General features: G+C 35.0%; 3 protein-coding genes across 7 annotated transcripts; 1 reads left to right on the top strand and 2 right to left on the bottom strand.

Annotated features, from left to right (window-relative positions):
- Window positions 1–836: 836 nt before the first annotated feature.
- LOC18425620 (NAD(P)-binding Rossmann-fold superfamily protein) lies at window positions 837–11388 on the top strand. Of its 5 annotated transcripts, none has more exons than XR_016054766.1 (16): window positions 837–946; window positions 2111–2353; window positions 2470–2631; window positions 2794–2844; window positions 4142–4276; window positions 4504–4527; window positions 4679–4790; window positions 5144–5269; window positions 5559–5608; window positions 5683–5863; window positions 5945–6040; window positions 6144–6259; window positions 6381–6504; window positions 8724–8837; window positions 9026–9106; window positions 11019–11388. XR_016054766.1 is itself a non-coding variant. In XM_011631064.3 (16 exons), exons 3-16 carry the CDS (start codon window positions 2524–2526, stop codon window positions 11163–11165), a joined length of 1443 nt encoding a protein of 480 aa, XP_011629366.1. In that variant the 5' UTR covers window positions 837–946; window positions 2233–2353; window positions 2470–2523; the 3' UTR covers window positions 11166–11388. The 5 variants fall into 5 exon arrangements, 4 of the variants coding, with proteins under 4 accessions (XP_011629366.1, XP_020517773.1, XP_006830227.1 ...); XM_011631064.3 differs by having other exon boundaries at window positions 2233–2353; window positions 5705–5863; XM_020662114.2 differs by having other exon boundaries at window positions 2212–2353; window positions 5705–5863.
- Window positions 11389–22368: 10980 nt separating this feature from the next.
- LOC18425619 (glutaredoxin-C1) lies at window positions 22369–23898 on the bottom strand. The gene has a single exon (XM_011631063.3). The coding sequence runs from the start codon at window positions 22929–22931 to the stop codon at window positions 22620–22622; it is 312 nt and encodes a 103-aa protein (XP_011629365.1). The 5' UTR covers window positions 22932–23898; the 3' UTR covers window positions 22369–22619.
- Window positions 23899–38178: 14280 nt separating this feature from the next.
- On the bottom strand, window positions 38179–38817 carry LOC110006501 (hypothetical protein). The gene is made up of 2 exons (XM_088846050.1): window positions 38549–38817; window positions 38179–38287 (listed from the first exon to the last, which is right to left on the bottom strand). The coding sequence occupies exons 1-2, from the start codon at window positions 38815–38817 to the stop codon at window positions 38179–38181; spliced, it is 378 nt and encodes a 125-aa protein (XP_088702176.1).
- Between the last annotated feature and the right edge of the window lie 22131 nt (window positions 38818–60948).

The raw sequence follows: 60948 nt of genomic DNA, 5'->3' as shown, positions 1-60948 counted from the left end.
TTTTGTTTTTTTTTTTTGTTTTTTTAATAGTTAGAATGGTGAAAAAATAGATATAAGTGTAATAACAAAAACTTGAAAGTTATCTTATAATAATAGTAAATCTATAAGATAGATACGTTATGTTATCTAATTTTTTAATAATGGTGATTTAAAGATATATTTTTCTAAAGAAAAATTGTTTCATGTGGGTTAGACCGCATTTCTACATATGTCGTCCAAAAGGTGTAAACCATCAATCTTAAAGATGAATGCAAGTAGGTGTTCCTTATGAAAGTAATGGAATTTAATGGTCCAAATGTTTTCTTACTAGAATTATTTTTTTTAGTTTTAAAAATTTATTTAATTTTTCTTATTCATGTTCTCCATATTAAAGATTACATGCCTTTAAAATTTAAGTCCAAAAACAGATTTATTAAGAGGCCCGCATTTGGACATATGCGGACTTGGCCGCATAAAAACCGGGTCCTTTTCTAAATTTCAGTATTTTACATCAGAAAAGGCAATTTGTGGAGTTAGTTCATGCCCCTAGGCCTTTAAATCAAGTAATTTAGAGGATTTTACCTTGATAACGGACGTTATATTCATGGAATCCGTGATTCTGAGGGAAACCCTTTACAACAACAAAGGCGTGGACCAAGGTCCGAGCCCTCTGAGCCCGCGTATTGAACCCATCCAGCTCTCTCGAAGTCACTGACCTCGCCTGCCTATTGAACCCATCCAGCTCTCTCGAAGTTTCAAAGAGATCAGCTTTCTCCTCTTGCATTTGTGGCCACAATTTATTTTTTAATTTCTCTAAAGACCCCATTAACTTGCTTCTGAATTCTGACAAAGTCCTTGTCTTTTCCCTTTTCCTCTTTCTTTTTTTCTCTTGGTAACAGTCATGGAGTGTTGCAGAGCTGCCACTTTTCTTTCTGCTCCTTCTTCCCATCTAAATCTCGGATTCCAGGTCTGATTTTTTACTCTTCGTTCTGATTTCTTTGGGCTCATTTTATGTTGCTCTTTGTGGTTTAATTCTCATGGTCGATGTTGCATTTGAATCTTTGCTGAATAATTACTGGAAAACTTAAAATTTATCTTCTGTTGGGTTATGGGTATGGGAAACATATTGAGATTTTGGGAAGGAGTTTTGCAAGTGGTGTAAAATGGCCTGAACTGATTCTCAATTTCAAGGAATTTACTGCCTTTGGGACATAACATCAAAGGGTTTAACCTTGTGCTCAAAGCGCATATTTTTAATTTTTCTTAATTTTTGCCTAATTTAAATGCTCTATGGTTGTGTAGAGCTTTGTTATTTCGTTTTGCAGTAGATATTGTCATGAGCTTCTTTGCAGTAGATACATGAGCTTCAAAACAATTTAACAACCGCGTGTTACTTGAAATTCAATTGAATTCAAATTTTCTACTTTCTTAATTGATAACAATTATGGTAAACTGCAAAGAAAAGTAATAATGGTAAATAATTATATGTGTATTGTTGTCATTTTAATAAGAATATAATATTTTGGAAATTTGGAAAATTAAACTTTATATTGCAGAAGGTCTATGGATTTGTTCCTTTGGGAATTCAACTATGTCAAAATGTGGTGATTGCAGAAAAATCTGGATTTTGAGTAATGCCTAATACATAATAGTGCTCGTGCCTTTCAAAAGACCGCCTTATCATCTAGAGGACATAGATTTTGATCCAATATTCTTAAGATTTGAGTATCTTTCTTGACTTATGTTACAAAGATAAGTCATTCAAATTCCACTATTTTACAAGATTATTGTTAGAGATAGTGTCCATATATCTCTTTGCATGATCATTGACAATACTTGCATGTATTTCTCTTTGGTGTACTTTTCTTTGTATTATTTCTCTTCAGTGCACTTTTCTTTATGGACGTTCTTCATGCATCTGCCTTGGTGTTTATGATTTTGTTCATCTATATAGAACCAAATTTTATGGTTATGGTCTGTTTGAGCAATTCAATATGTATATTTACTTCAAAAAATCTTGAATGCTGGCTGTTTAACCAGTAATATACCAAAAACACCATCTAGAATAACAGAGCGAGTACTCATCATGAATTCATTTTGTGTCTTAATTTTGAATTAACTGGCTTTGCAGGGATTCCCTTCACCACCTGTTTCTAGGAGATTAAATAATAGAATTCTATATCAAAGGGATGTGATCCTCCATTCTAAACGGTTTATTCAACCTAATGACAGAGTTCGGCCATTGTATTACAGAAATTATTGCTCACCAGCCTCTAGAGGATCCATATTTGCTGAATCGGGCAGACAGTCTTGGGACATTGGTAGATTTTTAAAAACTGTTTACTTTTTCAGTGGACCTCCATCTCCTGCTAAGGTAATTTTCATTCATTAACCCTTTGTTCTTTTAGCTAGTTGTGGGGTGATTTTTTCCCTAAATATGTTTTAAATTGCTTCATGTTGTAGCTGATATGATCCTTTTGGTCTATGAAGTTTTTTGAATTTCTGCTAGAAAAACTTTCAAGCTCAGGATCTAGTGAACCAGTCATGGCAAAGGAAAAGCACGATGTGGTCCTTGTAACGGGAGCAACTGGGGGAGTGGGGAGACGGGTGGTTGACATCTTGTATAAGAAAAGCTTACCAGTTCGAGTTCTGGTATTCTAGTATTTTTGTTTAGAAAATATTTTTCATCGGCATTACTGCAACCATATTGAATTAAATTACATTAGTCTTAGACTTGCCATATCTTTATCCATTAAAATTTTCGTTTTTCTAACACTCTCTTTCTAATTCTTTTCCATTTTCTCTGCCAAATAGGTTAGAAATGAAGAGAAGGCAAGGACTATACTTGGTCCTGACATTGACTTGGTAAGTTACAGATGCAGATGTAAATTTACACAAAGCTTTTTTTTCTTTTAAACTAATAAATTTATGAAGTTTTTATCCTGTAATTGGTTTTGTATCCATGCTATTCTATTAAACTTCCATTAGAAAATCAAATAGAAAAGGTATCACAACAGAAATAGAAACAACAAAAAAGTTAATCTGTGAAAGGTGTAGTGGAGCGGGAGATCGCTTTCAAGAAATGTTTTCTTCTACTCTCCTGTCTAGCATGGGAATTAACTTCTTTATTGTCATCTCTAAGGGTGCTATGAAAGGAGATCACCTCTCATTTAATTGCCCATTGCCAGCAAAGGCCCTAATATTTACTTGGAGAATTCTCTGTCGCTCGTTAGAGAGCAACCATTTCTACCGTAGTTAAATAGTGCTTTCATTTCTGCCCTGGTGGAATCACAAGTACCTGCTAGCCTTGCATATATGTGGGCCTATGGAGGGAGAAAATACTACCTTAGAAGAGATATCAGGAGAGGTGAACAGTTGTTTTGTCTTCTACTCCCATGTGCTCAAGGAAGCAATTGACTGGTGTGTGTCTCCTAGTCCCATGTGCTCATAGAAGCAAATGGCTACATCGCTATGCTATGTGGATAGGAGCGTTCATGCTTTGGGCGCACGTCAACACATCATGCTTATGACGCTCTTGTGTGACACGCTTTTACTTAACCATTGTTGTTGTAATGTTACTGTAAAAGTACTTAATCTTTAATATGTCACTATTGATTTTGTATTCTTTTTTCTACCCTCTGACATTTCTTTATAGATTCCAATTTGTTTGCATTCTTCTCTTTTAGTTACTCCAAGCAACTTCATGTCTCTCAGTGGTAGTGGCCGTGAGTTGTATTATAATATATCGTAGTTTACTGTGCTATGTTACTAGGGAAATATCAGAAAATTATTTTTATAATCTGTCTTTATTTTATGCACTTCGCTTTGATTTAGTATGAGGGGACATCATTGATTGTCCAAAGTAGTAGTTGCTTCATTATGCTGTGAGAGTTTGTGGAGGCATCTTATACATTTTAGTTAATGCTCGTCAAATAATAGTACATGATACTGAAGTAAGTTTGTGGTGATTCCAAATCTTCTTCCAGGCATCTGCATTAAGTATGAATTTTTCCAGAATCTGTAGATAGTGCTTATTGACGAAATGGATCTGTTGACCTAAATGTGCTGTGATGCAATCTCCATTGCGCTATGTTTATGGCTGCCACCTTCTCTATTCTATGTCTCTCTTTATAATGTGAAATTTTTTTGCCAAATTTTCTAGATTGTTGGAGATGTAACAAAAAAGGATACTCTTGCTCCTGAGTACTTTAAAGGTGTGAAGAAAGTTATAAATGCAGTTTCTGTCATTGTTGGTCCAAAGGAAGGTGATACTCCAGACAGGGCCAAGTACAGCCAGGTATGATTAAAATTCGATCACTGGAATAGTACACTTTGTTCTTTTGATTGAATCGAAGAGGCTAGCTAATTCGCCACCATGAATCTATGTCCCATGGCCATGGAGTATTTTGGATTTTCTCAGTGTGAATTTTTTTGTAACTCCTATACTAGTCTATTCATAAATATGCCATGTTATTTTCAGATGGTTATCATAGTCTATTGACTTATTTCTCTTTTGTGGTGTAGGGAATCAAGTTTTTTGAGCCAGAGGTTGTGGCTACTGCTAAAACTATGTAGAGTTGGATTCATTAATTGCCAAATGTTTTTATTCTTAATTTCGTTTGTTCTCAGAATATTTTTCTGTTGCACTTTTATTCCCGGTATTGTTCCCTTATTGCTTCTTTATGGCTGCTGCAAGCAGATAAAAGGTGATTCCCCAGAAATGGTAGAGTACATTGGGATGCAAAATTTGATCAATGCTGTAAAGGAAAGTGTTGGATATCAGAATGGAAAATTGCTCTTTGGGTTTCAAGGTATGCCATTGACAGGGCATACACTCTAACAATTACTAAATAATAAAAAATGTAGGTATTGAGTGCTCCTCTGGTGGATTCAGGATGTTTCTGGAATTGCTCTTAAAAGAAGATGATGAGTATTATTTGAAATCTTTCCCTAAACATCTCTATAGCCAACTAGGGTTTCATTTTATATGAATTGAGTTTTGTAAGATGTATCATAACTTCCATAGGATTCCTGCCCTTGCTAAGTTGATTGTGTTCCTACTATTTGCTTCACCCTTTATGCGAAGTGAACTTTAATGTTCTTATTTCTTCTCTAGTAACCTTTATATATTTTTCTACTGTATAATAATTGTATCCACATGTAGGTAATTCACCTGGAAAATTTGTTTGGGGTGCTCTAGATGATGTTGTAATGGGAGGTGTGAGTGAAAGTACATTTCAAATAGATCCTTGTGGCGGTGAAAAGGGTGGACCTACTGGGATATTTAAAGGTATTATCTTGCACAGTTGTTCTTTTCTATTAGAGGGAATGTGGCTTTTGTATTGCAACATGAACAATTATGTTACTAAAAACACACACAAGTATCAGGCACGACATGGACATGGGACACGAATTTTTTAAATATAAAAATGGTGGCTCCACAATAGTTTTCTATAATAAAAGTACATTATAAACATCATAAAAGTCACCAGTAGAGTACTATTATCGCAAGTATCCAAATATAGGTGTTCCATTGTTGTCGTTGCTCATCATAATTGGGTGACTATTTTGCTCAACAGGGATTGTCTCAACAGCAAATAATGGTGGCTTTACCAGTATCAGAACCAAGGTAAAGAACTGGTCATTTTTTAATCCTAAAATCGTGCATGCAGTCCTTTAATACGACGCGCTTTTAAGTATCAGCACCATCTCTGTTTTGCGATAGAACTTTTCCGTACCTGAGGACCTTTCTGCCTATGATGGTATTGAAATACGAGTTAAAGGTGATGGTCATCGATATAAACTCATTGTTCGCACTAGTGCTGAATGGGATACTGTGGGCTATACTGCAAGCTTTGACACTGTGAAAGGACAATGGCAGACAGTAAGTCGTATTCCTTATCATCATTCATTTCGCTTTGACTGTATGTGATATAGATATGTAATTTTTTCCTTTATGCTTCAGATATGCCTACCATTTTCTTCTTTGAGACCTGTATTTCGAGCTCGGACGGTATCAGATGCTCCACCTTTTAACCCAAGCGCAGTAGTATCGCTACAGGTATCATTTTCATTCTTCTGATCAAGTTTCAAATTTGTGTTGAGCAGAAAGAACTATCGGCCTGTTTCATGAATAAACATACATGAATTATTTTTATTTTCAGCTTATGTACAGCAAGTTTGAATATGATGGGAAGCTGAGCCCAACTTTTGAGGAAGGAGCTTTTGCACTTCCTGTTTCCTGTATAAGAGCATACATAAAGGATCCTATCACACCCAGGTTTTTAATTGTCTTCTTACACTTGTCATAAATTTCAATAAGTTTTGTTGGAGTAATGAATTATTTATGGAAAGTTGAATAATTTTCATGTTTCCATCCTTATATGCTTACTCGAGTGCAGGTTTGTACATGTGAGTTCTGCTGGGGTTACAAGACCTGACAGACCAGGACTAGATTTGAGTAAACAACCTCCTGCTGTACGCTTAAACAAGGAGCTGGGATATATCCTCACATTTAAGTTGAAGGTTGTGAGCTGTATTTTCATGTGAAGTTTGCATTTTTCATGAAAAATACATTAGGCAATTATGTATCCCGTTATCATAAAAGCTAGTAATTAGGGAAAGAGAGTTATGTTTCATCCTTTCATACAATAATTATAGCTTTGGAACTTGCTATAAAAAAATTCAAATGAGTGATTCATCATATTTGTGGCATTTTGTTATGGGCTTATATTCATGGAACTTGGGAATTCATCATCATCATCATCCGAACCTTATCCCACCTATTTGGGGTTGACTACATGAATCTTATTCTGCCATTCCGCTCTATCAAAGGCCATACCTTTAGTCAGACCATAAGTCATTATATCTCTTCTTACTACTTCCATCTATGTCCTTTTGGGTCTTCTTTTGCCTTATTGGAGTTTCCACTTGAAGCAAGTTACCCCTCCTAACTGGTGTTATTCTAGGTCGACACTGCAGATGACCAGAGTACCAAAGTCTACTTTCCCTTGTCTTATATCCTATTGGAGCTAATCCTAAGTTCCCTCATATGTATTCATTTTGAATTCTATCCTTTCTTGTCTTGTCACTCATCCATTTCAACATCCTCATCTCAGCTACACTCATTCTATAAATATATTGTTTCTTGACTGCTCAACATTATGTCCCATAAAGCATAGCTAGTCTTACAATCATCCTATAGAACTTCCCTTCAGTTTGATTGGTATGTGACAATTGCATAAGACTTCAGAAGCACATCTCCATTTCATCCACCCAACTCTAATTTTGTACGCAATATCTTCCTTAATATCTCTATTCATGAGAATTATCAACCCAAGATATCAAAAATAATCTCTTTAAGGTTTCTTGACCATCAATCTTCACTAATTACTCATTTCTACTCCTATTATTACTAAACTTATATTCCATATATTTTGTCTTAGTCTGGCTAATTTCAAAACCTTTAGATTCTAGAGCATCCTTTCAAAGTTCTGACTTTGCATTGGTATTGTCTCTAGTTTCATTAGTCTAAGCTATGCCGTCAACAAACAACATGCACCACGGTACTTCATCTTGTAGTTGCCTAGTTAATGTAGACAAACACCTATATTGGTCACCTTTTTGGCATAACTAATATTTTTTCTCACCAAAAAACTACTGGAAAGAAAAATAAGTCTTTCTTATTACCCAATATCTGAACTTTGGATAATTACATGAAAAGATATTTGATGTCATCATAGCTATGTATGTCCCAACCATAGTTACCGGGATCTCCTACTTTGGCAGGCGATCCCTTCTAGAATCTTGATTATGTCGCTCTCGGAACGGATCTCTCAAGGATCTCGATTTTTAAATTTTTGGGATCTTGAACCCCACTCATAGGGATCCCGATCCCAACCTTAAAGACCAACACCACAGCCAAATTGATGATTTTCTTTGTTTGCAGCCAACTAGGAACACAACTATTGCTTGCTTGCTATCAATAATAAGATCCCTACTTTAAAGAGTATACATAATCCTAAATTATTATACACTTTAAGGTTGGTAACAAGATCTCCAAAAAGTTGGGATCAAGATCCCAAAAGGTCGGGATCAAGATCCCCAAAAGATTGGAATCTAGATCCCTTACATATGCATTGTACGGACAGCGTTCCCAACCTTAGGGATCTTCTAGCATTTTATGATCCCTCGCTCCTGATCCCGATCCCAATCACAACCTTTCATATGTATTCATTCCCGCTCCCGGTTTCGACAGCTATGGTCTGAACTACATGTTAATACCCAATATCTGCATCAGAAAATCAGATTAAAGATAATTGAGGTCATTATGACTATGTATATGTGCAATGCAGTGAACTATAAAAGGTGACTTGAGCTCAGAGTTGCCTAAATCACCTGGGCCTAGCCGGGTGCTGGGTTTATATAAGAAACCGAGACTCGGGCGAGTGTCACTGGGTCATTGCCTTCCTGTGTATTTTTAGCAGATACTCGGCTGATTCAGACTGCTGAGATGGGCATGGGACCATGGGGAATCTGAGCCTATGTAGGTGCTATGATCATTGTTGCAATGAAGTCACCTTCATGTAAATGAATTGCCTTCCTGATCATTAACGCATAATTCAATGTTGAAATTCATGTTGTTGAATCCATATCCATTTTGAAGGTCTATGTTTGTAAACATCTTGCTTGTGATAGTAAGATTATGAATCTCTATGTTTATTAGATTAAATTTTGCTTAACAGGGGGAAGATGTGATTAGGGATAGTGGCATTCCATACACAATAGTAAGGCCTTGTGCTCTGACTGAGGAGCCTGCTGGAGCTGATCTTATTTTTGATCAGGGCGACAATATTACGGTACTCATGATTATCCTGCTGCATTCTACTTTCCTTTAGTAACTTTGGTAATGAATAATCACGAGGCAACAAAGTTGCTTTCATAATAAAATGTGCCCATTTCAGATTATGTTTGGAAGATTTTATCTATTTTCGTTTGAAGATAACAAGCATGAGTATTGATGTTGTTTCTGGAAATGTAAATTTAGGGGAAAATATCAAGGGAAGAGGTTGCTCGTATATGTGTTACTGCTTTGGAAAGTCCACACGCATGCAACAAGACATTTGAGGTTTGTTCCTGTTTATTATGAGTGTCATTAGCATTATCCTTAACCATATAATTGATTTAGTAAATTAAAAAAGTTACCATGTTTCTTAGGCAGTCCAAATTTTTTGTTGAATGAAATAATCGTTTAAATCAATATCTCGTAACTGAGTATGTTGATTAAAGAAATTATGTTGCAGAGAGTTGACAAAAGGATTACATTGGAAGCAAAATAGTATGTTGATTAAAGAAATGATGTTGTAGAGTTAACCAAAGGATTACATGGAAAGAAGAAAAACCTAACAATCTAGAGTAAATTTTCTGGGATTCAGATACATTTCGTTAAAGATGAAAATCACAAGGCATCATGAACAATTGGGATCAAGTCCACTTAAGATTTCATTAGCTAATTTACCCACTGTTTCCCTTTTGACCATGACATTGCAAAAGACACTACATTATCATTACCTTGTCCAAAAGTTCAGATTTAATGTAAATTAAAGGTCAAAATCACCAGTCAGGCAACCTACCAATGGAAAATAGTGGCCATCATGAAAACTCTTTAAGAAATCCAAGAAAAGTAGACTTCTATCCTGATTGCTATAATAAAGAAACTGTTTTGACTTGAGAGAGAGGTAGTACGATATGGTAAAAGTTCATAATCACTTTGCCATAAATATTTGTCTAAAAACTAGTGAATCTGGCATGTGCAGTATTGTACAAAAACCCATCCTCATTGAGCTTGATTTTGTATGAGAATAGCCTGAGCACCTCCACAAAGATTTTCCATCAACATGAACCCCTGATCTGTTTGTTTGTTCAGCAAATGACTTTGCAGGTTTCTCTCGGAAGCCCTTCACTATGAGGGAGAATTTTGTTTGTTTCATGTCCTTTTAGTGGACATGAAACAATAACAATTTCATGTCCCACTTTCACGAATAGATGCCTCCAGTACCATTAGCTTCATGATGCCGTCATTATTTGCACTTGTGCCCAGGGAACTCATTTGCTCTGCTATTCATACCAATATTGCTGGGAGTCATGTGCTTCAAAACACTAAATTCGCTTTAGCAAATCCTATCCTCCCCCGACGACTACCTTCATATAGGATGGGCCTCATGGATTAACCCTATCCCTTCTAAGTTTAAACATGTTTCTACTACTCTAAGATATGATCATTGTCAAAAACATCTGCGATGCTAGCATGCAAGTGAAGAATCTATAGATCATTCCATTCCATGGTGTACTAATCTATTGAGAACATGTTAGGGCCTCCATCTTTGGTGGTGCGGCAGCGAGTTAGTTCACCTCCACTATAAGGTCCGAGAACCTCAAACAATACAAATCCCATGGCTGGTTCTGGAACATCATAAATCAACCTAAAATTGTAATCCTTGACTAACCCTTTGAAGGTTCCCTGCATGTGTAGACACATGACTATGTTAGGTGGAAGGTCTTATCCTGAGAGGCTATTACCTAATAAGAGTGATGCAAATTTGTGGACCTACCATGGAAAACAAAGGTAATATGACGAACCATTAAGAATGTCTTTCTCCTATAATTACTCTTTGATCAAGATAGTACAGTTTGCTGGTATACTTGCTTTTGCTAGTATACCCAGGCCTATTTTTGGCCTCCATCTGTGCGTGCCAACTTTTTCATGAACTGTGTAGACAATGTGCATCTTCATACATGTTATTGAGCTTATGAATAAGCTACTAGACAGGATGTGTGAAGGTGTGTATGCTAACTTTCTTTTGATTCCCTGTGTAATAAATATTGTATTTTTTAATTTGGTCTATTGTTCTGGATTGTAACTTTCACACCTGCAACCATGTTTCTGAGCAATTTTTCCATGTGTAGAAGCGTGATACGTTTTCAATTCATTCTATGAGTGGGCTAATGTTATAGTGAAGTTTGGTTCTGCTAATTTGTAGGTGAAAAGTACTGTACCATTTAGTGAGCCATTTGTGGTCAACCCAAACACCCCACCCCCTGAAAAGGACTATGATGTTTATTTCAAGGCTCTAGAGGAGGGTATCACGGGTAAGGAAGCCTTGGAGAGGAGCCCTATGCCAGTTTAGTTCCTTTTTACCCTTCTGTATCGTGTGGAATGGGTGTAATGTTCAGATGTAGGATTTTTCATAGTTCATACCACAATTTTGTGCATATTATTATGTATGTATTAGCTAGTGTGTACATGGACCCTTTGAGAATTTCATCAGGAATTGGTCAAACTGTTATCTGTCATTCTTCTTCATCTAAGATCTCTTTCAATAAATATGTTAGTATTTTTGGTTTTAAAAATATTTTGGTGTATTTTAAAATAAGATAATGTTTTGTGTGGTTTTCCTCGGTTTTAAATTATCTTGAGAGAGAGGAGTGGGTTTTTGTCCCACATTGAAGAAGGGAGTGTGGATTGAGTGGTATTTAAGCATAAGCATTATCATACTTGATGTTCTTAAAACAAACGAGAGGGTGATGGTGCATACACGAAGTATGCGATGCGCATGTGCGAGGGCATAAGGGTGCTTGATGGCGCACTTCGCACGATTGGATTGCTGCATAAAATGCCCCTTGCTCGGGCATGTTTGTGGTCGGGCTCAAGGCTCGATCTATTTTTTACGAGCCGTGGCTTGTGCTTGCAAATGTGCGCTGGGAGGTGCGAGTGTGGCACATGGGAAATCCAATTGTGGAAGACTTGAGGCACATATAACAGATTACAACCATTGAAATTGCAAGTGATGCATACAACTGTTCACATCCAAAGCTTGATAACTGTTGATGGTGGTTGTTTGAGATCTGTCATATGGATAACTGTTGGCACACTATTATTTATGGAAAAAGTTTATATAGAGCAGAGGCTCTAAACAATCAAATTAGAGCCTACCTCAAAAATTTCACTAAAAGAGGTTGTTTTGATGTCCAAATATCCTCAAATTGATCATCTTGACATAAAGATGCATGGACATGAGAAAAAAAATGGGTTTCAAGTTTTGAAAATAGTATATCTTATAACGTATTTTTGGACCGTCAATTTTCAAGATTTTCGAAGTTCGTAGATTTGTTCAATCTACACTATTTTTTAAGCTTTAAATTTTATAATTAAAAATGAAAATATATTTAAGGCTATCACAAAGATTTTTAGTATTGAAACTACATTTCTCGATACTATTTGAAGGTGCACTTTGCTTTGATTCTTTAGAGCTTTGGCACTATACAAAGCGCATCCATTATTTATTTACCCAAAAAAATAGTATGAAACCGTTCACTTGAACAGTAAATTCCTAGCCACTTAATATTGGTATTGGGTGTGTGCTGCTATTAAAGGCCATATGACAGCTTGTAAATGAATTTATAAAGTGAGACATAAACTCAGTGGGAGTGTGGTCCCCTGTCGACCATATTAAGCAAATTATGTTTGCTGACACCAGACTGTGTTTTACGAGCTAAGCCAGTTTGGTTGGAAAAAACCCATCTTACTTGGGTATAAAAAAACAAATCAATAAGGGTTATGATGAGTCATCTCTTGATGAGGTCAGAGTATACTCGGATGAGTGAGCGGAGGGATTATGTGACCCTTGTGTGTGATGGAGACCTCCAAAGACGGAGCCAAAGTCTCATCTGTGTATCGTCACACGACATTCACATTGATAGCCGTTTTCGGGAAAGCGAATCACTTTTCAGAGTGAACCATGTGCATGTGGGAGAGATAACCCTTATGCACCATCGAACAATGGATTAAATTAGGTCTAAGTGACATTGGTTTTGTGTTTAGGGGAGAACCTGAAATCTATGGATTAAGACTACGACCTCTTACCCATTTGTTAGACTTTGGTGACCCACTAATGATCCACTGCGTGGATTGTGGGTCATGGGAAATGTTCGGTCGGTTTGAGAAAGTAAGCATGAACCGTAGTCCACAGTTGAAGGTAGAGTATCCCAGTGTATATTAATTCCACCAAATAGTACTAAGAACTTAGTAGATCTTCCACCTGATTCTAAACTCATAGATTGTAAATGAATTTTTAAAAGAAAACACAATGTTAACAATTTCACTAATAAAAAGATTAGTGGCCAAAGGAATTAAAGAAAAAGAGAGCATCAATTATTTTTGGGTGCGGTTTGTATAGGGATGAGGCTCTAAACAATCAAATTTGACCTCACCTTCAAATAGTATCCAAAAATATGGTTTAAGTGCTAGAAAGTTTGTGATAGCCTTATATTTTCATCTTTAGTTATAAAAGTTAAAGCTTCAAAAATAGTGTAGATCGATCAGATCTATGAAAATTTGAAAATCTTAAAAATTGACGGTCGAAAAATGCATTACAAGATGCACTATTTTCGAAATTCATTTTTTTCTCATGTACATGGATCTTGATGTTGAGATGATCAATTTGATACTATTCGGGCATCAAAACAACCTCTTCTAGTGAATGGTTTGAAGTAGGCTCTAATTTAATTGTTTAGAGCCTAGGCTCTATATAAACTGTTCCCATTATTTTTACACATACACATGTGGCCAGACTTGCGAATATATAATTGCTTTTAACAATAGCATCTATTAACAATTGAGTCATACATAAGATGAATGCCAAAATTGTTTTCTTAAACGGTGACTTAGATGAAGAAATCTATATGGAACAACAGAAGGGTTTGTGATGTGAGGTCATGAGAACAAAGTCTGTAAATTAGTTAAAAATCTCTTTATGGGTTTAAATAAGCACCAAAATAGTAGAATAAGAAATTTACAATGTGTTGTTGTCGAATAGATTTAAGAGAAATGAGGTTGATAAATGTGTGTATAATAACAAATAAATTCTTTATGTATCATAATATGTCTATATATAGATGATATGCAGATTTTTAGCACTGATCTGAAAATTGTGGAGGAAACTAAGAGATTCCTCACATCTAACTTTGATATGAAGGCATTGGGAGAGGTTAATGTGATACTTTTTTTTGGGTAATTAAGTGGGGAAGGCATGCCCCTACCTGTTTCTTCATAAAGATTATGAAGTTAGCTCTTTTTTCTTTCAAGTTGGAAACCACAATGTGGTAACTAGGTATATGGGTTCTACCACCATGACCCAGCCCTTGGTATCAAAATAGTGAGGAAAGAAAAGGTGTTTATTGACTCATTCTCACTAAATTGATTAAATGCTCCATCAGTTGAGCATACTGATAGTAAGTCATTCTCTACCATGATAGATTTTCATAACAAGTTAAAGAAAAATGTTGGGAGATGTATATCTCAAATAAAATATATCAGGGTAATTGATAGTTTGATATATGCAATTAGCAGCATGAGACCCGACATTACAGATGCAGTGGGCAAACTTAGTAGATATACGAGTTGCCCTGGGAGAGAGACTGACGTTACATATGTTGTGGGCAAACTTAGCAGATATACGAGTTGCCCTGATAGAGCTTTGAAAAGCAATCTCTCCCGTATTAAGATGTTTAAAGGAACTATCAACTATGACATACAATATGTGGGTTATCCTGGAGTGTTGGAAAGATATAATGATGCTCATTAGAACAAGGAAATCCAATATTCATTGTCAACATCCGGATAGATTTTTACACTAACAGGTGGTGGGATATCATGGTGGTCAAATAAGCAAACATACATTTTATGCTATACTATAGAGTTCGAAATTATTACTTTAGATTCTGCTTGTAAAGAGGTAGAATGGCTACATAATTTATTATATGATATTCCCATATGACCATACCATTACCGGTGATCACAATATAGTGTGATAATCATGTCACTATTGTGACAACAAGAATCTATACATATTGCACGAAGGCATGACTCCACTAAAATGTTATTTCAACATGGAGTAATTAATATAGAATATATAAGATCAAAAGAAAATTTAGTTCATCCTTTAACAAAAGGTCTTGTACATAGTAAGATGTCAAAAAAATGGGGCTAGAGTCCATAAAGTAATCTTCTATAATAAGAATCCAACCTAGTGTTTTAACCTCAAAATTTCAGGTTCAATGTGGTAACAACAAACTATACGTATAATTAGTTTGGTCACTCAACGTCAAAATATTGTAAGCACCAATTCTAAGGAAATCTATACAGTTGATAAGTCTAGTAATGATCTGAATGTTAGTAGATTTAGTTATACTCTTAAACTTATCTATGGACTGATTATAAGTCTATCTAAAAAATTCTCTATTTAAAATTTTAAGATACTTTCTCTATAAAAAACTTAAAATTTATCAAAAAATTTAAGATAGTTTATCTCTAAAAACTTTGAGATGCTTTCTCTTTTCTAAATTTTTTTAGGTAATTTCTCTCTCCAAAATTTTTTAGGTAGTTTCTCTCTCTGAACCTAAAAGTTGGGAGTGTCTCCCTTTAAAATTTTGAGAAAGTCTCTCTCTCTCTCTCTTAAGCTTAAAATTTGGGATAGTTCTCCAAATTTTGAGATAGTTTCTCTCTAAAACTTTCATGTACTTTCTCTCTCCAAACAGTAAAATTTGAGATAGTTGCTCTCTATGAAAATTTTGAGATAGTTTTCTTTATATCTAAAACTTAAAATTTGAGATACTTTATCTCTTTAAAATTTGATATAGTTTCTCTTTCTAAAATTGTAAGATGTTTTCTCTTTCTAGAACTTAAAATTTGAGACGGTTTCTCTCTAAAAATTTTAAGCAGTTTCTCTCTAAAAATCTTGGGTACTTTCTCTCTCTACAATTTAAAATTTGAGATAGTTCATCTCTCTAAAATTTTTAAAATAGTTTCTCTTTCTAAAATTTTGAGATAGTTTCCCTCACTAAAAACTTCTAGTTACTTTTTCTCTCTCTAAAACTTAAAAATTATGATAGTTTTTCTATCTAAAAATTTTGAGATAGTTTTCACTCTCTAAAAAATTTTAAGTACTTTATTTCTCTAAAATTTGATATAGTTTCTCTCTTTCTAACTTTAAGATACTCTCTCTCGAAAACTTAAAATTTGAAATAGTTTCTCTATAAATATTTTGAGTTAGTTTATCTATAAAAAAATTTAAGTAGTTTCTCTCTAAAATTAGAAATAGTTTTAACCTTTTCAAGATACTCTCTCTCTTTAAAACTAAAAAATTGAGAAAGTTTTTCTCTTTAATTTATCGAGTGTTTTGGCAGAATTAGTTGTATTTGATAAAATGGGCGGATCCGTGATGGAGAAGTGTGCCTGGAAAATAATTTTTTTTTAAAAAAGCAAGGGTTTACCTTTATCTATTTTGTGTTGCATGTTATATATGTCTTTTGAAACTTGACTGCCATCTGACCTTGTTTGTTTCAACAACAGGTGGTTCCTCTTACCTGAAATATTGGAGGGAAGGTCTTTTTTAGAAAAATACTCAATGACACTTTTACCTTTGGTATAGGATGGTCACGATTAATCTTAACCATGGATATGAAATTGGGTTGTTGCATTTATTCCATTGACCAAGCTCAAAATTCAAAAGAAAGTTTATTGAACTTTGTGATGCACCCAAGCTACCAGATTTTACATTAGATGGTTATAAATAATTGTGACTTTGTACCAAAGGTAAAATGTCTCATTGTTTACGATTCTTTTTTTCAAAAAATGTAATGAATTTCATTAGGACCAAAGATTTACATGGTCCAAATAAAAATATTAAGACTATAATAAAGCTTGAGAAATCAATAAATCTTGTCGAGTGACCCACTTTTCCAGATTGCTTGTTTCACAATTAGCTTCTCTATAAACGTAGGTGACAGAAATATTAAAAGGACAATTAAAATTCATTGTCTCCATCCATACTAATCTTAGCTTCCACGATAGTAATTGTTCTCTACAGCACCAGCTAATAGCATTTTATGAGTCACCCTCTACTAATAAGTTATTGCTGGACTCCACAAAAATCTTCAAACCCTGAAGCAAAGCACACAATTCAACATCATAAACAGCTTTGAGAGAGCGGGCTAGCGCGAAAGCCTTTGCGGCTTTCTTGCTCTAGGTAAAGCAGCAGTGGTATGAACCAATCCCAACCCCGTCAGAAAGGGACGTTAGAGCTAACTCAATACAGAGCTAACTAAGCAGTAGCCACTTTCAGACTATTAAGCTACAGTGTAGCGGTTGCTAGAGATCTCTATAGAAGCCTTTTGTTGGCCAGCGTAGCTGGCACCAGTTAGAAAATAAGATTGTGCGCCATGGCTCGAAAGCTCTCCCTTTATCAATAGCTGCTAAGGTGGTTCAATCACTCCACTCATTATGGATGGAATCCATCTCCGGTCGGTCTCGCCGGCCAAAATCATCGAAAGTATATATAGAGGGGAGCAGTCTTGAGTGCCAGGCACGGGTTTCAAAAGTGGGGGGAAGTAGGTTACATTACTACATGGTCCCGAATAGCAGAGAATTAGTGATCCCCTATGATCTATTGAGCCCTCAACACTAGCCATGAGAGGACTACCCAACAAGTTACTAATGAAGTTTAGCTTTAACGAACCCTGAGGAGGTGTATACCATCGATGCAGACTCAAGGACTGCTCAACAAGCTACCATCAAAGTTTGACTTCAATGAATCAAAAGAAGTGGATACCATCTATGCATAGCTCTTGGATTAAGGACTTTCATTTGAGCACATCATCAAGATTTAACATGATGTCGACTTTGGAAATCCCTACACAATCTCTATTTATTGACACCTACAAGAGCAATGTACCAAGTATCCTATTCTTAATGGATTCCACATCAATCACCTCTCCTTCAAAGCTTTTTTGTTTCTCTATTTGCATATCTCCCACAAAATATTAGCTCTCTAAGTTTCCAAATAGCTTTCCCCACTTTTGGTAGAATAGGATGATTGTGGTGATCCAAAATGTTCATTCATCTCCTTGTGAGATTCATACGCATGACCATTTTGTTGAAAGTCCACATCCAAATGTGATGTGCAAAAGGACAGTTAAGAAAAAGATGGTTCCCATTTTCCTCATCATTATTATACATAAGACAGATATTAAACGTAACATGCCCTCTTTTCCTTAATTGATCCACAATAAGTACATTATCCGAGCATAAACCCCAGAAGACACGTATTTTGTTAGGGATTGGCAATTTTCACATTTTCGCTCTTTGACTATCATACCATCTTAATCTATCATTAAAAAGAAACATATAAAGCGATTTAACTAAAAAAAATCCCATCTGATTCACGCTTCCAAATAATTTCATCTTCAACCTCAGTGAACATATGAACATCCTTCAAGGATAGAAACAACGCGCTAAATTGATTGATAAGACCATTACACAAATATCCCTATTAGTCTTAAATCCAGACCTCGAAATGGCTTCCACCTTGATCATGCAATTATCACAAATCCTATATAACCCTTAATGCAACATCACCCACCCTGATTCGAAGATAATGGTAGTCTCCTTTCCTGCCATCTGTATCCAATTGCTCATAAAATTTCTTTGCAAAACATAATACCTCTCTGAATATATATATTATCGCCCTTCCTCTCCTTCCATCCCCAATCAACATTAAATTTTTATCCAAACCCCATATTTTTGCCACCATCACTTCCTTTCATTGTTGATTGCCTTCTTGACAATTTCACTGCCGGCATTTTGTCATGATAGACTTATTCATGATTTTCGACTTTCTAACTCTAAGACCCCCATCTGATTTCAGTGTGCATACGTTGTTGCAAACTCACAAGATGAAATTTCTTTGCATTGTCATCCCCTCCCCTCAAGAAAATTCTCATCAATTGTTCAAGTCTATGGCCATCTCATTTGCTAAAAAAACAATAAAGACATTGATGTATATTAGCATATTGGAAAGAATTGACATAATCAAAGTCATTCTTCCCTCTAAAGAAAGGTTTTTCGGCTTTCATAAGTCCAACTTGATTAAAACAGTGTAGCACAAAATCCCAAATTTCGGGTAGCCTAGAATCAGAGATTGGCATCCCCAAATATTTGATAGAAATTTTTTTGAATTTGCATTGTAAAAGCAAAGCCAAACTCTCCATTGAACTCTGATTGACAGCAATCCCCACCATAACTATCTTGTCCATGTTTATTTTGAGACCCAAAATTGTTTACAACATCTCAAAAACCTCCTCAACTGGAAAATCTACTAGCCTCTGCGTTGCAAAAGATTAAGCTATCATCTGTGTGCTTAAGGTGGGAGACTACAAGACCATCCTAAGCAGCTGAAAAGCCTTTAATAAGACTTCCCTACTCCACTCTATGCAATATAATACTAGAAACCTCCTCCATCAGTAAGAATAAAAAAGGGGACAATGGGTCACTTTATCTTACTTATCTTCTTGCCTAAAAAAAGCCTTTGGGTTGCCATTAATTAGAATTGGGAAGTGCATACTAGATGTCAATTTTCTCCATCTAGTCCCAAAGCCATCACTCTCACAACTCTTTTTCAATGTCCAACTTGCATTGAATACTAGGCTTATTGCAATATTTATTGAGTGGACATATTCTTGAGCAACCAAAATGCTAACCATAATAGGTATAAGCTAATTAAGTACCACTTATCACCTTATGAAGCACCATTTCAACCTCAAGGCCAAGATTTTTGCAATGATCTTGTACAAACTCCTAACAAGACTAATTGCAAATATTCCATGTTTACTTTCTTGGGGATTAGCGCTATGTAAGTCAAACTAATATTCTTACTACTCGCCTTCCCCCCTCCCCCTCTTATAAAATTCCTCCACCATTAAAATCACATCATACTTCACCATATTCCAAAATCGTTGTAAAGAAAAAGAAGGAACCAATGGAAAGCCATTCGGCGACCAGCCAACCCAAAAATGACCCCCTTAATTTCTTCCTCAGGGACATCAAAATCCAAACATCCAGAAGAGCAACTGAATCTTTCAAAAGAGTTTTAAAAGGTATACTGAATATCTACCTTCATAATTGAGCTAGAATTGAGGGTCTCCTTCAAGTGATTCACAATGGCCTCCCTCCCAACCACCTCCCCTTCTTGAACACCTTGTATTTGTACACCATCAATGTTGTTCACTCTTCTTCTAGTATTAGTAATAGCATCAATTGCTGAGCATGGGTTTTCTCCATACCCTTAAAGGCTGTTTTGAAATAAAGAAAATTGTTTTATTACCTTTTTTTCTTAAATGATCAAAATATTATATTCTTACTTGGCCCTTTTTATTCCATGTTTTCTAAAGTTCTTCCATTCATTCTTCCCAACCGTTGAAGTAATTAGGGATATACATTGAGGTAGGGTTTGGAGGGTTGTGGTGTGATGCACCTCTCATTTTCTTTCAACATCCTAGTTCCCTCACTCTCTCAATAAGCATTTAAAGAGTCCAATGGTGCATTTATAAACTCTCAAAGAACACTCTAATTATCTATTGTGAAGTCATCTTACTGCATCATCTCTCTATTACTTTCTCTCTATATTGCTAATAATTCCTTCGTACTTTGGATTTTTCAGTAAGGTATTGACATGTTTTTAATACTCTAAAGATGTGGATTTATTACATATTTTCTACAAGCCCTAATTGAAGCATATTGATGAGTTCATTTTATATTTTGTATGTACTTATTTTGGTATGATTCATGACTAGGATAAAGTATGAAATATAGGATAACAGATTGGGGATTTGATTTGATGATTTGAAGAGCTATTAGTTATAGATATATGCTTATGTTTCTTATGTAATTGGATTATATGCATGTGAAATGTTTGATAATTTATTCAAGTAAGCTCCAAAAGAAGATTTTAATCCAAATCTGATTTCACATTAATCCATATTAATAGCCACATTAAATCAATCATAACATTTAGTATCAGAGCTTAGGTTGGATGGCACCAACAAGAAGCATACTTTCGTAATTGGTAAAAATTGAAAAGCTCGATGGATTTAATTCTTATTTTATTTGTCTTAGACGTCATAATATGGAATTGTTGTATGTGATTAATGAAGAGACATAGTGAACCCAATGATGACTCAATTCTTAAAGAGAGGAAAAAATATTTGAAGTAGAAAAATGATAAATTTTCATGTCGAGATGATATCCTATATTGTTTAAGTGATAGGTTACACAAAGTATTTGAAAAGTATGCTAATGCTAAGGACTTATGGGTTGCCATAAAAAAGAGGCACACCGATGATAATTATGTTGTTAAATGTGAGCGATATGAAAGATACAAGATGTGGAAGATGGAATATGATCAATCGATTCTAGAGTATTTGGATGGATATGAATATTATGGCTAATCAACTTACCGGTTATAATGAGCCCATGACAAACAAATTATGAAAATTATAGAAAATCTTCCAAGTTCTTGGAAAATTTTGAGAAAGAACTTACGACATAATGAACCAATCCATATCTTGGATGACCTTAGAGGACATTTAAGGATGTAAGAGAATAACAAAATTTATATTATGGAGGGTGTATAAATTCCTTGGGTAATTAAAAAAAGAAAACACCCCTCACACCTTCGATGACCCCTTTTGTTTGACTTCCACGTGGGATATTTCGTTTTAAACCCCATGTGCAACGTATTGTACTCCTTTAGAAGTATATTGTTCATTTACTCCTGCAAATTAAACCTCACCTAAGATTAATTTAAGGATCTCAAATTTTTGAGATATAACATCTTCAACCCATAGATTAACCTCAATAAAAAAACTTTCTAATTGCGCCCTTTACACACTTGAAGAAAAAATATTGTCTCAAGATTGAATAGAGACCCTCCAATTTTTAGATGGTGAGATCTAAGTATTAGAAAACTCATATTTCAAATTTTAAAATTTGAAAATAATCATATAGTGATTATTAAGTAGTTCCCAAAATTTTAAATTAAAAAATAAATCCTTCCAAGTAGGTCTTTTTACCGAGGGAGCAAACTTATAATATACTCCCGCAGGAGTATATCCGCTTCTTTGTTATTATTGCCCGACTTGAAAGCAACTTTAATATTAAAAAAACTAAAAAGAAAAAATAAAGATAAAAATAAAAATAAAAATAAAAGGGTGCACCCTATTATTTTTTTAAAAAATAACATCAAATGGTAATAAAAGATACATACAAAAAGTGCCTACATATAAATAAATAAATAATCTAAAATTTAAGAAAGTAATTTAAAAACGTATTATACTACCTAAATTTCTACATACATAGTCAACGATCTAGAATCTTATGTAATCTTGCCAAAATCTCTCTCTCTCTCTCTCTGTTCCAATGCGGCGCTCTCATGCCAACAATTCATGTTTTTCAGAGCAAACATCACCCCCAAGCATACCACTTGGTTGCATTAGTTCTAATAGTAAAAGCTTGCATCTATTGAACACTTCATGAAATATTACATTCTCTCTTAAAATGCCCATAAGTTTGCTCTTATAAACAAAAAGAGCCCAAATATACATAAACCTCAGAAGAAAAAAGACACAGAAAACCTACTAGAGCTACACCATCTTTCTTATTCTACACTCATAGCTAACCACTTCACCATTGTATCAGAGCAGATGTTCTAAAGCCAAAGGGACTTCACCATGGTATCAGAGCAGATGTTCTAAAGCCAAAGGGCCCCTGCCTTTCTGAGCATGGGCACAAGCTTCCCACTGAGGTGAAGAGACATAACCTTATCAGTGGGGCCCACGAACTGGCCCCCAATAAAAGTGGCCGGAATCGGAGGGCCCCGGCCTACCAAATTCGCCAACGCTCTCTCTATCTCTCTCCCGTTAGGAAGCTCATCGATCTCATGCACCGTGGGGTGGACACCGAGATCATGGAAGAAGGTCTGGATGGCATGGCTCATGGGGCATGTGCTCTTGCTAAACACCACCACTGCATTTTGTGAGGCCATCCTCTTCACATTGTCCATCTCTCACAAAATAGAAAGAGACCGACCCACCTGCTTTCTTCTTCTTATCTCTTAATGAAAGAGAGTATTTGTGTCTGTTCCTTGCTTTCTCCTCACTAAAAGAGAGCAGTTCAGTTGTGGTTGTGATCCCCTGTTTATCCTCTCCCTTGAATGGAGGAAGTACTCTTCTTTATTCTCTTGTTTCTTCTGAGAAAACCAAACTTCTCACACTTAAATAGAAAGAAAGAAGGAGAAGAGAAAGAAAATTGTAGCCTATAGATAAAGTCTCACTTGATAATATACCAGACAGATCAGGAAATGGAACAGGACTAGATTGGCTAAAATAATGCAAACCTTTTAGACAAATTAGAAGAGAAACAAGGCAAAATGAAGACAAATTTGATCAAAATCCAGAAAAATGTGTGCCTTAAAGACTCAAATCCAAACAAAACTTGGTGGTAAGGATTGCCAAATGACTAGTATTGATTTGAAATTTGGAACAGGTAGTGGGGAAGATGACAATGCTCGAAAACAGGATTAGAAGGAGAGATTCAGCAAGCTTGTTACAATATTCAGCTAGGTCTGCAAAACTATCGATCGACTGTTACATATGAGAATTACACAGATGAAGGCCTGAACCCAAAAAGATATGAAAGGAAAGAGTGAGATTCGATCGAATGACTCGGCAGTAAGTGAAGCAGAAGCGACTTAACCAGAGACTGAGTTGCAAAAAATGCAGCTACTCCAGATGATTTATCCCCTAAGTATCTCAAATTCTAAAAAGAAAGCTCGCAAAATTCAGAAAAAAATTAAAAATTTGAAATTTGATGCGAAAACTCTTGCTAAAACAAAACCCAGGTGAAAGTTCTTCCTAAAATATGTAAATTTTAGCCAAAATCTTCCAGTTAGGCTCTGCAAAAAGGTGAGTAGTAGATTCAGATGAAGAAAAGAATTGTGTCAAGGGAGAAGACTGTGTGGGATATATGAAAGTGCAGAAGGATTTGGTTTGATGGTTTGACTGTGAAAGGAGATGGTGTATTTATAAGCTGGCTAAAGTGAAAAAGAGAGAATATTTTAATTGGATATAGTTCCAGTTGGCATTCGCCCTCGATTTTCTCCTAGATAGCGAAAGTACCCTTCATCTTACGGAAAGGACAAAATATTCGCCGAAGCACACGTGCAAAAGACATGGTTCGGGTGTGACTACGATAAGCCCTTTTGGAAGTATCCAGAATTCTCTCTATTTTTTTATTTTTAAAGTTCATGGAATTTTTGGCCTATTTTTAAGGTGAAGAATATCCTCCGTACGCCCTCTTTAATTTTTTTTTTTTTTTTAGTAATTTATGCACCGTCTGGTCAACCTGTTTTTTCTTTTTATTTTTCAAAATTGTTCATCTTCAAACCGAATTTTAAATTTTTTTTCCTTTTAATTTTTTAGTTAGTAGGGTACTGCCTTAAAGTTTGAGGCACCGCTCTACTAACCAAAAAAAAAAAATTGGATCAAAATTTCTATGACAATTTTGGAAACTTTAAGGCACCACTCTACTAACTAAAAAAAAAAATTGGACCAAGATTTCTATGACAATTTTGGAAAATAAAAATAAAGTGAGTTGACCTAGGAACATTTCGAATTTAAAAAAACCATTTAGGGTCCGTACATAAATTACTATTTCTTATGGGTTTTATTAACATTTAATTGACAAGGTCGGAGAACGACTCATTTTTGGAGTATCAGAATTCACAAGAGCTGCTTAGACGTTCAAATTTTCCCTGCCTTTTGTTAATTAGAACCAAAATATTTGTTTCAAAATTTCTCAGAAACACGGTTGGCTAGAATTTTTATTTTTATTTACCATAAGTATAACAGAAAGAGTTTTTCCTTTTCATCATATGCTGGCAAGGAGATATTAAAAGAAATAAATATATATTTTTTTAGGAATTTCCTTTTTAGGATATATCCATCTGGTGAGCATCTGATGAGCTGGAGAAATGAGTATGGAGTTTATCCAATACGAGCATCTTTTTTCCCTCCTTCAATACAAAATTAGGAGGAAAAGTGCACACAAAAAAATGAGTAAAAGAGATAAGAAAGAAGAAGCGGCAATTTTTTAGGCACCTTAATAAGTAAGGGCAAGTTTTTTTTTTCAGATAAAGAAGACAACTTTGGGGTGGCATTGGGCCGGGCAACCCATCCCGAGACCCAAAAAAACTAGGGCCTAGGCTACAGAATATGGCCCAATCGGGCTAGGGCTAGGCGACCGAGTGCCCAGCTTGAAGCAGGGCCATGACAGGCCGGCCCCAGCCGGACGATTATTTCCATAATCGACCATAGATTTCTGTGCTCATAAGGATCATATATTAACTCTTTCTTGAAATAAACATGCCAGAATAATTGCCATTCCCTTTTTCTATTAGGACGGTCTAAGTTATGTCGGTGCAATTTAGGATTGCTACACCATTAAATTTTACTGAGGTGAATTGCTTGATAGTGTTTTTTTTTTTGCCTTTTCTTCTTTATTCTTTTTCTTTTACCTTTTTCCCTATCATTTTTTTCATATGTTTTTCTTTTAGACAGGGTTGTATATGCAGATAGTGATCTCAAACCATGCATCTTCTTCACTTTCGTTCTTCTATTCTTTTGGGTCCTTCAAACTTCATGTTAGGATCTTCCCACCACGTAATCACATGCAAATTTATAGAATAATGAAGACTGATAACATGTGTGATCTAGATGTATTTGTAAAGATAATTAATTGTATGTTTTCCGTATGTAAATATTGGTTCATTTTTCTCAAACTAAACAAAGAGATAAGAAGAAAACAAATGTGACTAAGAATGCATAAGAGTCTCTTTTTTTAACGTAAGTATGCATAAGTATCATCATCATCATTCAAGTCTTATCTCAATTATTTCAGATCGGCTACGCAACTTTGGTTCTGCCATCAATATTCATGAAGCCGGCAGCCAACCTAACATAACCCTCCTCCTTTCTCCAAGCTTGGGACCAGCATGACCTGCTTAGAACCGGCGATAACGGAGTTAGATATGCATACGTATATTTCATAAAAAAAGGAAAAAAAAATAAAAAATAAAAATAAATCTCACACAGTAGAGAAAGGAAGAAAATAAAGTAGTAGCAAGTGGAAGAGGAATGTAAACTTTTGATAAAGAGGAATGCGTGCTCGTATCGTAGCATCACACAAACACAAGGGGGTGGTGAGTACACATGTGGTACAAATTGGTGGTATTCCTCACTGCTCAACAAAAGCTAACGCTTTTTTATTTCTTTTGCTCCTTTCATGCTTTTTGGATACAAAGGAATAATGCCCATTTTATTCGAATTAAGGCATTTGTCACAAAAGCAATAATATATTGACAAAATTATTAAAAACACGTTCAAATTTTATTTAAGTTAAAAAAATATCTATGTGTCTGCCGGCTCATTACGTATGTACACCTCTAAAATTTATTTTAAAGATAGATTTTAGATCAAAATTTTTAGAGATTCATGATTTAGGCTTTGGTGATCATAAAAATAAATAAATAAGATCAAAAATAGAGGAAGGAAGAAGAAAGGAAGTGGGGGAACAGAGGATGATAGGGTGACAAAGTCCACCCTCACGTCCCTTGCATACTTGCCATCTGCGCTAAGGCATCAGCCTCTGCATTTCTTTCTCTGTTGATGTACCAGAAACGAACCTCACGATCGTTTAAAACATATAAAATCTCGTTCATAATCTGTTTAAAGTCCCATGGTGTTGAATAAAAGAGGAGTTCTACCCTTAACAACAATTTGTTTTTTTGAACTTTTTTGCATCATCATAATCCCTTCAACGCACATCTTAAAGATGGACGCTCAATTTTTCATAGCTAGATCTTAAATAATGAATTTTATTTTGACAATACTCAATAGTCTCAAACAAATTTGACTTGAGCCCTTTATCAAAACCAGGCTCTAAAGGCCCACATTCATATCTTACAGTGTATACCTAAATTCATCCAAAAAAAGTCAAATTTGGAAAAGTTAATATCCTAATAACTTTATCAAATTTTTAATTGGGTCACACTAACTTGCCCTCAAATGGTAAAGATATGATACCCGATTGCTTATTCTTTTATCCCCATGCTTAATCCTCCATATATCTCAATCTCAAATCTTATTTGCCACAAGAAGGAGCATAAGTTACTTTAATCAGTGCAATAAGATTTAACTTTTATAGAAAAGTAGGGCAATAAGATTAACTTGTTGACCATTTAAAGTCCTTTCAAAGAGTTGACCCACGTGAGCTTAATCACGATTATTCTTTTTAATTATTAAATTTCAAGTTAGGGGATCTCTAAGACCCAAGTAAACTAAGCTTTTAGGAAATAACCCGATTGTTAGAGAAATTAGAAATACCTTTCTTGTGAACTAGGCATTCATGGTGAACAAAAAGCTTTCTTTTTTCCAATTGCAACTCCATTGTTTTGTTTTTTAAAGTTTAATTTTTGTTCTTTTTATTTTTTAGGCATATAGAAATATTTTGGATGAAATAGTATAAAAAGCAAGGAGATGGATATTTTTGGATAATGAATACTTAGAATCTAATGATATCGCTCGCATGGAAGATCGTCTAGGAATCGAACATCGGTCATGCTACTTGCAAGCTCTATGCCTCCCATAAACAAGCCATATCTTAAAAGACGTGTCATGTATTGATATTGCAATGTGTCAAATCAACACCGTGAATGGTTCAAAGTATTGCAACCTTATTTCTATGAATAAAAGGTTGCAGCCTTAACATGAAAGTTTGGGTGACATTTTTTAGCGGAAGCGAGGTTAACACAAATAGGCACCTATGCACCTATAGTTAGGACTAGCGACGGTCAGGCAGCCTAGGCTTAAAAATTAGGGGCATGGGTCACAAAATATAGCCTAAAGGCCAAGACGGGCCATGCCTAGAAAAGGACCCCTTTGACCTTGTTCGGGCACGGGCTCCTGCCCCTGGTCCAGCTCATTGCCAACCCTATTACGCACGTATTAGCCTATGTACATATCCATTCATGTTTTATTTTATTGAGATATATGTATTTCTTCATATCAATTTATTTATTTCTTCTTATCAATTTATTTATTTCATTTTTATTCTTGTCGATTAATTTCCTTTTGAAAAGGACGTTGAGGAGATGACTTCATGATAAAGCCGGTTGAGAGATATAAGACGACCGAGGAAATACCTTTTGTCTTATCATTTCTAAAACAAAAGAATATTGGCAGAAAGGAATATGATTTTGTAGACAAAAGAAAGGTGCATAGCCTTTAGAGAGAGGTCCACTTCTCTCTAGAAAATGAACATACACCATGCAAAAATGAAAGGGTCGATGTGGACAGTCTGAAGTCCATAACACTTGAGAAGCTTTCTTCCAAATAGATTGTCAAAAATAATACAAGCAACGAAAATAAAATGAGAGAAAAAGGAAAACTGGCTTTTGGGGAGGGCAGAACTGTGAGTTTGAAGGATGCGCCTCTTGGCAAACTGGGCGGTCACTGTGCAACCCAATTTTAGCACTCGATTCATTGTACAAAGGTAAATGTTCATATAAGGGCGAGGTGCTAAACAATCAAATTAGAACGTATTTTAATAATTTCACTACAAGATGCTGTTTTGATGCTCAAATATCTCATCCCCACCCATCTCAAGATAAATGAGCATGAGAACAAAAAAAAAAAAAAAAGGATTTCATGTTTTGAAAATAGTACATCTTGATGCTTTTTTGGACTGACAATTTTCAAGATTTTTAATGTTTCATAGATATGCTCGATCTAAACTATTTTTTAAGCTTTAAATTTTATAATTAGAGGTGAAAATATATTTTAAGGCTATCACAAAGATTTATAGTATTGAAACCACATTTCTCGACACTATTTGAAGGAGCGCTTTACTTTGATTGTTTAGAGCCTCAGCTTTATAGAAACTGCACCCTTGCACAAATGTCCCATAAAACCATTTAATTTGGAAGAAACAAAGACATTATGATAAGTTATTTGAATGTATTACTTATTGGGTGTGGTTTGTATGATGCGGAGGCTCTAAATAATCAAAGTAAGGTACACCTTCAAACTATTTCGAAAGATATATCTTTTAGTATTAGAAATCTTCGTGATAGCCTGAAAATTTATTTACATCTCTAATTCGATTTGAAGCTCCAAAAATAGTGTAGATCAAGAAGATCTACAAATGCTTGAAAATCTTGAAACTTGACGGTCCAGAAAATACATCACAAGATGCATTGTTTCTATGACTTGAATTCTATTGTTTCTCATGTCCATAATCCATACAACTTGAGATCGAGATAACTGATTTGAAAATTTTTGGACATCAAAACAACCTCTTCTAGTGAATTTTTGATGTGCTCATTAATTTGATTGTTTAGAGCTTCACCCTTATTATAAACTTTTCCATTACTTAATTGAACATATGTGCTATTTGAGTACAAAGGTAATCAAATTATTCATTCATCCAAAATATAAAAAAATTATCCGACATATAACTTGCTTGTGCAAAGCCTGAAAAGTGCACCATAATCCCCATGACAAAGTGGGAAAGTAGGACGCAACGTAAGAGCAAAGCCATTTTCTGGCAAATTCTTCCACTTGATCAATCCAATTCTGATGGCTCATGATTATCCCAGTAGGTCGTTAATAAGGATGTCACAGTGATAATAGTTTACAATCACATTCAGTAATCCTGATGCCTGAATAAGGATGTGTGGCTAGAATCAAACTCATCTTATGTGATATAGATAAAAAGCATCAAGGATTTAATTTACTTCACTCAACCACCTCACTGTAAATTTAAAAGATAGGTTCTTCAAATCTTAATCTTTCCCATTCCATCTCATAGTATGAGAAATAAAGAGAGAGAACATTAGGAGATCTCCACACCCCACTCTTGTGACCTGAGAGTAGTATCAAATGTTAGGGTGCAAGCTTCCATGGTGTCTTCATCATATCTTAATGAGTTGCTAGTTGTTTGCTCCATATTCAAGGTAACCAGAGGCTCACATTTCTTTCATTTCTCCCACGATTTGGTACCTAAATTTTCTGATATTTGGAGCAAATTTATTCGATATATTAATGAGTTTTTCATCTTATTTGAGAACTATTTTAATGGGAAAGAATACTTGTATAAGTGTTTGAAAAATAGCCCATACTAACCTACACCATCTTCGTATTTGTGCTTCTAGTCTAGGTCGATTGGTCGCTATTTTTCTCGACTATTTTGAGCTTTAAAAGTTTGTATCTCTCTCTCATTTTGAACCTATTGAAGTAGTAAATCAATTGTGTGTACATGCTTCCTCTATTTGAGTGGAGTAAACCCTTGGGTATATTAAGCCATCCATCATTTCATCTATAGGACAAACTAAATCCCTAAAGGCCAGTTTGAATGTCAAATAAAAAAACTTTTATATTGAAAAAAAATCATAAGTTTCTTCATCCTTAATTAAAAGACATTGCCATCTTTATTATTATTATTATGTTGGATTGTTTGGATGGAGTTAACATACTAAACCAAATCGCATTCTACGCTTCCAAAATTCTTGCCAATCCAAAAGATTGTACTGTATCTCTCGCAAGAGTAAACAATTTGCTTACATACAATAAACAAACCTGCAACCCGAGCTTCTCCTTATCCATGAAGAGAATGGGTTTCCCATGGGTGTGGTATGAGAGAAACAGTTCGCCTTTTGTAGAAAGAAAAAAGGTCTTGGCCTTACAAAACCCATGGATGGCGATTGAGCTTCTCTGGTTTTTTGCAACCCGAGATTCTCCTTATTCATGAAGAGAAAGGGCTTCACATGGGTATGGTATGAGAGAAAAGACTTGCCTTTTATATAGAGAGAAAGGGCCTTGGCTTTACAAAGACGCTGCCTACGGCTGCTATGGATGGGCTTGAGCTTCTTTAGTTTTTTACAACTCGAACCCATGGGTGTCGTATGAGATAAAGGGCTCGCCTTTTGTAGAGCGAGAGAAAGGGCATTGGTTTTACAAAGACACTGGCTAAGGCTGCCATAGATGGGGCTTGAGCTTCTCTGGTTTTTTGCAACCCCAACTTCCCCATGTTCATGAAGAGAAAGGACTTCCCATGGGTGTGGTATGAGAGAAAAGACTCACTTTTTGTAGAGAGTGAAAGGGTCTTGGCTTTACAAAGACACTTCTAGGGCTGTCATGGATGGGGCTTGAGCTTCTCTGGTTTTTTTAGAGAAATAAAATAAAAATGCTTTGTTTATTCAAAAAGAGTAGATTTGGGGTTTGTGAGGTTTCATGGAGTTGTTGGATTATGGGTTTGCGTAGGGGTGAAAGAGCTGCACTTTCATAAAAAAATATTGAAGTCTGACTTGAATTTTTTTTTACGGTGACTTTTTCCTTGACACTGCAGTATTTTTTATTTCAATCTAAAAATATAACAAAATATTGAGGTTGTCCAAATGGTTCAAACTTGTTTCACAATATTTTGAATTGCAATAAAAAAATATTACAATTTTGGGTACATCCAAACTGGCACTAACATATTCGTTTTGCGATCCGGACACAAAGGGTTCAACCATGGGCCTCCCCTTTGGATTTTTTGACGCTCTACTTATTATCGCTTTGGATTCATAATAGTTGTAAGTTGTTTATTTTTTAGTTTGTGGAGTTGAATAGATTCAGTGATGGAAAAATTGTACGCATAGTCCATGTAAAAGAGCTTGTATAAAGTGATATAGTATGAGTTTTTATAAAGGAAAAATTACGTACATATCATTTATATTTACGGTTATTATAATAATATATTTTAGTTTCCGTTATTACAGATATATTGGTTTTTTGAACTTCATAACCGTTTTTTTTTAAAAAAATGAAGCTGCCCATTTTTTGTTTTTGAAAAACTGAATATCTATAATACAAGCGAAAGCTTTTATTCATAAGTTGTGGGTTGGTGTGGTGGTAGGGTTTGGCTTCCAATAAAAAGTTGTCCATACTCAAATTTGAACCATTAACCAGGGCAAACTCTCCCAATAAAAAGTTGTCCATACTCAAATTTGAACCATTAACCAGGGCAAACTTTATTTAGGCATGCTAACCAAAAAGACATTATAGCGTATCTAATTTATATTTGAGCTATTAGAATAATTAAAGTATTAGAATAATTAAAGTAAGCAACGTCTTTTTTGGAAAAGGACTATAAATGTTTGGAAGCACTATAAATATTTGGTTTTTGAAAAACTGAATATTGTAAAAATTTTGGTTTTTTAAAAACCAAGTTCGGTCTTTTTTTAGAAAAAACGTTATGAAGTTGAAAAATGGACATATTTGTAATGACAAAAGCAAAAAAATATTTTTGTAATAACAATAAGTATAACGGATATTTATGTAATTTTTTCTTTTATATATCAAGTGTTTGAGATTTAATCTTAGGACACCATTGACTTATAATTTTATATTTTTCAAGTGATATTAGAGTCAAAGGCCATCGTAATTTGTGAATGTAACAATTGTGATGTATATTTGCGATTGTATGTGCTTATGTTGGTTGTAAAATTTTGAACTTCTTTCACAAGTCAATTATTGTATAAGTGTATCGTTTCATCTATATCACAACATTAATTTTCTAGGAATTTTTAAGGCTTTTTCCTATTTTAGTTGTTTTCCTAATTTCGAGTTTCCTAAGGCTTTTTCTCCCATTTTATGAGGATTTTCTATTTTTTGCAGGTTTTTGTGTGTATTTTCCAGGATTTTAGAGGGGACATTTAGAGTTTGAACACGGCTAGGGTGGAAATAATCAACCTAATCTCCTAGTTGGTTTAAGGCTAGGTTTAGGGCAATTTTTATAATTTTTCAGAAATTTCCAAAATTTCCAAAGTCTAGAATCTCGGTTAAAGCTGTGCCTTGGGTCAGCGGACCGCGCTTGAGCCTATTGGGCCCCATGACATAGGCACGGCGCACTGCACGACACACAGCCCGACGTGACGCATGGAGTGTCAGGCGAGTTGCTCTGGCCCGGTGTAGGGCGAGTCCCCATAGCATTGCTCCATTCCTAGGGCTTTTGACCCTATATAGGACTTAGGCGAGTCCCAAATAACTCGTTTCAGACAAGGACCGAGTAAGGCGAGTCCCATAACATTGCTCCATTCCTCTAGCTAAGGAATGTGGTCCCTCTCATTCGACCTTACATCTTGTTTGGTTGTATCATTTGTTGGGTTTATGTAGCCTTTAAAGGCTTTATGAGTGCTTGTAAAATGAAATGATATAATGGAACATGAACTCAGTGGGAGTATGGTCCCTCGTGGACCATATTAAGTAAACGATGGTTTGCTGATACCGATCTATGTTTAACGATCTAGGTCAGTTGGTTAGGAAAAACCCATGTTACCTGGGTATGAAGAACAAACCGATGAGGGTTTATGGGTTAGCCCTTGATGAGGTCGAAGAATATGTCTGGATAAGTGAGCCGAGGGACTGTGTGACCCTTGTGTGTGATGGTGGCCTACAAAGACAAGAGCCAAAACCTCATCCATGTACCATCACACGACATGCATATCGATAGATCATTTGGGAAAGCCAAAAATCCACCTTTTAGGGTGACGCGTATACATCCATCAGACTTTAGTGATCCGCTAATGAGCCCCTGCTTGGACTAAAACACTGGGTCGGTTTGATAAATCAAGTGTGGTCTGTAGTCCACAGTTGAAGGTGGAGTGCCCCATGATTGCAGATTAAATTTCTTAACCATATGGATCTATTTCCCATCAAGTTAATTTAATTATATGTCCTTTATGATAGAAATTATTTTAGAATTATTATTTGAATTTTTATGAGTCATTTGATATTTTATTTATAATTTTTTTTAGACTTATAAAAATGTAGATATTGATTTTACGAAATTAAAAAATTCAAATAATGTTTTAATTTTTTTTTTTATAATTTAAAATTATGTAAAATATCATGGAGGGGCCTATAGTGCACATGGGCCTACCATGTGTCAAGTGGGTGGGGCCCACATGTGCCACACATGGGTGGCACGCCCCACCCATTAGATTCTTTCTTGGAGTTTAAATTATTTCATGTTTTGGTAATATTATGTTATGGCATGTGAGTAAATAAGATATGGAATATTTTGACCATATATTGACCAATTATTGAAAGTATATATTGATTTGATATATCTTTGGAATATTTTTTGAAAGATTATGGAATGTATAATATTTTAATTTTATTTAAATAATCTAATTTCTATTGATGGAAAAATGGTTATTGAAAGGGGGATAATGTCCCATGCACATTCCATACTGTTGATGGCCCATTTATGGAATGGATGGGTCGGATTTCTCACCCCACAAGTCACTCTTGATCGACGGTCAATGTTCAATCTCACAAGAAGATGCAAGCCAAGGAAAACCCTAAGAAACCCTAATCTTCTTCTTTAAGCCTATAAAAAAAGGATTGTCTCTACTCAAAATCTCTACACATTATCTTTCTATCTCTCTCCCACATTATGAAAGAACCTAAGGGTTTAGGTTATGGAGTTCTTCTCTCTCCTATCTCTCAAATATGGATTTATGGCTAAGGGTTTTAGGGTTTAGCAAAACGAGAATTCATCTCTCTCAAACTAGGTTGCTAAGAGAATTCACCTAGGGTTTGAATTTGTAATCAAACGGGTTCATGTTTCATTGGTGTGGCTTGGCCAAAATTTGCTTTCCCGATTCGAGATTGAAGCTAGATCGTTGATCCCGTGCCATCAGATGGTGGTGACTCGGTGTGGGATGTAATAAGCCCGGTTGAGGTAATCTCCGGCACTGTTCCTTTTGTTTCTTGTAATATTATCTTTTATTCTCAAACAAAGTGCATAGTTGTTTCAATAGCATCAAGTTGTTAAGATCTTGGTTTTATTGTTATGTTGATTTTATTTTGAAATTTATCTTATTATAATAAAGACCACATGTAATTGATCTTTTGCCAAAAGAAAGGGGTGAGAAAAAAAAAAATGTATTCCTTGGTAAAAGATCACACAAGTCTTTCTTTCATCATTTCCCAACATCAATTCATCAATCAGTTAAAATTTAAAAGGGCATATAAAATTTTTGGCTAATCTGTAACTCTTATGCCTCTCCAAATCGTAAATTTGGATATCATTCTTCTACGGACACAGTTTCTATGCGGCCAGCCTGCATATTGTAGAAATGCCGGATTGGCAATAAATATATTTTTTTAATATAATTTGTTCTTAATTTTTAGAGTATATATAATCTTTAACATAGAGATCATGAATATGGAAAAAAAACATTGAAAAAATTATATAGAAAGTGTAACTCTTTATACCTCTGGACCAAATATTGTAGAAATGTGGTCCAGCCCACATGAAACAATTTTCCTTCTTCTATATGATATCGAGCATTTCCCTTATTTGTACGCATTAATCTCCAAGGGATTTCTCTTTCTAGTTTACATCACCTGTTGTATTTAATGAGCTTAAATAGTATAGAGAAATGTGGTTTCAATATTAGGAATCTTTGAGGTAGCGTGAATCTTTGAGATAACGAGTAAAATATATTTTCATATCTAATTATAAAGTTTCAAACTTCAAAGTGTAGATCAAGTAATCTATGAAAACTTGAAAATTTTAAAAGTTGATGGTCCAAAAATGTATTAGAAGATACAGTATTTTTAAAACTTGAAATGGAATTATTTTTTATGTCCATACATTTTGATGTCGAGATGATCAATTTGAAGATATTTGAGTATCAAAATAACCTCTTTTAAGTAAATTTTTGATGTGCGCTTTAAGTTGATTATTTAGAGCCTCGGCTCTAGATAAACTTTTTCCTTATCTCCAATGGGAACCCAAAAATTAATCGAAAGGACGTCGACCCTTACAAGTCAATATCCCTCCTTTACATCACCTGACAGTATTTAATGAGCCTCCTTCAGCCGTGACTTTTGCCTCATTGCCTGAGGTTATGCCACATGGTCCCAAATAGATAAGGACTACTTTGTATCTATGAGTTGTAATGGTTATGCTTTTTTCAAAATTTTCAATTGATATTCCATCAAAGTTCAATTCGAAATATCCTTCTAATAGTGGAGAAGAAGTGTTCTCTCACCAAAGCACATCTCTTTGAAATAATAAATAATATCTTGTTTGTCAATCCCCTAAAAATTCTTTTATTGATCATAAAGTTCAAAAAGTTTTTTTTTTGTTTTTAAGTGTAGTTAATAACACTCTTACAACCATTCAATTTGAAATATAAAAGACAAAAATCACTTTGATTTCTTTGTATCAAAGTAATTAGTATACTTTCCATAGATACGTGATGGGGGTATACATACAATGACATGCGTAGAAAACAGCAAAAAATATCATATTAAATGTGATATGAAGCTTACATCACCCATGGCATGGTATGTGTTAAGGCAATATAAAACATAAGAGAAAGACCCTACTACGTTTGTTAGTATTTTCTGTTTCAAAAAGTACTTGGGTGTATTTCAGAACAATAATATGTTTTTGTGGTAATTTTTTAAACTGTTTTGTAGAGAGAGATAGATATGGGTTTGATTGTCAATTGAAGATGAGAGAGTTTATTGAGCTGTATTTAAAAGTGCGTATTTCCATGTATTATACTCTTAGTACAATGGTGAAAGAGATGGTGTATGTGCGGAACACGTAAAGCTTGCATGGGCGCAAGCGTGCTTGATGGTATATTTTACACTTCGTACGCTCGTATTGGCGCTCTTTGCCAGAGTACGTGTGTGGATCGGGCTCGTGACTCGCTATCTTTTTGTGAGCCCAACTCATTGGATCAGTGCATGAGGTGCTCCTCGGCCAAGCACATGTGTGGGTCGAACTCATGGCTTGCTATCTTTTTGTGATCTCGACTTGTATGGGGATCCAACGGTCATCTAGCCATTGATGAAATGGAGGCAAAAGAAGGATGTAACAATAGCCATCAAGAGAGTTAAAGTGCACGTAACTTGTAGTTGTTGGTGGTACATGTAACCACCACTACAAGTGAGTTAAGGGCTGCATATAACAAATAATTGTTGGTGGTGCGTGTAACCAGTACTACAATAAATATGCAGCTACCTTGTGGGTCTATAAAATAAGGTATCTCTCCCATATGAGATAGACACTTGAACAGCCTTTGGCATCTCTCTAAACACACCATTTTTTGTGAATTTTTAGAGAGTAAATCAGTGAACTCGTCTCTCTCTCTCTCGTCTTGTTTTTTTTCTAATTCTCTCTCTAAAAGATCAAAGACTAGTGTGTAGTTTCAAAGCTCATGTGCATAGAGCTTTGAAATATCAAAGATACCTCTATGTTTTTTTGCATCTCAAGGACGAATTGCCCTTCTTATGCACAATAAATAAAGTACAGATCGTTTTGAGATAGCGTTCTTGCGTGCCCAAAAAATTTGAGCTTTCATTTTTACAATTTGTACTTACCTTTTGCTCTTTTTTTAACCCACCAATTTTCCAACAATGTCACCCTAGAGGAGGAGGTAAAGATTATAACAAAATGTGAGTATATCAACAGACCGGCAGAAATTCAAAAGCAGCAATTTTTTTTTTTTTTTTTAATATTGACAAACAAACCTAACAATACATTCCTTAAATTTCTGGAACAGGTCATATGGCCCACATTCACATCAAGAAAAGCTAATGGAAAGGGCCATGAAGTACACATAAATGCAAAAGAAAACATCCAAACTAGCCCTTTTTGTGCTCTTTAAATTAAGTCCCGGATGCCATGCAATGAACTTAAATGTCAGTAAATCAATAAGTAAATCAATTTTGCATTAGAACCAATTATTTATCCGGGAAAAGTTTAACTGCTGTCTTATTCAAAACGAAGTAAATGTATATTAGGGATGGGTTTTTTACTCTAAAATTTAGTTAATGCAACAAGATCATGAATCTTAAATTAAATTTAAATTTTCAAAGTACGCCATTTAAAACTCCTTTTGTCCACTGTTCATTTTCATTTTTTCTGAATAATTTATTTTAAAACTGTAATTTATTTTGCCCAATTCATGATCATAGTGGTCTTTATCATTGACCTATAACGTTTTGGATCTATAATTTACCTTAAAAAAAAGGAAGAAAAAAAGAACACAGCAGGATTTAAAACACCAAAACTTAATTGGAAATTCAGATTTTATTTACATCAAATGGGAACCCAAAAATTAATCCAAAATTGGACATCACTCCTTACAACTCAATCACCATCATTTGCAAGAGGTACAACCTTTATACATCAAAATCAAGAGGAGCACTACTGTCTCTTCGAAATGACTGATAGACAATGTATTCTCTGCAAAGCCAACTACAATTTAATGGCACATTGGCACCAAAATACCTGCAAATCCATGGAAAATGAAGAATTGATGAAAATTAGTTGGGATTTTCCTCCTCCTTCCACATAGCCTATTCATTAACGGAAAAGAAAGAAAAGAATAGCCAAACAATAAGAAAAGCAGAAAAAAAGACAATTATTATGAGCAATTGGAGGCGAATGCATGAATTACAAGGCCTTGATAATGTCCAAAACAAGAATTTTGACAGGATTTAGCATTCATGAGAGAGTGAGGTTGGGCATACATGGAATCGTTCCTTGTACTTCTTCTTCTTGGAGGGAGATGATGCATTTTCATGGGCTTTCAGCCGTGCAAACATCTCTCGGTCGGTCGAGATGTGGTTGGGGGAGTTGAAGAAGAAGGCACCCCTTGGGACCAAAGGGGACCATAACCTACTCTCCTCATAGTCGAACCCATACTCTGATAGATCCGAGAATTTACCCAAGAGCTTCTCCGATGTCGCCTTCGAAACGACTTGGATCTTTGGAGATGGGTCCTCATGTAATGTCCTGCAAATTTTAGGATCACCCATGTGTGTATGTGTGTGTGAGAGAGAGAGAGAGAGGCGGGTTGTGAAGAGGTGAGAGAATGATGAAAAGAAGGTGTATGGGTGGTTGAGAGAAATGATAGAAGGGCGTGGGGGGCATGATTAGATGGAGGAATATGGTTGGTTCAGACAAATCCGAGGATGGAATCACATGAGGGAAGGGTCTTCCCTGTTCTTCCAAATCTCTTTTATTCTTTTCCTTTAATTTTTAATTTTTAATTTAAATATATTTTTTTTAGCCCCTCTCTCTCTCTCTCTCTCTCTAAACGACAGGGGGCACAACCCTACCTAGCCAGTTGACCAGGAGGTATATTAGGACATCCACTTGATATGATAGAATCTTCCCCATGCTAGAAGAGAGAAAAAGGAGAGAGAAGGTATGGAAAATATATTATAAGGGGCATAAATTAAATCTCAAAACTTGCATAAAATTGTAGTTCTTATGTCAATGAATTTTCAAATTGATCATCCGGCCTTAACCATTATGATTGTGTAAAAATAGAATTTTAATATCTAAAAATAGTGTATATTATAACATATTATCTAGACTATCTTTTTCACCTTAAAAATAAATGTTCAAGAATATGTAAAATATGTACCTTTTTTTTAGTTTCAGATTTTATAGTTGGTTTTGAAAATTAATTTTAGCGCCATCATGAAGATTTATGAGGTCCAAAGAACTTTCTTGATGAGGATTCAAAGTGAGGCTTTACTTTGTTTCATAAAGCCTAGGTCCAAATAATATTTGTCTTTGTTTGGCACGATCAGTGTAAAAACTGTATGGTCTAAGTGCGCGAACCATATATCCCGTTCTAGCTTCCACTATCCAGAAAGAGAAAGGAGAATCCCTCATTGAAAGGTGTACCTCTGAAATCTTTCAAAAAAGTTTGTTTTGATGTTGGAAAAACATCTCATTCATCTTCTCGATATCGAGATGTATGGATATGGATAAAAAAAGAGATCTCAAATCCTAAAAGCAATACAACTTGCAACACATTATCAAGACCATCCATTTTCAAAATTTTCATGCGTTTATAGATCTGCTTGATTTAAACCATTTTTTTGGTTTAAAAATTTATAATTAGAGATAAAAATAGATTCCCGCACCATTCTAATAATTTTTGACACCAAATCAGCACCAGGTTAAAGTTGCAACCTTAAACCACGCCTAATATAAACAGGTCCGGAAAAGATATAGAGTTACTTTTACTTATGATTTTACATGTAAAAGGAAAATATATAAAAAGTGATGCCAAGACTTGATTTTCATGGTAGACAATAAATTTTTAACAAGCATTGTACGATGAGAAGAAAAAACCAAGAAACAGAGTGAAAGAGAGAGGAACAATGGGTTATTTCAAAAAGAAAAAAGTGGACCAGCCCAAGTAATCAATATCATATAAAATATTTACTATTGAGTAACAACTATTGCACATGGGGCACAAAAGTTTTACTCAACCATAGTCAACACTGCATGCTAACCGGTACTTAGTAGATGGCACTAGTATACATCAATCGTATAACTTTATAGCATTATTCTTTGATTTGAAAATCAAAGAATCAATAATTCGTGGTTTACATTTTGGGGTAATATTTTATCTCTAGGGTAAGTATTTAGTATTTATTATCATAGTCAATTGACAGTCTTATATCCCCATCAAAGGAGTTCAATTAAGGAAAATTGTTTCTTGCGGGCTGGACTGCATTTCTACATATGCAGTCCAGAAAGTGTAAAACATCCATCTTAAAGATGGATGCAAGTAGGTGTTGATGGATGCAAGCAGGTGTTCCGTATAAAAACAATAGAAACTAACAGTCCAAATGTTTCCTTATTAGAATTATTAATTCTAGTTTTTTAAAATTTATTTATTTATACATATTCATGATTTCCATGTTAGATATTACATGTCCTTAAAAAGTCTTAATGTCTATCTCAAAAATAGATTTATTAAGAGGCCCACATTTCTACATATGCAGGCTTGGCCGCATAGAAACCGAGTCCTTCAACTACGTATTATATGACTCCTTTTGTCTTTTCGGCTTCTATAGTTTTTGGACGTGGTTAGCATGTGGCCAAGTCTGCACATGTAGAAATGCAGGCTTAGCAATAAATATATTTTTTAAATATAATTTGATCCTAAGTTTTAGAGAATATAAAATATCTAACATGGGGATCATGAATATAAAAAAAAAAAAATTGAAAACTAGAAATAATTATTCTATTAAGAAAACATTTAGATCATTAGTTACAATTGTTTTTAGATGGACCACCTATTTGTATCCATATTTAAATTGGATGTTTTATACCTTTGGACCGCTCACATGAAACAATTTTTCATAGTTTTTCCATAAATGGCTTAATCTTAAATGACATGCACCTATTTATTTCAAGTTGGACCCCAATGATCATCGATGTCCCATTTATCTGCACAAGCTAAGGAGTATGGGATATCTATACTATATTATTAAACCAAAGTTAAAGGGTAGACAAATGACAAAAGAATAAAAAGGGATCCTATCTTGAGTGTTGAGGGAGGTTAGGTATCCTAGATATTATAGGAATTTAGGCCAAATTTACTTCCTACCTCTAGAGAAGATGCAAAATAACATTAAAAAAAAAAGAAAATATCTCCATACCACTTATTTTTAGGTTTCATTTCACAATAGTCCCAAGGTTTTAAAATATACCTTGGGGCATAAAAATTGTGCATTTTATTTCTTCTAACCCCTGAGCGATGTAAACCTGTTTTTTTAGACCAAACAAATTTAAAAAGACAAGTATTTTTTAAAAGCCATCATCTCAAACTTCTAGAGAGAGAGAGAGAGAGAGAGAGAGAGTATGAGAGAGAGAAGGGCTTCATGGAGGTGAGAGGTTATTAGGAGGAGAGAAATAGGTGTTTGGAGAAACATGGGAGGAGAGAGAGAGTGAGAGATGTAGGAAGAGAGATAAAGAGAGAAATTTGGGATATATAAGTGAAGAGAGAGAAAATATTGGGTTTAAAAAGATGAAGTCTTTCTCACATTTGTTTAGGTTAAAAATAAGTTTAAATTATCCAAGGGTTACAAGATATCTTTTAAAACCTTGGGTTTATGAAAAAATGAAAGATATAGAGATACTTTCCCTAAAAAAAATCCAAGTATGGCCCAAATGATAGACATAAAATAGATTTATATTTCTAATTTGGAAAATAATTATTCTGAGTTTAAAAAAAATGTAGAGAGATTGTAGGGTAAATACTTTTCAAATAGAACAGAAGTTAGAAAGGCTTCTAAAAATAATATGAGAGAGAGAGGTGGTATCTTTTTGGTAGAGAGATTTAGAGAGATACATGGGGATAAATCCCTAAATTTAAAGCAATCCTAAACTACAAAAGAGAGAGATACATGGATAGAACAAGTCTAAATTTATTGTGACAGCAATAGAATTGGGGAAATAAATGTAAAAATAGAGTGAAAGTTTCTTTTTAGGAAAGGTAGAAAAAAAATTGGAGAAATAAATATAAGAATATCGGAAGAGCAACAAAACATGGCAAATTTTAAAAACAAACTAGAGGTTTTCTATAAAAAAAAAAAGAAATCAAGAAAGGGTTTCTTTTTAAATAATTAAGTCACGATTTGTGAAGATATTTTTGGCAAGAAAAGGCTTAATCCAACCAAAACCAAAAACATAGAAAGGAGAGAATTCAAGACAATTAAGAACACGAAGTGGGTTTAAATGTTAAGACAGATTGCCTTGTAATTGTAGAGAGAGCGAGAGAGATGAAAGTGGAAGAGAGAAACTATGTGAAATATATAATAACACATAATTTTTTTAGAAGACATGAGAGGGGAGACGTGGAGAGAGACTGTATGTGAGGTAGGGTTGATGCTTTTTGATTATAGAGAGATGGAGATGAAACTAGAGAGATAAAAGTAACATTTAATTTTTAAGAGATGAAAGGGGAGAGGGAGATGGAGAGACGTGAAGAAAGACAATGCGTGTTGATAAACTCCCCCTCTAAAGTAAAAAACCCTACTCTCTGGAAAATATAGTCTTGTGTTACTCTCTGGAAAATATAAGTTTATGGGTTTTGCAATGAGTTTTCTTATAGAGTAGGGTATGTTTTACCTAAGGTTTTGCAGAGGGGTTTCTTTATAGAATTGGGGAGACTAAGGTTTATGTTTCATCCACCAAATATGTCTCTCAAAATTGACCAGATACATCACATAAATAGGAAAATAGACCCATAGACGTGGAGCTCAATCTGAGCCTCGGAATGGGCCGTGACACAAGTCACATTGATAAGCCAATGGCCCAGCATCTGGTCTTCTTGGATTTTCCCCAGGATTTCGTAATTTGATGGGATTTGGTGGTTTCATGATCCACATGGACTCTGATCTGGTGATTTTCAAATTTTCTTTTTTTCTTTGGGATTTGGACTACAATTTGGTGGTTTTATGGTGTCCTTAGGGTTCAAGGATGCAAGTTTCTGGAATTCCCTTAGCCAACTAGGATTGATCGTTAGATGAAGGTCTATTGCCTTCTGATGCTGCTGATGATAGAAGGACCTTTCCAGCTTTGGCTCTTAATGGGGCTGGGCAGATGCTGCTGATGTTGATGGTGGTTACAACCGGGAGAAGTATGAGGGAGGTATATTACGTATCAGCCGATCCAACAGAAGTCTGTTGGTTCAGGCTTCAATAATAGGTGACTCCGCCGCTATGTATACAATTGTTCCTTTTTGGCACTCCCGATTCTTTTTTTTTTCTAAAGCTCGACGTCCAAATGGGAAGGATTTACTTGGTACGGTTTGAGAAAGATTTCAATTTTTCTAGGCATTGATTATCCCTGGTTAACTTCCACCTCAGGCAGTCCTTTCAGATTCTAGATTTAAACTTCTTTTTCTAGGCATTGATTATCCCTGGTTAACTTCCACCTCAGGCAGTCCTTTCAGATTCTAGATTTAAACTTCTTATGAAGACGAGATAGCATATCATTTCTGGTCGCCTAATCCAACTCTTTGGTATTAGAAATTTTTTTGGAAAATTTGGAAAAGGGGAGATTTTAGTAAAGAGAGTGGTGGCGGGTTTTATAAAAAGATAATAGAAGTTTTATAAGCACCGAATCTAAAAATGGAAATTTAGAACTTGAAACTTGAAAAGAAGTTTAAACCTGAAAGTTTTTTGAAAATATTTTGAAAGAATTTTTTTGCGAATAAACCTTTTAGAAAGCTCTTTTTTTTTTTTTTGAGTTAATATATTTATTTAGGGATTTTTTATTTATCCAATACCTAACTTTGAAGCAAAATTTGGGAAAAAATCATTTGCCCTTTGTGTTTTGCTTAAGAAGACTTAGTTAAGTTAACCCTTCCTGGGACCTGACTAGGAATCTTCAAGTATTCTCTCGTCCTTGAACAGCAGTCCTCGTGTCACAACCCAAAGAAGAATTCTTTTAGGTTTTCATACAAACTATGTCTTGTAGGGTATGAGATATTATCCTTAATGCTCGATGTTTGGGGCCATTTCGAAGTAAAATAAATCACATAGGGGTGGTTGCCATTGTAACTGTGGAGCACATACTAGATTAGGGTCCCGATGAGGTGAAACCCTGGATTCCTACGTTCTTAAGGGCCTTTTTATCTGTCCAAATGGAAGGAATAAATAAGTTTAAATGGTGGTCCTTCAGGTGAGACCAATGGTGGCAATAAGCTAAGCAAAGACCCAGTATGATAACCATTGGAATACTACAAGATTTATCCGAAAGATTGAGTTCACTATTGGCAAGTCCCTCATAAGGATAAGTGGGGGACCACATATGAAAATGAGGACAATTTGAGCTAATTGCATGCTTAATATGGCAATTTGATGGCCCAGAAAAGAGCACAGTCGAACTCCTATCAAACCTACTCAAAACTATATAATCTGACCGTTATATCTTTAGTCTTGGGTATCCCAAAGCTACTCTACAAATACCAGGGAGATCCAATGATGCATGACCAAAATCCGGCTCTCCAAAGTTGGAAAGTGTAGAGGGGGTGGCCAAATCGGCCTCCAATTTACAAAGGAGCCCCATAGAGTCCATGCCGGAGCGGCTTGAAACTTTCATAACAAAAGCATACAATGAAAAAAATGCAAGGATACAACATTGGTTAAAATTGACTAATTTCCAGGTCTCTGGGTTTACAAAACTTTAGCTCAAACCAAATATAGTTTTTCAACTAAATAAAGTATTTTCCATTACTAGATACTAAAAAATCTACCTTCTAAGTTCCAAAATTAAAAATTCGAACTTCCGATCGCAAAACACCTTACCTAAATAAAAGTGTAAGCCATTCATATACATGAACTTTGTGTAACCAATAAATTTAAAATGAATACAATGAATCCGTAATAACCAGTGGTTTAAATAATGGATGGATCGGGCACCCAAAAATCCATCCGGATCGGTGAATCAGCGATTCGAATTGGGAGTCGGCCAAATCGGTCCGATTAAGCTTTAAAAAAAATCCAAAAAAATTATTAAAATTCATTATAAATGTTGTTTTTTAATAATTCAATAAGAAATGGGGGTACTACATTATTAACTTTTATTTTATTTCATCAATATGTGAATATTGAGATGTTTGTTCCCTGTCGTCAAATATTTATTAAAATCTAACTAAAGACAATGTTATACATTGAAATTAGAATTATTAGAATGTATTTTATTATTTTATCATCATTTTATTATATAAATAAAAATAAATTTGAAATTTGTCTTATAATATCATCTAATTTAAAAATCTAAAAATTTAACAATAAACTAGGAGAATCGGACAAATCAGCAAATTTCGTCTCAAAATATTTTTTAAAAAATCATTATGAATATTTAAAAATAGTGTTCTTTTAGTTTCTAAAAGAAATTAGAAGTGATGCATTATGTATGCTCATTCCTTTGTAAAAATAGATGAATATTGTGACACTGTTTTCTTGTCTAGATGTCTGTATAATTATTAATTATAATATTATAATAAACATGATTTCAAAATTATTAGAAAACGATTCCATTTATTTTCTTTTTTTTTGGTAAGTAATTCCATTTCATAAGATTAAAAAAAAATAGAACCCCCTATAAATTTTAATATTATGTTATTAAAACAAAAAAAATTAACCTAAAAAAATAGAAAAAATAAAGATAATAAAATTAAAAATATAAAAAAAGTGGCTTGTTCATTGCTTGACATTCCTACAATCCAATCATGTTTATTTTTGTACAAAAAAAAAATGGCATCAAGTAAAAGAACTAGTTAGAGAAAAAATGGCATAAGTCTTCTATTGCACTTGAAAAGCAAGCAGGGATAGTCTCACATCCGACGATTAATGGCCGAAATAGCCATATAAAACTTGATCTGTTAGCCCATATATAAAGTCTTATGCTCATTATGGTGGTGGCTTGCAGGTAATAGGTACTTGTGGTAGACATGTAAGAAATTCATATTAAAATAATTTAAACATTGGCTATTAGGGTGGTGGTTTGTGGGTACTAGGTACTTGTGGTAGACGTGTAAGAAATTTATTTTAAAATAATGTAAATGGTGGCTGTAGGTACATGTTAGAAATGGATAATTTTATATTAAAATAATATAAAAAATATGGTTTTTTTGGATCCCGATATATTACTGGATCAGGATCGCTTTTTACGATATCCGATCTGAATAGGGCGATTTCGATCCGGATCGGTGATTTTTCAAACACTGGTAATAACCATGTTTTACTCGTCATAAACCTAAAAAAAACGTGAACTTAGATATAGGGCTGGTGACGAGCCAAGTGAGACCTGGGCACAAAATATAGCTCAAGGGCTGGGTTGGGCTATGTTGAGCTATGCTTAGGCTGGGGCCATGATAGATCTAGCCCATCTGGCCTAACCTGGGCAAGTCCAAGGCCTCGCTTAGGTTAGGGCCTCTTCGGCCCGGTTTGGATTGGTCTAGCGTGGGGTGGCCCTATAGGGGCTAGGATTAGGCCAGGGCTAGGATCTGACCCATTGCCAGTCTTATGTACACCTTCAGGATGACGGCCCTATCTCTCTCTCGTTTTTGAACGGTAACGTACGACTTATCATTAATTCATATATAAAATACAAGATGTTCAAGCAAAGATACAAGATTACAGAAATGAGTAACCATCAGAGAGGGAGCATGGACTCCTCCTTTGGCAAGAACATCAGCATCTTCATTCGCTCTCTATAATATTGTTGGACCGTTGCCGTAGAGGTAGACAAAATATCCCAAATTTGATGAAAAATAGTCCTTAATCTCCAAGGAATATGGGCCTTTCTCATACACGAGGCAATGACGTTTGTCGAGTCTCCTTCAATAATCCTGCCCCCTTCCAAAGTGCATAACAATTTCAAACCTTCTAATAAACCTCATGCTTCCGCCTCGTTTACTGTTGTGATACCACAAAGACCCGAGTAAAAAAATATGATGTGACCCAAATTATATCTGATAAATCCACCATCGACAGCTGGCCCTAGATTGCCAAGTGAACTTCCATCAAAATTAAGTATGAAGGAATTCACTGGTGGTAGTATCCAAACAACCTCACTACGGGTGTTGTTGGTAAGACTCATAGTCACCATTGCCAAGGGATTGCTAATAATAAGACTTTTAGAAATAAATCCATTATCTTTATATGCAAGGAACTAATCAACTGTAACTTGTAGACACGTCATTTTAAATCTGACAAATTCTATGGTTTTCTAAATCCTTAGGACCACATTATCCTAGTAAACTCAATTTGATTACCCCAAATCCTATCCCAATTTAGTAGAGCCCAAGAATCACCTGAATCAGACATACGGATAAAAATATATAACAAATGACAATTTAGTCCCTGTGAGACCCAACTGTCGAGCCGTGGGTCGGGCTATAACGGGCTCGACAGGCCCAGACGCGGGCTGATGATGCAGTCAACGGATCTGATGACATAATAAATACGTTTTTTTTAATTAGATAAGGTTAAAATTTCAAGATAAATCCCAAAAATTCCAAACAATTTAGGAAAAATCATCAATTGAATCTTATAAATACCCCATCTCCCAAACCCAAAAGGAGAGAGAAAAAAGAGAAAAAAAAAAACCTTAGAAATTCTCAAAATTAGGAAAATTGCCCAAAAATATCAAAAATAAAAAAACCCTTAGAAAATTCCTAAAAAATTAGAAAAAATCCCCAAAAAAACCCAAAAAATTAGAGAAAATCTCATATTTCAACCTTTGGAGATCACAAAACCCTTAGAAAATTAAGGAAATTCTCCTCCAAACCCTAGAAAGACTGACAGATTTAGAAAAATCTTTAGATTAAAAACCTTAGAGAAGATGAAACCCTAACCTCCTGAAGTCCTAACCCCAAGACTGAGAAAACCTAGACCTATGGCACAAAAACTCTAGATCAAAACTAGAATTAGATACAACAACCTTAGATCTAACCCTTTGCACCATATATCTGCTGGTCAACATCCGAAATCAGAGAGGCAAAGGGGACCAATTCTGATACGGGCGAGCCCTCAAAGGCTCGGGAATTCCGGGCCATCCGGCTCGATTTGGTATTATTTATTCCTCTCTTTTTCTTCTTCTTTTTATTATTTTGCTTCTTTTATTTATTTTTGATATGTTAACTTGTCTTAAAAATCGTATTTTAATACTCTGGATCATGCTGGCTCTGCCATAGATTTGAGAGTAGATTTGCTCGTTTTCGGGCAAATCTAGCCTTAGATATGAATTCGATATGTCCCACTTTCTCTACCACTTTATTTACATCTTTTTAATTAGTTTAAGGAGTTAAAATGCGAGAGATCTTCACCAGAAGATCTGTCATATTTTCATGGTAAGCACAACTGCCAAAATATTCGATTTTAATGTAGACAGATATGTATTTATACTATCAAATAGTATTCTATTTCTTTCCTTCCACACATTCCAAATAAGGCTAACCCAAATAGATCTCCAAATAATAGTTTACATCTTTAAAATATCTGGTGTGATCCATTGGTCAAGAAGAGCTCTGACATTTTGGGGCAAAGGTAATGACAGATTGAGGCACTACTGAGCCCAATCCCAAATATATTTAACAAAAGGGCATGAGAGGAAAAGATGTTGTAAATTTTCATCACTGTCTTTGCATAAGATACATACATTGTTGACAATAAACCTCATATTTCTCTAGTTGTCAACATTTGCCAATTTATCTTGACACATGATCTATAAGAATAGTTGCACTTTAAGAGGCAAATGTAATGTCTTAATCTTGATTAAACTAACATCCAACTCTCTCCAACAATCAGAAAATAGTAGATTGTAGGTTGACTTAATCGAAAAATCTCCCAAAGGGGTAAGATCCTAAATAAAGCTAACAACCATTTTTGGAGTCAAATATGTGTCATTCAATCATTCCAATAATGTATGATACTCCTCAATGAAAATGTTTATACCTCTCTTGTACCTGCAAGGAATGGACCAAACAATATTAGTATAAACACCCCCACTAGCCTCCTTGACAGATACTAACGGGTTTAAAGCTTTTGAGAAAACCTCAGGAAAAAGGCATCTCAACGGTTCATCTCTAATCCATTTGTCAAACCAAAAGATAGTGACCCACTATTTTTCAGAATTGTCGTAGATACATAGATCTCTCATAGTCAATATTTCTCCAAACATGGGACAAATTTATCTTATTTCTTGGACTTTTAATGAAGCCAAAGTTCAAATCCATTCCACATTTATCTATCAGTACAAATACTTAGAAAGACTCAAGTTGTGTATGGATCCTGGATCCTCTATCACCATTTTACTAAAAGTGTCGAGTTCATATGTTTCAATCTCCTAACACCCAATTCCCTTTCCCCCCTCCCCCCTCCCTCCCTCCCTCCCTCCCTCATTTGTCTACAAACTTTTTCCTTACTCACCAGATTAAATCTTTTCCTGCTTATGTCATCTCCTCGCAATAAATTTCTCATAATTCTCTGTAGTTGTTTTTCAACTTCATTTGGCATCTTAAATAAGGATGTAAAATATACTGGGAGGTTGGACAAAGTGGATTTAATAAATGTATATATTCCCCCCATAGAAAGAGTTTTAGCTTTCCAAGTGTCCAGTTTCTTGTCAAATCTCTCCACCACCAGATCCCAAATTGATATTGAAGGCCTTGAATCCACCAGAAGAATTCCCAAATAAGTACAAGATAAGGACTCAAACACCACAACCTATTAAATGTGGCATTCTTGAAACTATCATTTGCGGACAGCCACTACTAATGATCTTCGTTTTACTCAAATTAACTTTAAGTCTAGTTGAGAGTTCCACACTTTTCAAGAAAATCCACAGGTAAGTGATTTCCTTAACTGTGGGAGCACAAAATAGAATGATATCATCAACATACTGTAAATGTGATACTATAAGACCACTATTACCAATATTAATACATGATATGATCATTTGCATTGTCAATCCATTAAGCATGACACTGAAGCTCTCAGCTACCAAAGTATGTAAAAATGGTGAAAGAAGGTTCCCTTATCTTAGTCATCTTGATCCTTTGAAAAAACCAGTTGCTTTGCCATTAGCAAGAACTGAAAAATGGGTAGAAAACAGGAGACTATTAATCCACAATCTCCACCTTGAACGAAAACCCATTTTAGCCATGATACTTTGTAGTACCCCCCAATTAACCGTATCATATACCTTCTCAAAATCTAGCTTACAAATAAGGTCGTATTTGTCATCCTTGATTCTTGAGTGGATACATTATTGTGCAACCAAAATACTATCTATAATTTTCCTACCCTTCAAGAATGTTGATTGTGGTCTTTTAATAACCATGTGGATCACCTGACGCAATCTATTAGTTAAAATCTTTGCTATGATTTTATAAAGACTACCAATAAGATTAATAGACTGAATATCTTTGATCTCCACATGACATTTTTCTTTTGAATTAAAGCAACAAAAGTAGAATTCATGGCAATATTAATTTTACCCCTCCAATAAAATTCTCCCAATAATTGAATAATATCATCTTTCAAAATATCCCAAAAAGATTGAAAAAATACCATTGGGTATCCATCTGGGTCAGGAGCCTTATCTCTGCTTAGGCCAAAGACTACATCTTTGATTTCTTGCTCTTCAAATTTTCTCTCCAACTATTGAGCTTGTTCTAATGACAACCTAGTAAAAGGTAAATCTTGAATGGAAAGTTGAATCTTACTATCGGCCTGATAAGACTTTTTGAAATGATCAACCAGGGCCCTTTCAACCTCTGACATATTGTCATAGTCGATTCTTTCAATACGGAGGCTTTAAAATGAGTTACCCCTATTCCTTGTATTAGCAATAGCGTGGAAGAATCTTATGTTTTTATCGCTCTCCTTGAGCTATTTCACATGAGATCTTTGTCTCCAATGGTTTTCCTCCAAATTAAGTAATTGTTTATACGTAGCCACCCATAAGCTTTTGTCTCTGAATTTATCTTGTGTTAGAGCACCTGTCATAAACTGAATATTATCTAGCTATTCTAGATGAGACTTTGCAGCCCTGATTATAGATTGTAAATCTCCCCAAACATTTATCTTCCCTGTAATAATCATTTGTTTCAATAGTTCGAGTTTTTTTAAAATTTAGAAACCTTTCCAACCATCAATGGTAGTATTTTTCCAGAAATCTTCAATCAGGATGAGTAATATCTCTCTGATAACCATGCCAATTCAAATATAAATGGGGATGGTCCAGATAAGAAACCGTCAAAGTTAAAGAGAAGAGGGACATGATCAGAAAAAAATTTTGGTTGGGCTTTCACACTTATTTTTGGGAAACGAGTAACAAACTCAGAAGATACAGGGAACTTGTCTAACCTTGTCAAAATAGGATCTTGTAAATTATAATTGGACCAGGTATAGTCAGCCTCAATAGAAGGAAGATCAATCAATTCATGGTGTTGTATAAAACCTTCAAACAAACTCATACAAGATGACACAAAAGGAGAAGATGCAGATTCACTTGGCCATCTAATAATATTAAAGTCACCACAAACCAAATAAGGCACATTCAAATTTAACTGAATATTTGTTAGTTCCTCAAAAAAAACAAATATGTCAGCTGCTCTGTTAAGCCCATATACCACAAATAAACACCAAGAAAAATTATTTAAAGGCCCTTGGAAAACAATAGAAATGTGTCTATTTGAAAGAAAGTTTTGTGAAGCATTCAAAACCAAAAGGTCCTAAAGGACCCAAATACCACCAGAAGAACCAGAAGCATCTACTCCCAAAAAATCCAGGGAGTTATTTCCCCAAACCAATCTGACAGTACGAAGAGTTGAAGCCTCCAATTTAATTTATTGGAGAAGCAAGAGATCATGCTTTTCCTTAATGCAAAAAGAAAGAACATTTCTCTTGTGTTGAGCACTATTGAGGCCCCTGACATTTCAACATAACACTTTTATACATACTGGTAACCTTCTCTAGGTTTGGTGACCCTTGAAGGACCAGAAAACATTGACAGAAAAGCTTCAGAATGAGCACGAGGATAAACACTTACCTCACCACGATCATAGTTAATATGACACACCAAATTGTCAAGCTCTCTTTGAAGCCTTCATTTCTTCTTGGATTTCTGAATTTTGCTCCCAACAAGTCTTTCCTCTTAGTTCCTTTCTATGCTCCTCCTTTTGGGTATCTGTAATGGCATCAAGGGAGTCACCATAATGCACATTGATTGCATCCAAAACTACACCAACTTTCAAAGGTCAGATCACTAATAACATGCCATCTTTGACATTGTCATAGTCAACATATCCCTCAAAATTATCTACTATAGGAACTTCATCATCAGCATCATCACTCGGTGGTCTTATAGCAATCGGAGGAACTATAAGAGGTTCTTCCAACTCGTGTTCTTTGAGGCTTTGATTACTATTATAAAAAACAACACTTTCAAGATTTTTCCAAAGTTTATCATTATAAGTAGAAAGAGCATATCTTTCTTTCCTATCTTCTTCCATAGTCTCGACATTATAAACCAACAATGATTTTTCAACAAACTTCCCATTCTTTTGCGTCTTTAACTGCTTGGAAGCTACTGCATCTTTTCTTCTTTAGATATCCTCTCTTTACTCGCATCAGAGATAAAGCCAGCTTGAAACTCAACAATTGTGTCTTTTTAGGTTACTTGTGGGATGCTAACATTTTTTTTAAGCTGCAGAATTTTCTTACCTTTGAGGGATGTTTGTGAGAAGGAATTAATTGGCCACTCATCCAAACATCCAAAGAGAAACTTTCCAAAAGTTTCAAACCGGTTATAGCACGAAATAACATTGCTTTCCAAAACAAATGATTTTTGGCAAGGAATTTTCATAGCATTTTTTTTTTTAATGTTTCCATCAAATTGAACAACCCATGTTTTAATGATACGTTTCCCTTTGAGAGATGACGTGACATCGTAATAATGGCCTGAACTTGCTCTCCTACGAAATTTCCGACAATGGTATCGGTTGTCAAATTTTGAAACTCCATTGTTGCAGCTTGTGTCACACCCCAAGAATTTACAATACTATTATTCCTGAGATGTGACGGACAAAACATATATACATCTATTGATAGGACAAATTTACAGTGGCGAGGTCTTACATAGTAAGTAAAGAAAGCTAGCACAACAACAGTATCTTCCAAGGTTGATCTTGACTAGCACTCAAAATGAATCCGTAGTTATCCTGAAAAAATGTTTACCATAGTTTGATGAGTTTGGCTACTCAGTAAGTGATCATCATAATCCTAAAAATAATCATGATTGAAAGATATCAATATTTTTCAAAATGAGATCTATTAATAGAAATGCATCAACAATTTCACTTTCAATAATTGCATAATTAAGTATAATCCGAGTAATTGAAATGCTTATAACACTTTTAACGACAGTACATAATTCAAAGGATTTCACAAAATACCCTACTGGCGTCCCAAGTAGGTCACATATATACCCCATCAGCGTCCTGATGGGTCCACTTAATCCCTATCGGCGTCCCAGATAGGTCCACTTAATCCCTGCAGGTCCACTTATACCTCACCGGCGTACCGGATGAGTCCACTTAAACCCTACCGGCGTCCCAGATAGGTCCACTTATAGCTCACCGGCGAACCGGATGAGTCCACTTGCATACTTAAATTATTTTTAAATCTCTTTAAACATTCGAAAGCAGCAATATCATGTACTCAACATATCACTGAAACCATTAATATGAATTTCACTTAAACCATTAATAACAGTCACTCTCTATAACATTTCAAAAATAACCAATCAAATATTTTGGGCTCAAATTTAGAAAGGTAGCAGTTTGTAAAGGCATTCTAGCATAATTGCCAATTTAATATGTATAGAAAAACTCTTATAAAAATTCAAGAATACGGAATTATCACAATTTATGGAATATCAATTCACAAATAAACATTTCACAATAATACTATAATCAATTGAAAAAATGTCAATTTTTATATAATAAGGCAGTCATTTGCACATGAATTTTACAATGTCTAAATATTCAAAACAGTAGAAAGAAATATCATAATTTTACTAAAAGCAGAAATATCACATTTATTTCTAACAATAGACAAGAAAAATAAATAAATTTATTTTTCTAATTTACAGCATTCAAAATTTCTAACATAGATAAAATATCACAATTTTTATTAAAAAGATTATTTTTCAAGATAATGAGGTCACGTGCGCATAAAATTTATCGCGCCTAAAATTCATGATAATCAGCAGAAATAATTATTTCATTTTATTTTTAAAAAGAATGGATTATTTTTCGAGACAATAAGGTCACTTACACATAAAACTGATAAAATAAAGATCCTAGACGGAAATATCACTATTTATTAAAAATAGACTATCTTTCAGGAAGACGATGTCACTTACACACAAAACTTATAAAATAAATATCCTGAACGAAAATATCACTATTTATTAAAAACAGACTATTTTTCACGTAGACGATGTCACTTACCCACAATTATTTGAGAGGGAGCTTCCGATAAAAATTTTCGGTTCGAGAGAGAAGTTCAATGTGTTTCGACCAGAGAGAGATCTCAAAGTTTTGTTTTAGGGTGGGAGTGCTCACATCCCCTATTTAAATTCTTATAACGTATTATTATATTATTTTCTTACGCTCTACCTCATACCTGAGGTGTCGCATTAAAAGCAAACGTTTATCGTACGAAAACCACGTCCGCTAAAGGACGCTGCCAGCTGCAACCAGCAGGAGGCAAAAGCGGGGAAAGGAAAAAGTAAAGGCAAGCAAATGTTAATTCAAAGCAAAAGTTTTTGAAAACAGTGATGGTCCCCAAGGACCATCATACTCAAACAGAACATCACCTATTTATAAACATATTTTCTCCTTTTTTCTTTTTTTTTTTTTTTTGAAATTTTAGGATTGTTACAGCTTGATACCGACATTAATTGCTTATGGGAACCATCATCCCTATAGACATTCTGCTCATCGTTCAAGCTATGTTTCACCTCTTCAGCAGATACTTCAATGAAACCTCCCTTCTGAATTCGAATCTCTTTAAATACAAGTTTAAAATCAAAGCCTCCCATCTTTAGGATGATTTGTACTTTTAGTTTCTACCAGGAAAACAAGGGCATAATAGCTGGTTAAATTCCAATCAATCTTGATCAGCTGACCACATAGATTTGCTACCTCTTTAAAGATTTCAGAAGACCAAGCGATGATTGGAATACTAGAAACCGCAAACCAGTACGATTTTGATTTGATCAGGGAGGCTTTTAAGGCGGGACCCATTTTTTTGAGACCAAATCAACCCCTCAGAAGCATCAAAATCTTTGATCAATTACTCTAATAGCTTCCTCATAAGAACCTAGAAAACAAATAAATTTACCTCCTGGGATCGAGCGACACAGCTTGGGGTCTCAACCCATTCCTGGAACATCTGTATGTCAAAAAATATCCTTGAAAGTCACGATCACTACCGACTAAATTCTCTTTCCTCGTTCTTTAATGATATCATCTCGAACCAAAATAGTGGAGTTCTTATGAATATGAGAACTTGAAGGAGAACATAAAGCCGCAACATACGAAACACTACCTTTCTCCATCTTCTTCTCAAAATGCACATTTCTCAACTCTTCATCATTCTAACGCCCATTTGCCACCATCACCACACCACCACTTCCTAGCCACTACAACTGTATCACCTACTTGTCCTCTCTGTATCACCTACCTCACCACACCACAGACTAGCATCATCTATCAAAAAATTTCTCTCTTAAGATTTCTACAAGGAAATCTCTCTGTGAAAACCTTCTTCCCCTTGCACAAAAAAGTACTGAATTTCTTTGATGAATTTTGTTAAACATGTTTCGAGCCCAAGAAAAAATCCCCCCAACCAAAGTATGCCATTATCAAAGAAGACCCAATAAATTCACTCACGCCCTCTCTACACAAACCCTCTCTCTCTCTCGTAAGGGGAGTTAGTGGTGGCATTGGGCAAACGTCCTAGTGAGGTTCAAGGGAAAATGAGCTAAATGATGCTAGAATTAAATTCCTCATTCCAAAATTCTAAATATTTGATGTACCTAATTTATACTGGCTAACGACACGAAGTACCTAACTGTCACGCCCCAAGAATTTACAATACTGATATTCCTGAGATGTGACAGTCAAAACATATGTGCATCTCTTGATAGGACAAATTTACAGTGGCGAATTCTTCCAAAGTAACAAAAGAAAGTTTAAGCATAACTACAATATCTTTCAGAGTTGATCCTGACGAGCACTCAAAATGAAACTGCAGTTATCCTGGAAAAAAAAATATTTACCATAATTTGATGAGTTTGGCTACTCAGTAAGTGATCATCATAATTCTAAAAATAATCATGGTTGAAAGATATCAATATTTTCAAAAAGGAGATCTATTAACAGAAATGCATTAACAGTTTCACTTTAAAAAATGCATAATTAAGTATAATCCGAATAATTGAAATACACACAACATTTTAACGGCGGTGCATAATTCAAAGGATTTCACAAAACTGGCGTCCCAAGTAGGTCATCTATATACCCCATCAGCGTCCTGATGGGTCCACTTAATCCCTATCGACGTCCCAGATATGTCCACTCAATCTTTGCAAATCCACTTATACCTCACCGGCATACCGGATGAGTCCATTTAATCCCTACCGACGCACCGGATAGCTCCACTTATACCTCACCGACGAACCGGATGAGTCCACTTGCATACTTAAAGTATTTCTAAATCTCTTTAAACATTTGAAAGCAGCAATATCATGTACTCAACATATCACTGAAATTATTAATATGAATTTCACTGAAACTATTAATAACAGTCACTTTCAATAACATTTAAAAAATAACCAGTCAAATATTTTGGGCTCAAATTTAGAAAGGTAGCAATTCGTAATGATATTCTAGCATAATTGCCAGTCTAGTATGTATAGAAAACTTCTATAGAAATCCAAGAATACGGAATTATCACAATTTATGGGCTTTCAATTTGCAAATAAACATTTCACAGACAATGCTATAATCAAATGCAAAAATATCAGTTTTCAAATAATAAAGTAGTCATTTACACATGAATTTTATGATGTCCAGATATTAAAAAACAGTAGAAAGAAGTCTCACAATTTTACTAAAAGCAGAAATATCACATTTATTTCTAATAATTTTACAGTATCTAAAATTCTCTAACAATAGACAAGAAAATTAAATAAATTTATTTTTAAGAATTTACAACATTTAAAATTTCTAACATAGATAAAATATCACGATTTTATTAAAAAGAATATTATTCAAAATAAGAAGGTCGCTTGCGCATAAAATTTATAGCGCCTAAAATTCATGATAATAAATAGAAGTAATTATTTCATTTCATTTTTTTAAAAAGAACGGATTATTTTTCAAGATAATGAAGTCACGTACCTAAAATATTTGAGAAGGAGCTTCCGATAAAATTCTACTAGAGAGAGGAGCTCACTGTGTTTGTAAGAGGGAGAGTGTGAAAGGAGTTGTTAGGCGACATCTTATCTTTCGTCCTATTTAATTTCTTTAAAACACCTCCATCTCATGTATGAGGTGTCGCGTAATTGACCGCCTTTAACACCTGAAAACCACGTCCACTAAAGGACGTGGCAAGGCAGCAAAAGCTTAAACCAAATGAAGGTAAAAGCTTTTAAAAGTAATGATGATACATGGAAGACATTATGGACGTTTGTCAATTCGGGTGGTAAGGCAAGTCTATAAGCGACACCTCTGATTCTTTTCAGGATTTCAAATGGTTCGATGTAACGTGGGCTCAGCTTTCTTTTCTTGCCAAATCTCATAATGCCTTTTATTGGTGAGATCTTTAGGAAAACTTGATCACCTTCCTCGAATTCAAGATCTCTTCGTCGGTTATCGGCATAACTCTTTTGCCGACTCTGAGCTGTCTTGAGCCTTTCTCGAATTAATGCTATCTCATCTGTGGTTACCTGGACAATTTCTGGCCCTAAAAGCTTTCTTTCACCAACCTCGTCCCAACAGATGGGTGACCTGCATTTCTTTCCATACAAGGCTTCATATGGTGCCATCTGAATACTGGCTTGGAAGCTATTATTATAAGCAAACTCAATCAAGGGTAAACGGTCATCCCAGTTTCTTGTAAAGTCAATGACACAGGCCCTCAGCATATCTTCTAAGGTTTGGATGGTCCTCTCCGATTGTCCATTAGTTTGGGGGTGAAAGGCAGTGCCAAAGGTGATTCTCGTCCCCATGGCTGACTGTAGCCTAGCCCAAAATTTAAAAGTAAACCGAGTATCCCTATCCGATACAATACTGACCGGAACTCCATGCAACCACACTATTTCCTTAAAGTACAACTGGGTCAGTCGATCCAAAGTGTATGTGGTGCGAATTGGCAGAAAGAGGGCAACTTTGGTCAGCCGGTCCAGAATGACCAAAATGCTATCATGTCCTGAATTTGTTCTAGGCAAGCCAGAGACAAAATCCATAGAGATGTGCTCCCACTTCCACTCTGGTACGGGTAAAGGCTGCAACAACCCAGCGGGCCTTTGATGCTCAGCTTTTATTTGCTAGCATGTTAGGCACTTAGACACAAATAGTGCTACCTCTTTTTTCATATTATTCCACCAAAAGATTTTCTTCAGATCCTGATACATTCTAATACTTTCGGGATGTATCGTATAGCAAGAGTGATGTGCTTCTTCCAACATAGCTTTATTCACACTCTCATCATTCGGGACACAAACCCGACCTTTAAAACTTAGCAAATCCTCACTACATATAGAGAATTCTTCTCTCTTTCTCAGCTTTTGATTATGCCGAACATAAGAAGGGTCTTTTGTTCAAACCTGTTTCCCTTCTTTGGTCGGTTTCATAGCTCATCGCAGGACTGCATCATGGTGCCTAAGAGGACGAAGTGGTTGCCTTTTAAAAATGCTGGTTCTAACTGTTAAATTCTAGACACAAGCTTACAATTTTTGTTATATAAGTTATCTTAGAAAAGTTTAAATATCAACTTGCATCCTTGTGACCATAATGAACTTCAACTAAATTTGATTGGAGTTGACTACCAGAATTGCAGCACTAAAGCACTTAAGAGGAAATGAAGCATACTGGAGAACATTTACATCAACAGGTGAAATAAAGCATTGGTGATGTCTGAAATACAAGAGTGTTGTAATTCCTTTTGAGCCCAGAAGTTATGGTCGGAGTAACTTAGCCATTGATTAAGCCTTGCCAACAGAAAATTGTACTGAAAGCAACGGTCTTGTATGGGATGTGGTAAAGCAATTCTCTCTCTCTCTCTTACCTCCCCCCCCCCAACCCCAGAAGTCTTTGTTGGTTTTTTTCTCTCCAAGGCTTTAAGTATTACTCTCCTTTTAGGAATGATCAAGGCCCTCTTTTGGCAGATTGCCCAAAGAATTATTTTGGACAGATGGTGTTTCAATCCATCGACATTATAGTTGTAGCACCCTATTTGATACATTTTTGTATCTTTTACTGAAATTTCCTTTATAGGATAATCATTGAGTTGAAGGTGGATATGACCCATATTTTTGTGGCTTTTTGCTGAATTTCCCTTTATAAAATAAATCATTTTTGTTGAGGTTATGGCCCTTGATAGAGCATAATAGTGGAACAAGAATCGTGTAGCTAAACCCAAATAGTTGGGATAAGGCTCTAATGATGATGAGGAGGTTGATAAATCATCGTAAGTTAAGGTAGCCTTACACAACATGGATTAATTGATTTCCACAAATCATCTATCTTCTACTCTTCTAACTTAAGTTTCCCATGCTCCAACGTTGCAAAGCTTTTATGCTTTCATGAGATATTCTTTTCTGAATATTTATTCAAACGAAAAATCCCATGCATGTAACTCACAAAACTCTACTACAAGTCCTTATTTAACATGGAAAATGAAGGACAGAATATATCACAGAGTAAGAGCCAAAACATTTGAAGGAGCTTTCCATTAAAAATCAATATCCTCACAACTCACATCTAACAGAAGTCAAAACTCATAAGACTAACCAACAAAACTCAAAGAATCCCAACAAATATGATGATCACTTACTGAGTAGCCAAACTCATCAAATTATGATAAACATTTTTTTTCCAAGATAACTGCGATTTCATTTTGAGTGCTCGCAGGATCAACTCTGGAAGATATTGTAGTTGTGCTTAAACTTTCTTTTGTTATTTTGTAAGAATTCGCCACTGTAAATTTGTCCTATCAAGAGATGCATATATGTTTTGACTGTCACATCTCAGGTTTATCAGTATTGTAAATTCTTGGGGCGTGACACTAACAGCACGAAGTGTTGTATGATGTTTTTAATGAAACTTTGAATGAAGAAGTACGTATTTAAAATATTAGCTTTGCTTTTTATGTTATTTATAATTGACTTTTGTATGTTTCCAAAATCAAGATTTAGATAAGGAAAATTGTTTCATGCAGGCTGAACCGCATTTTCACATATGTGGTCTAGAGAGTGTAAAGCATCCTTCTTAAAGATGGATGCAAGTAGGAGTTCCATCCAAAAACAATGGAAACTAACGGTCCAAT

This window comes from Amborella trichopoda, chromosome 1 (genome assembly GCF_054954075.1).
Source record: "Amborella trichopoda isolate Santa Cruz 75 chromosome 1, AtrichopodaSantaCruz75HAP2 v2.0, whole genome shotgun sequence".
Taxonomy (NCBI): domain Eukaryota; kingdom Viridiplantae; phylum Streptophyta; class Magnoliopsida; order Amborellales; family Amborellaceae; genus Amborella; species Amborella trichopoda.
The sequence above is the reverse complement of the archived record's forward strand: the minus strand, read 5'-3'. Positions and strand labels throughout refer to the sequence as shown.

What these genes read in the sequence shown, in the direction of transcription:
- LOC18425619 (XM_011631063.3), bottom strand. Translation starts at nt 22,931, where the DNA reads ATGGACAATGTGAAGAGGATGGCCTCACAAAATGCAGTGGTGGTGTTT.
- LOC110006501 (XM_088846050.1), bottom strand. Translation starts at nt 38,817, where the DNA reads ATGGGTGATCCTAAAATTTGCAGGACATTACATGAGGACCCATCTCCA. An exon ending in TCTCCCTCCAAGAAGAAGAA is followed by an intron (nt 38,288 to 38,548) that starts GTACAAGGAACG and finishes ATGGATTTGCAG; the next exon opens with GTATTTTGGTGCCAATGTGC.
- LOC18425620 (XM_006830164.4), top strand. Translation starts at nt 881, where the DNA reads ATGGAGTGTTGCAGAGCTGCCACTTTTCTTTCTGCTCCTTCTTCCCAT. An exon ending in GCGCAGTAGTATCGCTACAG is followed by an intron (nt 6,041 to 6,143) that starts GTATCATTTTCA and finishes TTTTATTTTCAG; the next exon opens with CTTATGTACAGCAAGTTTGA. An exon ending in TCCTCACATTTAAGTTGAAG is followed by an intron (nt 6,505 to 8,723) that starts GTTGTGAGCTGT and finishes TTTGCTTAACAG; the next exon opens with GGGGAAGATGTGATTAGGGA.